Raw genomic sequence first — 72,089 nt, forward strand, 5'->3', positions numbered from 1 at the left:
GCCAAAAAGAAAAATGAAGATGTAATAAACCTAGGGAAATTCACTTCCAAAAGGGCACTGACTGAGTATAAGCAGTTTATGGAAAAATTTTAAAGTAACAATATACACAATAAATACTTAAAACTTGACAAGTGTAACAGTATCTACTATATTTCCAATTAAAGCAGAGCATAATTGCTCCCACTTATAAGTGAGAACATGTGTTGTTTGGTTTTCTGTTCCTGCATCAGTTTGCTGAAGATAATGGCTTCCAGCTCCATCCATGTCCCCGCAAAGGACATGATCTCATTTTTTATGGCTGCATAGTATTCCATAGTGTATATGTACAACATTTTCTTCATCGAGTCTATCATTAATGGACATTTGAGTTGATTCTGTCTTTGCTATTGTGAGTACTGCTGCAGTGAACACATTTATGCATGTATCTCTGTAACAGAATGATTTACATTCCTTTAGGTATACACCCAGTAATGGGATTGCTGGGTCAAATGGTATTTCTGGTTCTACATCTTTGAGGAATTGCCACACCATCTTCCACAATAATTAAACTAATTTACATTCCCACCAAAAGTGTAAAAGTTTCCTATTTCACGCAACCTCACCAGCATCTGTTGCTTCTTGACTTTTTAAAAATTGACATTCTGACTGGCATGAGATGGTATCTCATTGTGGTTTTGATTTGCATTTCTCTAATAATTAGTGATGATTAGCTTTTTTCATATGTTTGTTGGCTGAATGAATGTCTTCTTTTGAGAAGTGTCTGTTCATGTCATTTGCCCACTTTTTGATGGGCTTATTTGTTTATTCCTTGTAAATTGTTTAAGTTACTTGTATATTCTGGATATTAGAGCTTTGTCAGATGGATAAATTGCAAACATTTTCTCCCACTCTGTAGTCTGCCTGTTTCCTCTGATGGTGTTTCTTTTGCTGTGCAGAAGCTGTTTAGTTTAATTAGAACCCATTTTTCAATTTTTGATTTTGTTGCAATTGCTTTTGGTGACTTTGTCATGAAATTTTTGCCCATGCTTATGTCCTGAATGGTATTGACTAGATTTTCTTCTTGGGTTTTTATAGTTTTGGGTTTTACATTTAAATCTTTAATCCATCTTGAGTGCATTTTTGTATGAAATTTAAGGAAGGGATCCAGTTTCTGTTTTCTGTATATGGCTAGCCAGTTCTCCCAGCACCATTTATTAAATAGGGAATCATTCTCCTATTACTTTTGTCAATTTGTCAAAGATCAGATGGTTGTAGATGTTTGGTCTTATTTCTAAATTCTCTATTCTGTTCCATTGGTCTATGTGTCTGTTTTTGTACCAGTACCATGCTCTTTTGTTTACCGTAGCCTTGTAGTATAGTTTGAAGTCAGGTAGCGTGATGCCTCCCAGTTTGTTCTTTTTGCTTAGGATTATCTTGGCTATATGAGCTCTTTTTTGGTTCCATAATAATTTTAAAATAATTTCTTCTATATCTGTGAAGAATGTCAATGCAGTTTAAGGAGAATATCATTGAATCTATAAATTACTTTGGGCAGTATAGCCATTTTCACAATATTGATTATTCCTATTTGTGAACATGGAATGTTTTTCCATTTCTTTGTGTCCTCTCTGATTTCCTTGAGCAGTGGTTTGTAGGTCTACTAAAAGAGACCATTTACTTCCCTTGTTAGTTGTATTCCTAGGTATTTTATTCTCTTGGTAGACATTGTGAATGGGAGTTAATTCATGATTTGGATCTCTGCTTCTCTGTTGTTGGCGTACAGGATTGCTTGTGACTTTTACACATTGATTTTTATCCTGAGACTTTGTTGAAGCTGCTTATCAGCTTAAGAAGCTTTTGTGCTGGAATAATGGGGTTTTCTAGGTACAAGATCATATCATCTGCAAACAAAGACAATTTAACGTCCTCTCTTCCTATTTGAAAACTCTTTCTTTCTTTCTCTTGCCTTATTGCCCTGGCCAGAACTTCCAATATGATTTTGAATAGGCGGGGTGAGAGAGGGCATTCTTGTCTTGTGTGAGTTTTCTTTTCTTTTTTCTTTTTTTTTTTTTTTGAGATGGAGTCTCACTCTGTCACCCAGGCTGGAGCGCAGTGGCATGATCTTGGCTCACTGCAAGCTCCCCATCCCGAGTTCATGCCATTCTCCTGTCTCAGCCTCCCAAGTAACTGGGACTACAGGCACCCGCCACCACACCTGGCTAATTTTTTGCATTTTTAGTATAGATGGGGTTTTACCATGTTAGCCAGGGTGGTCTCGATTTCCTGACCTCATGATCTGCCTGCCTCAGCCTCCCAAAGTGCTGGGATTACAGGCGTGAGCCACCGCGCCAGGCCATCTTGTATGAGTTTTCAGGTGGAATACTTCCAGTTTTTGCCCATTCAGTATGATATTGGCTGTGGGTTTGTCATATATGGCTCTTATTATTTTGAGGTATGTTCCTTCATTACCTAGTTTATTGAGAGTTTTTAACATGAAGGGATGTTGAATTTTATCAAAGGTCTTTTCTGCATCTATTGAAAAAATCATGTGGTTTTTGTCATTGGTTCTGTTTATGTGATGGATTACATTTATTGATTTGCATATGTTGAACCAGCCTTGCATCCCAGGGATGAAGCCAACTTGATCGTGGTGGATAAGTTTTTACATGTGCTGCTGGATTCAGTTTGCCAATATTTTATTGAGGATTTTTGCATTGATGTTCATCAGGGATATTGGTCTGAAGTTCTGTTTGTTTGTTGTATTTCTGCCAGGCTTTTGTGTCAGGATGATGTTGGCCTCATGAAATGAGTTAGAAAGGAGTCCCTTTCAGCTGGAAATCCATCTGGTCCTGGGATTTCTTTGGTTGGTAAGCTATTTATTACTGTATTAATTTCAGAACTTGTTATTGGTCTATTCAGGGATTCAACTTCTACCTGGTTCAGTCTCAGGAGGGTATATGTGTCTAGGAATTTATCCATTTCTTCTAGATTTTCTCATTTATTTGGATAGAGGTGTTTATAGTATTCTCTGATGATTTTTTATATTTCTTTGGGGTCAGTGGTGATATTCCCTTTATCATTTTTTATTGTGTCTATTTGATTCTTCTCTCTTTTCTTCTTTATTAGAAAGAAAAATGCTCCTGGATTTATTAATTTTTGAAGGGCTTTTCATGTCCATCTTCTTTTGTTCTGCTTTGAGGCTGGTTATTTCTTGTCTTCTGCTAGGTTTGGGGTTTGTTTGCTCTTGGTTCTCTAGTTCCCTTCATTTTGATGTTAGGATGTTGATTTGAGATCTTTCTACCTTTTTTTGATGTGGGCATTTTGTGCTATAAATTTCCCCTTAACACTGCTTTAGCTGCGTCCCAGAGATTCTGGTATGTTGTCTGGTATGTTCTTGACTTCTGCCTTAATTTCATTATTGACCAGAGTCATTCAGGAGCAGATTGTTGAATTTCCATCTAGTCATGTGGTTTTGAGTGAGCTATCTGAGTTCTACTTTGATTGTGTTGTGTCTTAGAGACTATGTGTTATGATTTCAGTTCTTTTGCATTTGCTGAGAAACTATTTACTTCCAATTGTATGATCAATTTCAGAGTAAGTGCCATGTCATGCTGAGAAGAATGTATATTCTGGTGTTTTGTGGTGGAGAATTCTGTAGATATATATCAGGTCCACTTAATCCAGGGCTGAGTTTAAGTCCTGCATGTATTTGTTAACTTTCTGTCTTGATGATCTAATATTGACAGTAGAATGTGTTAAAGTCTCCCACTATTATTGTGTGGGAGTCTAAGACTCTTTGTACGTCTCTATGAACTTGTTTCATAAATCTGGGTACTCCTGTATTGGGTGCATATATGTTTAGGATAGTTAGCTCTTCTGGTTTAATTGACCTTGTTACCATTATGTAATGCTCCTCTTTGTCTTCTTTGATCTTTGTTGGGTTAAAGCCTGTTTTGTCAGAAACTAGAACTGCAACTCCTATTTTTTTTCTGTTTTCCATTTGTTTGGTAAATTTTCCCCCACACCTTTATTTTGAGTCTATATGTATCTTTGCATTTGAGATAGGTCTCTTGAATACAGCACACTGATGGATCTTGACTTTTTATCCAGCTTGCCATCTGTGCCTTTTAATTGGGGCATTTAGCTCATTTACATTAAAAGGTTAATACTGTTATGTGTTAATTTGATTCTGTCATCAGGATGCTAGCTGGTTATTTTGCGAACTTGTTCGTGTACTTGCTCCACAGTGTTATTGGTCTGTGTACTTCAGTGTGTTTTTGCAGTGGCTGGTAATGTTCTTTTCCTTTCTATGTTTAGTGCTTCCTTCAGGAACTCTTGTAAGGCAGGCTTGGTGTGACAAATTCTTTCAAAATTTGTTTGTCTGAAAAAGATCTTTTTTCTCCTTCTCTTATGAAGCTCAGTTTGGCCTGATATGAAATTCTGCATTGGAAATTATTTTATTTATGAATATTGAATATTGGACCCTGATTTCTTCTGGCTTGTAAGGTTTGCTCTCAGAGGTCTGCTGTAAATCTTCTGGGCTTCCCTTTATAGGTGACCTGTCCTTTCTCTCTGGCTGCCCTTAACATATTTTCCTTCATTTCAACCTTGGAGAATCTGATGGTTATGTGTATTGGGGTTGATCTTGTGGTGGAGTATCTTATTGGGGTTCTCTGGATTTCCTGAATTTGAATGTTGGTCTGTCTTGATAGGTTGGGGATGTCCTCCTGGATGATATCTTGAAGTATGTTTTCCAACTTGATTCTGTTCTCCCCACCTCAATCTTTATTAGAAAAAAATTATGGATACATAACAGATGTACACGTTTTTGGAGTACATGTGAACTGTTTATACAAGCTTACAATGTGTAATGATCAAATCTGAGTAATTAGGATATCATTAACTTCAAACATTTATTATTACTTTTTGTTTGGAACCTCCAAATCATCTCTTCTTGCTATTTTGAAGAATACAGTAAATTATTGTGTGCTATGGTGGCCTTATTGTGTTATCAAACTTTATTTCTTATTACTTCTAGTAACTGTATTTTTAACCAATTAACCAGCTCCTCTCCATTTTCCTCCCCACACTACCCATTCTGGCCTCTGGTAATGACCATTCTATCCATTACCACTATGAGATTTTTTTTTTTTTTTTAAAGTTCTCACATATGAGTGAAGACATGAGATATACGTCTTTCTGTACTTGTCTTATTTAACTTTACACAATATCCTTCAGTATCATCTATGTTGCTTCAAATGATAGGCTTTTATCCTTTTATGACTGAATAATATTCCATTGTATGTATATGCCATGTATTCTTTATCTATTCATCTACTGTTGGACACTTACTATATCTTGCCTATTTTGAACAGTGCTATAATAAATATGGGAATGCAGATATCACCTTGTTATACAAATTTCCTTTCTGTTTGATGCATATCCAGCAGTGAGATTGCTGAACCATACAGTAGTTCTCTTTTTAGTTCCTTTGAGAAACCTCTATGTTTTTCATAGTGGCTACACTAATTTTCATTTTCACCAACAACATACAAGTGTTCCTCCTTCTCCGCACTCTCACCAGCATTTGTTATTATTTGCCTTTTTGATGATACTCATTTTAAATAGGGTGATAACGATATGTCATTTTAGTTTTGATTTGCATTTTTCTGATGATTAATGATATTGGACAATTTTCATATATCTGTTGGCCATTTGTGTGTAATATTTTTAAATGTCTATTTAGATATTTTGCTCATTTTTAAATTGGACTATTTGTGTTTTTACTACTGAGTTGTTTGAGTTTGTCATGTACTCTGAGTACTAGCCTCTTGTCAGAAAAATAGTTTGCAAACATTTTCTTCCATTCTGTATGTTGTCTCTTCACTTTCTTGTTCTCTTTGCCGTGCAGAAGCTTTTTAGCTTGATGTAATATTGTTAATTTTTGCTTTGCTTGCCTGCACTTTTGAGGATATACTCAATAAATTTTCCCCTAATCAATGTCCTAAAGCATTTCTCCTGTGTTTTCTTCTAATGGTTTCACAGCTTTAGATTTTACATTTAAATCTTTAATCTATTTTGATTTAATTTTTATATAAGGAGAGAGATAGGGGTCTTGTTTTCATTCTTCTGGACATAATTATCCAGTTTTCCCGGGACCATTTATTGAAGAGACCCTTCTTTCCCCAAGGTAGGTTCTTGGTGCCTTTGTTGAAAATGAGTTGACTGTAATGCATGGATTTATTTCTGGGCTCTCTACTTTGTTCCATTGGTCACCATGTCTGTTTTTATGCAAGTATTATGCTATCTTGACTACTATAGCTTTGTAGTATAATTTGAAGTCAGATAGTATGTGATGCCTCCAAGTTTGTTCTTTTTAGTCGGAATTGTGCTATTTGGAGTCTTTTATGATTTCATATACATTTTAGAATTTTTTTTTCTGTGAAGAACATCATTGGTATTTTGATGGTGATTAGGCATTTTAAATGAGTTTTTGACTTAATATTTTCAATATGTGATGGTTTATTGGGATATAATTCCATGTTAGTTGAGGAGCATATTTACATATGTGTGTATGTGTATACACACATATATAATCTCCAGTTATTTAATCAGCCTATATGTCTCTAATCTTATAGAGCATATAAATTGTTACAGATATTTTTACTGTCCTCATGCATTTTATATACCATTCACATGCTTTTACCCATTGTCTTCAGTTAACATCTCATACAGCAGTGATGCTGCCTCTTCATTTTTTTGTGTGTAGAACTCTGTCTTTAGTAAGTAAACATTTGTGACCAGGCACTTAAAGTTTTCATTAAACATATTAATTTATCCATGCTCATTTCTGTTCTATAGCAAATGTTAGTAATTTAAAAATTAAGTCAACTGGGCTTTACACTTAAAGATATCTCAACAGAAGCCAAAGGTACTATCCATCAAAAAACAAGAAATGATTATATGTCTTGGTTAATTTCTTTGTAACATTTTAACTTATATTTTAACTTTCAGTCACAATTTGGAGACTTATGACCTTTTAGGGTTTTCCAAATTATCTAAGAAACAGTGATTTCAAATAAGCTTCACCTGTGATCCTGCCCAGCACAATAATGTGGGTAATTTAAAAATTACGTGCCATGATCAATCTGCTGAGAGTTTCCTCTATTACATTCACTGACATTTCCACAGTTCACAGACGCAATTGTAAGATAACTTTGTACAATGAAATGAATTAGCTTAATGGAAGAGGAGTCCTAAATCCATATAGGCATATTTTGTTGAATCTATTTCTGCAAGTTTTTTTGACAGAAGGAATTCTTTAAATGTCATACTGAAAACTACAAAAAACAGACTTGTCCTAATTCTGAGTATACACACAAGAATGTTTCACTCATCCAATCTTTGAAAACATTTAATAGTCCATTGTAGTACATCAAATTCTATTTGTGTGATATCAAATTTAAGATAGATATTAGAAAAGCATGCCTAATCAAACATTTATTTTATTGGTTTTAACACTACATCAAACACATTTCTATTTTACTAATAAAAAATTTTATTCAAAGACATTTTTCTCAGATAAAGGGATATGTAATTATATTATAGAAATAAGTCTCATAGATTCAGAAATGTTTAAATGGGAGAAAACCAATAATGTCTCATGTAACTTGCCTGTGGTGTACAGCTAGTTGTTCCAAGACTAGTTATAAGATGGTTTTATAATTTTACATTTTCATTTTATACTATTTCTTATACTTATTTATGAAGGGATAATTCTTTTGCCTTCAGTTTAGTTTTAACCTTGTTTTGCTTATGACATATAATACAGTGTTAGCTCTAAATGATTTACTGATTTGTCTTTTCAAAAATATTTCTAAACTTTATATAAGAAGCAAAAATAAATACACATGTAAAATGAAGCACTTTGAATTATATTTTGTCATTAATAGTAAAATTATAATAATATATAATAGTGGATTATATGAGTTCAAAAAACTGACTGACTCATGGTAAACACTCACTAATTGCTAGATCTGGACTTATTTTGTTGCTGTTGCTGTTTTATGCCTCTGTTGTTTTACCACTATTTTATTGTTGTAGTTGTTGCTGTAAAACAAAGTAATACATAAAAATAAGATGAACTCGACCTTAGATACAGTTTAACATTTAATTATCTGACCTAAACAAATTGTTCAACTTTTGTAGGAATCAGTTTCTCTCATGTATGACACAAAAAATCTGGAGTATATAACTTGGAACAAAATATCCTATGATAAATAACTGTATTTCCCATAGGTCATTATTTTAAAGAGCTTTCTTGACATTATTTTGAAACTTGAGTATAGACCTCACGAGGTACAGGTACATATAACCTGGAATACAAAGAAAAAAACACTGAAAAATATAAACATTAAGTAAAACATTTACTAAAAATAAAAATTATTAAATGCTATGACAAAATTTCATCAGTATTTTCACTTGTTTGAAAATTATAGCTTCTGAATTGCATAGTTTGGTAGCCATGTTGTACAACAAAAGAATAAGCCTATTTTAGATTATTATTTTGTAACACGTTTTAATGAGACTGCCTCTCATATTTGGAAAAAAAAATGTAGAAAATATTTCTGGTCAATAATGCTACATCTTAATTCCTTGGAGCATACTTTGCTATTAGGTCTATATATTTGCAACAGGACACAATTACAGTGCAAGGTAATGCTATCACCATATTCAAATAATATACCTTTCTCCATCTATAAAATCTATTTGTGTTTTTTAGCTTTAAGTATAATAATATATACAAAAAAATTCACTCATTTAACTTATTCATGTTGATGTTTTGACATGTTTTCTGTTTTTTTTTAGTTTTGGTTAAAAAAAACCTTATTACTTTATTGAGGTATACTTTATATCCAAAAACTTTTATATTTTTAATTTATACAATTTAAATACGAATTTGAAGTTACATATGTTCTGTATTTAAGTATTAATTATTTGAAAACAAAAAAAGTCACAAACTTTACATAGCAAAGCTCAGCTGAACAATTTTCTTAAGTAGAAATATATATGAGTAAAAAATTAGACAAAAAACTGCATCTAACAATTTACATGTAGTGTATGGTGGAAAGCTCTATAGATTGTCTTTATATAAAATGCTTTAAAATTATAAAAGGCAAAATAATGTCCCTTCATTGTATCACATAGACTTGTGTATTTCCATGTATTCTTGTATTTACTTTTCACCACCTGAATGTGCTGAAATGTCAACATGTTATCATTATGTTTTACAAGCAAATTGGCTCTTTCGAAACCGTTGGTGTCTGTGTACTAATGACATTTATAAGTTCTTACTTTGTTTACATATTTATTTACATGTTAATAATGAGCTATGATAATTATATTTCTCTTTTCCTCTGTTGTATAGTAAAATATATTTGGGGCCTGGTGCAGTAGCTCATGCCTGAAATCCCAGCAATTTGGGAGATCAATGAGGAGGAATTCCTCGAGCTCAGGAGTTTGAGACCAGCCTGGGCAACATGGTGAAACCCCATCTCTACAAAAAAAAAAAAAAAAGAGAAAAGAAAAAAAAGAAAAAATTGGCCTGGTGTGGTGGAGCACATCTGTAGTCCCAGCTACTCCAGAAGCTGAAGTGGAAGAATCCTTTGTGCCAGGGAGGAGGAAGTTATAGTGAGCCAAGATGCCTGGGTGACAGAGTGAGACCCTGTCTCAAACAAACAAACAAAACCTAGTTAGGATTGTTTATTTTTTCCCAAGCAAAATTATTTATTTATTTATTTATTTATTTTGATAAATTTAGGGAATATAATTGTAATTTTGTTACATAAATATATTGTGCAGTGTTGAAGTCTGGGCTCTTAATCATCACCTGAAAAGTGTACATTGTACCAATTGGGTATACAGTCTGAATATTAAAATTAAGTAAATGGACACAGAAAGTTTCTTAAAAGTTCAGTAAAGATCATACATTCAAGTAATTAACAAAGAAAAATGATTACATACACATAAAAGCAAGTAGAATATATATTTTACATTTTTTGAGTTTTATTTACTCAGTTTTATATATGCTGACAGTGAAACACATACTTCCTAGTTTTGAGTAGAAAAAATAAAGACAGACAGACATTTGGAGGTATGATTATCATTAGAAATTAATGTAGCTGCCGTGCATACCAAGGCATTCCTCAATAATATTGTCCTCAGGTCAAGACTTTTTGCTCTTTGTCATGTGACAATACTTATTTCTTCTGGAAACGGGAAATAATAATGTCTTATTAGGTCATAATAGGGGTAGCAAGGTTTGTTTCAAGAAATAATATATCTAACTGGCAACATAGGAGGGAACAAATATATGTTATTATCTTCATTGTTTACATTCTACTCTAAAGCAGGATAATTATTTCCACTGTTTTGCAATTAGAAAAATAGGTAAAATTATTCTCAATATTTATTTATTTATTTTTTAAGACAAGTCTCGCTCTCTGGCCCAGGCTGGAGAGCAATGACATGATTTTGACTCACTGCAACCTCTGCCTCCCAGGTTAAAGTGATTCTCCTGCCTCAGCCTCCTGAGTAGCTGAGACTACAGGTGTGTGCCACCATGACCGGCTAATTTTTCCATTTTTAGTACAGACGGGGTTTCACCATCTTGACCAGGCTGATCTCAAACTCCTGACCTCACGCAATCTGCGCACCTCGACTTCCCAAAGTGCTGGGATTGCAGGCGTGAGCTACCACGTCCAGTCGTCAGAACTTCTGAATGGGAAGAATCTATGATCAAATTTTATCAATAAAGCTTGAACCTGAATAGCTAAAACCTTTTTCCTCTTTCCTTGTTGCAAAATTGAATAATGCATGAAATTAAAAGGGATTTTTTGAGTTGTTTTGTAAGAATTTTGAAAATTTTGTAGATAATATATGATAATTATTATTAGATTTAGAAGAAAACTAAAGAATGTTGAATAAACAATTAATATTTCCCTCTTAATATTTTGAATACTGTAATTTTTGCCATAAAAATGGAATCAAGAAACAAATTAAGATCTTAGCAAACAGCCAGCACTTTCTCCTGAGATTTGGTCAAGGCTTCTCTTAAAACACAGTGATAATCAAGTGAGTAACTACAGCAATATTTTGATTATAATTCAAAATAAATTATAATCATGGAAATAGTCTGTTTCCTGATAGAAAATTGTTCAGAGAGGTACAGACTGTAATCATTAAAGTTCTCTAGACAGAACAAAAAGAGATAGATAGATACTGGAGAGAGACAGAGAGAGAAACAGAGTTTAGTATGGGAATTAACTCACACAATTATGGAGGCTGAGAAATTCCATGACATGCCACCTGCACACTGTAGAGCCCGGAAAGTTGGTAGCATAATTTATCTGAGTCTAAAGGCCTGGTAACCTAGAAGGCTGCTGATTTAAGCCCCAGAGTCCAAGACTGGAAAACTAGGAGTTCTGATGCCTAAGAGCAGAAGAATACAAATATCTCAGCTCCAGAAGGTGGCACATCATGGAATTTCTCAGTCTCCATAATCGTGTGAGTCAATTCCCATAATAAATTCCCTTTCTCTCTCTGTCTCTCTCCAATATCTATCTATCTCTTTTTGTTTTGTCTGGAGAACTGTAATGATTCCCTTGCTTTTTTGTTTGATCCAGTCCCTCAGTGGATTGGGTCATGCTCATCCACACTGATAAGGGTAGATCCTTCTTACTCAGTCCATGATTCAAATGTCAATCTCTTCTGGAAATACACTCACAGAGATACCCAGAAATAATTTTTTATCAGCTGTCTGGATATCCCTTAACCCAGTTAGGCTGACATTTAACATTAACCACTACAGAGATGTTAGCTAAAGAAACGTATCATCTTGCCAAAAATCCTCAAAATTAAAGCTATGGCTCTGGAATTTTCTAAGGGTCTATGGATTCAAATTTTAAAAGTATGTTTTACGTATATAACTGCTATTTACTGTAGCCAGTTTACCAAGTGAGGGCTAATGTATGATACCTTAAAATTGCATGTTTACATAGCCATAGGTATATTTCAAGGTATATGATATAGTGTGGCTCTGTATTCTCACCCAAATCTCATCTCAAATTGTAATCCCCAGGTGTCAAAGGAGGGGCCTGGTGGGAGGTGATTGAATCATGGGGGCAGTTTCCCCCATGCTGTTCTCATGTTAGTAACTGAGTTCTCATAAGACTTGGTGTTTGGCAGTCCCCCCGACCCCACCCTCCTGCTGCCATGTAAGACATGCCTCACTTCCCCTTCATCTTCTGCCATAATGGAGGCCTCCCCAGCACTGTGGAACTGTGAGTCAATTAAACCTCTTTTCTTCAAAAATTACTCAGTCTTAGGTAGTTATTTACAGCATTATGAAAATGGACTAATACAGAAAATTGGTACCAGGAGAGCGGGGAACTCTAAAAAGATAACTGAAAATGTAAAAGTGACTTTGGAACTCAGCAACAGGCAGAAGTTGGAACAATTTGGAGGGCTCAGAAGAAGACAGGAAAATGTGCGAAAGTTTGGAACTTCCTAGAGAATTGGAACATGTTTAAAAGGGAACATGTTTAAAACATGTTTAAAAGGGAAGCGAGCATAAGAGTTTGGAAAATTTGCAGCTTGACCACGTGGTAGAAAAGAAAAACCCATTTTCTGGGGAGAAATAAAAGTTGACTGCAGAAATTTGCATAAGTAAAGAGAAGCAGAATGCTAATACAAGGACAATGGGGGAAATGCCTCCAGGGCATGACACAGACCTGCACAGCAGCCCCTCCCACCACAGACCCAAATTTTCTGTGTTATTAATACCCTATTCAAAGTTCATAAAAGCTAACTAAATCTTCTTTAATCGTCCACTTAATTCTGAAATATAATTAAGAAGTTGAGAGTTAGCTGTACATCTGTATACCAATCCTATATTACTTTGTAATTGTCCATACTAATATATAAAGTATATGACGGTCTATAGAGATAGACAGAATATGTAATCATAACTTGATATTCTACTCCCTACCAGCTGGCATGACTAATAAGAGAGAGCTTTATATTACTTTTACATTTTTTATTCTAATGAGAACTTGATCATAAAGACAACCAAATAGTCACTAAATAGATGCAAACAAACATAACTTCTCTAGTAATCTTTCTTTATTTTGGTGTTACAGTTTATTTTATGTACCTTCCCATAATTGTAGTCTGTTTTATATTTAACTTTTCTTCTATGCCTCTTAATCACACGAGTCTCTTGGAATACAATTTTAGTCCTATAAAAATTCTCTTCAAATTGTTACCTAATAAAAAGAGGTTTGAAGTGTGTACAGACAGAAGAATGTGAAGCCATAAGCAGAAGAAGGAAGTTCTATTTTTAAGTTTAAAAAGTCTATGTATTTTTGACAAATATTTCAAATTAGTTTCATCCTTGGTAATTTGGGACGCAGTTATAATATCCATGGAAATATTCTTAGGTATATCACTTAACTTACATTTTATTTTCTTTTAGATTGGAACAAATACAATATTATCGTAATCTGTTTATGATTCCTATAAATAAATTATATTCCTATAATATATAGGAATATTTATAGGAATATAATTTATTCCTATAAATAAATACAATAATTATTTATAGATTCCTATAAATTATATTATATGCAATTTATTAAATTTATAGGAATTTCCTACAAATAAATATCATAATTATGATTTCTATAAATAAATTATATTATGTATAATGTATTAGATGGAACTAATGCAATATTACCATTATCTGTTTAAGATTCCTATAAGTAAGTAGTATATGACTGATAAATGATATTAACTTGTTATCATATGCAACCCAGAAATCTATGGATGTCTAATTAACATATTTACAACCATAATCTTGTCTGTATTAGATAAAAATTTTAAAATCTCATTTTTGATTGTCAAGGTAACAACCAGAAAAATAACAGAAATAATGCATAAAGGCATTGCCAATAACATCATCTTTGTATTTTACTTTGTATTTGTGTTCACATGAAAATGAAAATAAACATGTTACATTAATAGTTATAAATTACATTTTTGTTGTAACTGAAGTATTGATCTCTTTAATCTGTTAAAATTTAAAAAAAAGATAGTTTATTTAATGCCTCCATGCATTTCTTTCATTCATAGATATTGGTATAACTTCTCAAAAAATGTAAGCATGTAGACAGAGGAGAGGAAAGTGTAAAACATACTCATCACAAGTAATCACTACTCCTTATCTAAGCATTTTCTCTTTCTCAGAAATCTCTTTAATCCAGCTTTATAAAAATGATATTGATTATATTATAAAATGACATTGATAGTGATTTTATTTGTTAAACTATAATAGCAAAAATAGAATTAAAAATGTAAAAATCAGTACTAAGCAAATTGTTTGATTAAGGTAATTTGTTTTGAAAATACATTCTTTGTGATGATTATTTTTCTAATTATTGCCTAGATCTATGTTGTTTAATAGAACATTATTTTTACTATATAAATACAAATTTAGAGTAGCTAAATAGTAAGAACTCTAAAACCATGGCCTTCAAATATACTTAATACATTTTGCCACGCATATTAAAAATACTAAAACATATTGTAAAATATTTTGTATTTTATTTTAGTGAACAGTTATATAATCCAAAAGGAATAAGGGAAGCTATAATGGATTTATCTGTAAGTGCTGGAAGGATTTTTATCTGAAGCTGCTGGTATTATCATCAGAAAAGAACTTTTATGTATGTTATCTCATGAAGTTTATATAAAAGAATAAAACATAGATTGAATGAAGTACATGCCACTGTAAGCAAAAGAGGATCCTTTCAACTTACAATTTCTATCAAAATATGTGAGTACACTATGGAAATAAAAACTAAAAACTAAATGTATTTATGAAGGTTCAAGTTCTTTAAATTTTGAATTTTTGAATGGCATACTATAGATACAAACCAAAGCACTAAAAATAAAATTACCATTTGAACCAGCAATTCCATTTCTGAGTATATAGCCAGAGGAAAAGAAATTTAAAAATTAATTAGAAATTAATTAGAAAAAAATTAATTTACCAAAGGAAAAACAAAACAAAACACTTGCATTCATATGTTTACTTCAGCACTATTCACAATAGCAAAGACATGGTATCAACATAAGTACTCATCAACAGTTGATTGGATAAAGAAAATGTGGTACATAGACACCACAGAATACTACACAGTCATAAAAAAGGACATCATCATATTCTGTGCAGCAACATAAATCAACGTGAGGCTATTCTCCTAAGTGAATTAACTCAGAAATAGAAGTTAAAGACTTCATGTTCTCACTTAGATGTGGAAGCTAAGCATTGGGTAGATATGAACATAAGGATAGAAACAATGAACACTGGGGACTCCAAAAGGAGGAGGAGATGTCAGAGGGCAAAAGTTGAAAAACTACCTATTGGGCACTATGTTCACCATTTGGGTGACAAGCTCAGTAGAAGCCTAAACCTCAGCTTCACACAACATAGCCATATAACAAACCTGCACATGTATCCTCTGAAATCGATATTTTTAAAAATCAACAATTTTTAAACAGTAGATTCTTACATAAATGACACACAGAAAATACCTAGCACAAGTATTGATGAATAAGTGATGAAAATGGTCTCGTGGTAAGAGTATGAAATTGTGGATAGGATTAGATAGGTGTAGCAGAGGAAAGTAAAAACAAAAGAGAAGCTATAATAAAGCTTAAAACAATTAGTTACTGGTTAATTAGATACAGTGGATAAAGAGGAAGAATAAGTCAAAGTATAACTATGTATTTTATAGCAGAGGCAATTTTGAGAAATCTATTGTCATGCTTTAAGGAGATTATGATGGGGCTTTAGATTAAAGCATAATGTGACCAGGTCATTTGCATCCATATTAAACTCAGGTTAATAACAGAAAGCAAGCATAAACACAATCAGTGGAAAATGAAAAAATGAAGAAAAACCTACTTGTGGTGGGGGTGATAGGATCATTAATAAAAATATCAACATAAATGCCAATAAAATAGGAAATATTCATGTGAGAGCAAGACTTGAAGAATGCGGAAACATTATAACAAGTACAGAAAACTAATAAGCAAATACAGGGAAAGTACAAGGTACTTTAATGCCTCCACATGGCAAAGGAGAAGATTTCAGAAATATCATGTTTTATTCCTCCCAATGCTTCTGACATAAATGAACGGAAATCAAAACACAAAGATTCAATACATTAAGTAAGGTAGTATCACATTATAAACTAGAAATAGAACAAGGGGAAGTTATATACCTACTGTTAGACTAAAACTGTTCATTTTGAAATTAGCACTAATTGCTTGTTAAAAATGCCAACTCATAAAATGTAACATAATACAAACTATTTATCAGTTTCTTAAAAAATTTGAGAAATAACAATGCATTATATTTGCATCGCATGTCGGGGAAACCTGCTCATTCTATTCTGAATTTCAATATTCTTTGATTTTTATTACTTTTTAAAGAGACACACAAAATTAGATTGTGAATAGACTCCTATATACATACCAGAACTTGGTAACTACCAACATTTTGCAGAACATGTTTCATCTTAGCCCTGGTCCCCTTTTATTTTTCTGAATATTTTAAAGATACTACATTACTTCATGTCTACATACTTCGAAATGGGTTTTAAAAATACAGTTTCTAGGCCAGGTGCGGTGGCTCACGCCTGTAATCCCAGCACTTTGGGAGACTGAGGTGGGCAAATCATGAGATCAGGAGTTCAAGACCAGCTTGACAAATATGGTGAAACCCCGTCTCTACTAAAAATACAAAAATCAGCCGGGCCTGGTGGCGTGTGCCTGTAATCCCAGATACTCGGGAATCTGAGGCAGAAGAATCACTTGAACCCAGGAGGCGGAGGTTGCAGTGAACTAAGATGGCACCACTGCACTCCAGCCTGGGCAACATAGTGAGACTCTGTCTCAAAAAATAAAAAAAAATATAGTTTCTTATGAAACCTTAGTAACTCTACAGCATGTAACAAACTTGGCAATGATTTATCATTATACTTAGTACATATTCAAACTATTGAAATTATTTGTAATAATGTATCTTGTTAATATTCAGATTTCTTTTCATATGCAAATTTCTAGACATGTTATTATGGCAGAGTGTAATAAGCCCTAGTGTGTCACATAACTATAACAATTATCATTTCATGCCACAAATTGTTTAATTTCTACTCTCTCACCCTCTTGAACTTCAAATTAGTTTTTAAAAAATCACAGATATCTACTTTAAATTTCTAAATATTTATGCATACATAACTAAAAATAACAACTCCTGTCATATAAGCAAAATATGATTATTATGCTTTTTAAAATCCAGGTAGTTGACATTACTAATCATCAGAGAAATGCAAACCAAAACCACAATAAGATACCATCTCACACCAGTCAGAATGGCATTATCAAAAAGTCAAAAAATAACAAATGCTGCCAAGGTTGCAAAGAAAAGGGAACACTTACATACACTGCTGATGGAAATGTAAATTAGTTCAGCCACCATGGGAAGCACTGGACCCAACAATCTCATTATTAGGTATATACTCAATATACAAATTGTTCTACCATAAAGATATTCGCACATGTATGTTCATCACAGCATTATTCACAATAACAAGGATATAGAATTAACCTAGATGCTGATCAATGGTAGACTGGATAAAGAAAATGTAATACATATACACCATGGAATACGATGCAGCCTTAAAAATGAATGAGATCATGTCCTTTGCAACAACAAGCTGCAGACCATTATCCTAAGCAAACTAACATTGGAACAGAAAACCAAATACCTCACGGTCTCACTTATAAGCGAGAGCTAAACATTGAGGCCTTATGGACAGAAAGAAAGGATCAATAGATATTAAGGATCTACTTGAGAGTGAAGAGTGGGAGGAGGGTGGGTACTGACAAACTACCTATTGGGTACCATGTTTATTATCTGGGTGACCAAATAATCTGTACACTAAACCCCCACAACACATAATTTACCTACATCTCAAATCTACACATGTACCCCAGAAACTAAGAGTTAAAAGAATTGTAAAATATCCAGCTAACATTTTGTTAATTGCTTCATAAATGTCACATGTGCATATACACACACACACACACACACACACACACACCCCTATATAGTTAGTGTTTCTATAATGCTTCAAATAAAATACACATGTTGAAATGGGTTGATTTGTCTTTTAGGTTGTTATTAAGGTATCAATTCTTTCTCTGGTCTTTTTTTTTTTTCTCACCTGCAAATTATTTGTTTAGAAATCCGTATGCACAAGAAAGAGTTAATTCAGCAAGTCGGGTTTGCTTCAACCCTACACGCTCCCAAGAAAGGCCAGTCTTTGCAACTGGCCCTCACCTGGGTTCTGGGAGATGAGTTCTGAGCTCCTGAAATATCCTGCCTAATAACAGTGTTTTTGCTGACACATTTGGGCACAGAACACTAGTTTTATCAGATAGTTTATTAACAATGTGATCTATAATCAATTGCTGTTTTTGCTCTTTGTGAGTGAAGTCTGAGTATCTGAGGTCAGGCACATAGGTGCTGCATACATAAGTAAATGACTCTCAATAAAACACTTGGATCACCCGGCTCAGGTGTGCTTTCCTGGTTGGGAAGACTTGTGACACATTGGCATACAGTCTTACTGGGAGAAATAAGCCCACCGGGTAATTTCATTGAGAGAAGACATGTGGGAGCTCGTGCCTGCTTTCTACTACACTTTGGCCCATATGTCTTTTCTCTTTGCTTATTTTTAATCTTAATAATTTTACTATAATACTATATTTACACTATAATATAACAAATTTTGTTACTCCTTCTAATTAATTATTGGCTCTAAGAATATTCTTGGGGAGTCCTAACACACTGTATCATTTATGCTTTGTTTCTCTGAGTCTGGATTTTGCTAACCAACCGATGTAGGTGGTCAGAAAGTATGTCTTGGCTACATGACTAGACGGATATAAAAGCCCCCACAGGAAACATCTGCTTCCTTGAGTGCTCTCCAAGTCAAGATTTATCACAAAAATCTTGTTGGTTCAATTTCAAGAAGATTAGAGTCCTTGTGGGAATACAAAGGATCTTGGGGAATTGTCGAGGAAGTCTTCTGTGTCTTCTCAAATGTACATGAACTCTTCTTCTCTTACTGTATTACATTACTAGCCTTTGTTAAATCCTTACTGTATTACATTACTAGCCTTTGTTAAATCCTTAGTGTATTACATTACTAGCCTTTGTTAAATCCTTATGTGAATATACTTTGTGAAGTTGTACTAATTCTTTCAAATATATAAACCTCAGTAACCTTTGTACCTATATTATTGAATGAACAACTAAACCTAATATTAAAACACTTGAAATAATGGCTTCAAGTGCTTGTAATCTAATACTGATCATGTCAATAACTAAACCAATGAACTTTCAGAGATATAATCAGACGCTTACAAGTCAATATGCAGTCAATTCTGTTGTTATTACCCATGATTTTATTTTTAAGGAAGAAAAATTCTAATTAACCTGTGTCTGTAACCGTTGACACCGGGGATGGACCAGAATACCCAGAAAATATCACAGCATTTATATCATTGGAAGAAATTGAAAATTTTATCATCATAGTCTTAAATTGTATAAAATGAAAAGCCTAAAATGTTACAAAACTAAAAGAAATTGATACAAAAGCTTGAATAATTTCATTCTGACTAGTATTTTACTCAATCATATTTTCAAAAATGGTAAAGTGTATAAGGTAGAATATAGATTTAAAAAAAAATTATTTAAAATTTGTTTTCTAAGATTACCCGAAGCAGTGCTATGTGAAATGGAAACTAATTAAGGGATTTCTTACTACTCCTGCCCATAGGAGATGAAAGCATCAAAAAATTAATTGAATAATAAATATCACAACAGGGAAACAACATTATTTGAATATCACCATCTTCTTGGCTGGGATCCCAGAAGAACATGAACTCATGGCTTGTCAAGACAGGAAAACAAGTCATAGGTTCTCTTTCAATTCTGCATGTAACAAAAATATATTTTTTCCTAAAATAGCAGTATTAAAATTTAGCATAACCTGAAGCCCTATATAATAAATAATGTGAAAGAAAAGTAGCACAATTTGTATTTATATAGCATTGTTTAAGACAAAAATGTGTAAGATTTTTGGAATAATGGTTATATAGGCCAAAAATAATGCATATTTCACATATCATCATAAAACCACATTATGTCATTCGGTACTATTACTTTGTCATCTTATGACCACTATTATTTTGGCTTGTCTGAGGAATGAGAATGTTCTAGAGATCTTATTAAAGGTATACTATTGTTCACCATTTTTATTAGTGAAATGATGATAGAATAGCATGCTTTTTTAAAATAAAGACTTGAAATATCTGCTGAAAGTATGGACTAGAAATCAATAGGAACTGAAAAGGCAATACTGTGACACAAATTGTCAGCATTAAATCAGAAAGAATCCATTTTTGGCACACAATAACAGGACACCAAGACGATATAGTGGCTTTCCCCATTTACAAAAACAAAACAAAACAAAACAAAAGGCCTTTAATTACTTCAAAAAACAAGAAACCACAGATCCAGCTCATCAAATTCTACATGATCAAGGTCCTGCTCATCTCTATAAGTCTAATCTTTAGCCATCCCTTGATATCCTATAGCCACCTCTACAAAGTTCATTGTTTAGTTATATGGAATGTTTCCAGTTTTGCAAAGGGCTTTTATGGTCACTTGCTTTGTTAATACTACATGATATTCATTCAGCCTAAGTCATTTCAAGCAGTGTCCCCAGCCTCATGGACTTTCTGTTTAACATGAACTTTAGATCACTGCTCATTATTAGTATTCTGAAACATATTTAGATTTTTTTAACCCTCCTGAGATTGGGTTTGATGTCCTTATCCAGTGTTCTTGTAGCACACTCTAATTAATATTTGCAATCAGAGCATACACCAAGCTTTATTTAACTTGTTTTTCTCTCTCCAAAGATTTAATGCTTCCTGTGAGGAATGAACAAGTCAGCTTATTAGAATAGGCAGAGAGCCAGATATGAGCCAGAAGGGGAGCCCCTGGAAAAGAAATCCTCAGAGGTGTTGCCCACGGATAGTCAGTGCCGCCCACTGACAGCCAAAAATAATGACTACAATAGTAACTTCTGGCCTTGTGGACTGGGCTCATCCAACCCTGATAGGGATTTATCAGGCCCTAGTCAGAGATAACCATGATAGGAACTCTCCCCGCTGATGAGCATGCACACTCCTTTAGATACTCACCCTTGGCAAGATGGCGGTGGCTCACATCTGTAATCCCAGCTCTTTGGGAGGCCAAGGCAGGAGGATCACCTGAGGTCAGGAGTTTGAGACCAGCCTGACCAACATAGAGAAACCCTGTCTCCACTAAAAACACAAAATTAGCTGGGCATGGTGCCACATGCCTGTAATCCCAGTTACTCAGGAGAATCACTTGAATCCAGGAGGTGGAGGCTGTGGTGAGCCAAGATCATGCCACTGAACTTTAGCCTGGGCAAAAAGAATGAAACTCCATCTCAAATAAAACAAAAAACAAAACAAAAAACTCACCCTACAGTAGTCTTTTGCTCATTATAATAGGGGGGAAATAAAAACACCCCTGGCTAAAGATTTAGCATGCTAATGAGATATGCAATGTATGCATTAGCACATACAGCCACAATGCATACATGCCCAGGAGACCAACCAAAAAATGCTTGTTAGTAGCATCCCTTTGTACCCCTTTCATTAATCATAATGTAAGAGACACCCAATAAAGGGGGTTCCCAGTGTCAGCCTATGCTGGCTAATTCTCTCCAGCAGCCTGCTCTAACTCAGCATTCAGAGTGTACTGTCACTTTGAATAAACTCTGCTACTACTTAGTCTTGTTACATGTCTCTTGGCTGAATTCTTTCTTCCAAAAAGACAAGAACTGAGGACCCTACAGTGGCTAGTAACAAACCTGATGCACCTTTGTAAAACAAATGTCTAGCACAATGGCTAAAATTAAATAATTACCTATTATTTAATTTTGAAAATTTTAAGTATTTTTGCATTGCATGATTTGGCCACTTTTAGGTTTTATTTCACGTTTTCAGTGATTTCTCTCCAAATTGCTCGTACACAATTGTCATTTTCGTACACAATTGTCATTTTGTAGGAGGACATAAATTTTATAAATTTTGAAATATTTCTTCAAATTCCCAATTGCCTAGTATAATATAAAATAGTATGCTTAAATACTCTTAGATAATAAAATATTTGCAGATACCCTGATGCAAAAACAATAAATTATAAATTATTTTTTAAACTATAGTTTTCCTTTCCACCTGCTTAGTATTATTGTAAACACATTTTATGCAGGTATACTGCTACGGAGCAACCCATAAATTTTATTAAAATGGGAAAACTAGGAGCTATCTCCAGGTAGACAGTGTTGGAACTGAATTTGTGGATACCATTGGTGTCCACTGCTTGTGGTTGGGGAGAAACTTCCACACATTTGGTCACAGAAGTCTTCTGTGTTGATGGTTGCAGTGTGAGAGCAAAGGAAAACACAGTCTGAGAATTTCTCCAAAGCAATTGCTGTCAGAGAGTGGAGATTTTCTAGAATGCCCTGGCTCATGGAAACATTGGGTTTTGGGAGAGAAAACATGAAAAGGTGAAGAATAAAGGATTTTTGATTCCTGGGTGGCCATGTAGTCACCTTTGGTATGGAGCTGCTGTTATGCTGATATCAGTTACTAAAGATAACAGTCACCAGTGGAATTTAGAAATAGATACATCTCCTGGGGGGAGCTGGTTCATTGGATGTGCACCAACTAAGGAAATGCAAACTAATAGGAAAAGAGTGAAATAGTCAACCCTTGTGAGAAAGAAAAGTAAAATTCTAACCCCCTAAATGACTGAATGTGCCATGTCTTGGCCAAGGGGATCCCAGAGTAACCCTGAAAACTGAATTCTCAGCTATGACAGTATTGAGGTACAAGGCGGGACTCAACTCTGGAGACGAGGCTTCATCAGACCAAATTAAGGACTAACTAAAACAGAGATGGGGCAGAAGCAGCTTTTCATAAGAAACACCCAGCAGTTTGCCATGTCATTTTACTATAGCCATGGCAACACCCAAAAGTTACCATTCCTTCCCATGGCAACAACCTGACAACCTCTAAGTTACCACCCTTTTTCTAGAAATTTCTGCATAATTCTCCCCTTAATTTGCACGTTATTAAAAATGAGTATAAATGTAACTGCAGAACTGCCTCTGAACTGCTACTCTGAGCATACTGCCTAAGGAGTATCCCTGTTCCACAAGGAGCAGTATCTCTGCTGCTGTTGTATACTGCTGCTTCAATAAGAGTTGGTGTATCACACCATCAGCCCTCACTTAAATAATTTCCTGGGTAAAGCCAAGAATCCTCCCAAGCTAAGCCACAATTATGGGGCTTGCCTGCTTTGCGTTAGTGTGGGGGGTTGTATTAGTCCGTTCTCATGCTGCTGATAAAGACATACCTGAGACTGGGCAATTTACAAAAAAAAAAAAAAGAGGTTTAATGGGCTTACAGTTCCATGTGGCTGGGGAAGTCTCACAAACATGGCAGAAGACAAGGAGGAGCAAATCATGTCTTACATGGATGGCAGCAGGCAAAGAGAGAGCTTGTGCAGGGAAACCTCCCCTTATAAAACCATCGGATCTCATGAGACTTATTCATTATTATGAGAACGGCAAGAGAAAGATCCGTCCCCATGATTCAACTACCTCTCTCCAGGTCCCTCCCACAACATGTGGGAATTCTAGATGAGATCTGATTGGGACACAGCCAAACCATATCAGGAGGTTAGATATACATTGTTTTACCCCCTCCTTCACTAGCCATCATTAGCCTTTTTTCCCTAAGGGATCCACAGAAACTAGTTTTTTCCAAGACTCCAGCACTGATGTCAACAAACCACCTGATGGTACCCTTCTTTTTCAGCCTAGTAAGAAATCACTGACCACAGTGTGGTTCTAGTTAGTCCGAGGAGATTGAGCCGTAGGAGTTTTATATCCTCTGTTTCACCTTCTGATATCAGATGGCCAAAAACTCCACTCTGGGATTAATTCCACCTGTGCACTTTTCTCATTTCTTCCTATAGCTTATTAAATATGTATATTCAACCACCTCACTCAGCATAAATTCCCATTCCCTTTGACCCTCTATCAAAGTGTCTGGTTCTGGCTTCTGGCCAAGGCTGTGCTTCCCAGCCTGTCAGAATGGCCACCCTACAGACTTCAGCCCTTCATGAGAAGTAAAGCTCTCATTTCCAAATTTATTAACCTCATCATCTTCGAGCTCACATTGCTTATTGTTATCTGTATTAGCTAAAATGAAACTAAAGGAAAGTACTGGGTCTGACCTTGATATCATACCAAACTTAGATTTTAGTGAGTCTGAGCTTTGGCCACTAGCCTCAGAGCCATCCCTTAAAGGCAAAATTATGCAAGAATAAGAAAAAGTACCTCCAAGACCTGTGGTTACCAAGAAAGTAGTCAATGTGTGGGAAGGGCAAAACTAAGTGATGACTAAAACCACAGAACACAGTGTGAAGTAATTGTTCCATTTTGTAGATAGATATCATCAGCTTCCTGAGGAACCTTTACTAAAATGGACCCTAATAGTAGCCAATTTAGAAGCAGTATCTTTTAAGTGCACAGAGTTGAAGAGAATGTTTGTGTTGATGCAGGACCCATGGCTTGCTATAGAACGATGGCAGATGAAGATATATAATCCAGACATGCAGGAAGATATTCCTGAGGGAACAGCCAGCCTAGCAGACTGGATAAAAGCCACAGTAAGATTTGTTTACCTTCAGAAGAGGAACTGTCTGATCCCCCCTATAAATGTGAAGTGGAGCACCTGAGTTGAAGGAGCTGATATGCTTTTATATGCAAAATATGTGGTCCTGGCTTCATGATGACAGAGATATTCACCCCCTGAATATTCCAGTTACTCAGATGATGGTAAATACTATGGTTAAGGGAGCCTCTTTTACATGGACACTACACATGAAATTGCTCCCACAGAATTGAACAACAGTTTGAGAAGCCTTATCAAATTTGCTGTCTCAGCTTCTCTTCAGGGATCTTATACATGCTAATAAAAATGTCAGATTAATTAGGCCGGGCTTGGTGGCTCACGCCTGTAATCCCAGCACTTTGGGAGGCTGAGGCAAGCGGATCACGAGGTCAGGAGATTGAGACCATCCTGGCTAACACGGTGAAACCCCATCTCTACCAAAAATTAGCTGGGTGTGGTGGCAGGCACCTGTAGTCCCAGCTACTTGAGAGGCTGAGGCAGGAGAATGGCATGAACCCGGGAGATGGAACTTGCAGTGAGCCCAGATCACGCCACTGCACTCCAGCCTGGGTGACAGAGCAAGGCTCCATCTCAAAAAAAAAAAAAAAAAAAAAAAAAAAAGAAAAGAAAAAAACCTTAGGTTAATTAACAAGGGAATGGGGAAAGGCAAAAGGGAGAGTGAAATAATTCATCCCTGTAAGATGAAAATACTTAAATGATTACTAAAAATAAAGTGAAGGAAGAAAACATTGTTGAGATGAAACTAGAGATTCAAGAAAGGAGAGAGTCATGAAATTCACCCCAGTGTGGTGGAAATCTTTAGATAGTTTATAAGATATAGGTTAAATAAAATGAAAATTGATAGGGTTAAAACAAAGGTCTTAATGCAACACTGTAAACAGCTGGGTGAAACAAAGGGAGACCTTTCTGTTCCCCCAATATCACCCAGCACCCAATCAGTTTGCTGTATCACTCCCAGCTGGAGAATTTTAAAAGATCAGAAAGTAAAGATTATAATAAGAAACTTCAACTGGAATTGCCTAGGACAATAGTTATACTGGTTAATCGAGACAGCAATTCACAGAGAGTCCAGAGTGACCTGATAAGACCCCTGGCTGGGGACCCAAAGTCTTTTGCAATAGAGAAGATAAAATGGTGTGGGGGAGAAAAAAAAAGTTTATGGAACTGGAACATAAAAATACAAGGGTTGGTAAGATTATAAAACTTAGCATATTTGAACACACTTCACAGGAATTGGTTCTCTTTCTCTTGATCATATTATGGAAATGGACACTGTATCTGAGTGTGGAATGTTTCCTCTACCTAGTCCTATAAAACAGAAGGCATGTAAATCCACCTGTGTTAGGTCATTCTTGTGTTACTATAAAGGAACACTTGAGGTTGGGTAATTTATAAAGAAAAGAGGATTAATTGGCTCTTGATTCTTCAGGCTGTACAAGTATGGCACTGGCAATCTGCCTGGCTTCAGGGAGGCCTCAGGGAGCTTCTACTTCATGGCAGAAGGTGAGTGGGAGCAGGCACATACAATGGTAAGAGCAGGGGCAACAGGGATAGTGGGGTGAAGGAGGTACCACAAGTGTTTAAACAACCAGACCTGATGAGAACTCACTCACCATTGTGAGGACAGCACCAAGCTATGCAGGTTCCTCCCACGTGACCCTAACACCTCCCACCAGGCCCCACCTTCAACACTGGAGATTACGTCTCAACATGAGATTTAGAGGGTACATCCAAACTACATTACCACCCTTCAAGTAATGTAAATTCAATATGATATGGTAAATGGGTACCTGCCTAAGCCCACAGAATGCAGAGTAGAAGCTAGAACGTTGTTAGGGATGAATTCTGCTCTTGATAGCCCTTTGTAGAATGTTTACTCAGGCTTATGAAAAAAGCCTGCGAGTGCCTCCCAATGCCTACTAGAATTTTGGACTAGGGAATTTCCACTTTTTACTGCCTTGTTACAGTACATTACCTGAAGGTACTACTATGACAGAAGGGCATAAAATGATCTTGACACCTGAAATACCCATGCTGTCCAAGATGATGTCAGAGAAACTAACAGGGATGGCAGTGCCCCCAAAGAGTTCCATAATAAAATGCAAATGATTTATAAAGGATTGCGCTATGTGGGGAATATGGAGAAAATATTCACAAGCTGACATTTTTCCCTCTGGGACTGACTCTGGAACTATGTGAGGAGCTGCTGGATCCCAGAGTGCTCTCAAGTGACTGGCAAACAATGTCATGGTTTGTGCATGCCAGTTCTAAAGCAAATAATGACATCCAATCTGGAAGGCTGCTACTCTTTTAAAAGAAGGAAAAACGAATCACCTCAGTGGGCTGAATTACATCTTGTCTTTCTAACCGTGATGGAAGTATTGAACAGTGATAGAAGTCCCTGGATTTGGGTTTCTATTAACTCGTGGGCATTGGCCAATGGCCTGGCTCATAGCCACAAAGGCAATGCACACTGGGCCTATTAAAGAGATATCCATACACGGTCTTATGGAAATTTGAGGGGTGCTGTAAAGAGAAACATGTCAATGCTTATCAGAAGAGCCCCCTTCCAGGTTCGGAGGGTGACTGGAATTGACAAGCAGATATCCCCATACATTTCCTTGAGGTGGTTATCTGGGTCCACGGAATGAGTGGGTATGAGGGTACCGCAGCAGTGAAGAGGTAAGCTGAGTCTAAACATGTTTCTCTTACACCCTCTCAGGCACAAAATGCCCTCAACCATTATGGAAAACAGTATGGCGATTCCTCAAGGATCTAGAACTAGATGTACCATATGATCCAGCCATCCCATTACTGGGTATATACCCAAAGGATTATAAATCATGCTGCTATAAAGACACATGCACACGTATGTTTATTGCGGCACTATTCACAATAGCAAAGACTTGGAATCAACCCAAATGTCCATCAGTGACAGACTGGATTAAGAAAATGTGGCACATATACAACATGGAATACTATGCAGCCATAAAAAAGGATGAGTTTGTGTCCTTTGTAGGGACATGGATGCAGCTGGAAACCATCATTCTCAGCAAACTATCACAAGAACAGAAAACCAAACACCGCATGTTCTCACTCATAGGTGGGAACTGAACAATGAGATCACTTGGACTCGGGAAGGGGAACATCACACACCGGGGCCTATCATGGGGAGGGGGGAGGGGGGAGGGATTGCACTGGGAGTTATACCTGATGTAAAGGACGAGTTGATGGGTGCTGACGAGTTGATGGGTGCAGCACAGCAACATGGCACAAGTATACATATGTAACAAAGCTGCACGTTATGCACATGTACCCTAGAACTTAAAGTATAATAATAATTTAAAAAAAAAAAAAAAAAGAACGATCTTGTCTGCCAACAACAGAGACCGCTGATGGCTATGGAGCACATTCTCTGTTGGGAAGGCTCAGAATGTAGCTGGTAAGTAAGACTGATGCTGGTAGCCCTGAGTATCTACAAATGGGCATTGACATGAATAGACACTGACTCTAGAGTGGACTTTGCTTAACCAGCGGAAGATACAAATGTTCAGCGTGCCAAAACAACAACAACAACAACAACAACAGCAACAACAGACAGAAGATGGTGCCTAGATTTGGGTGGCTATCATTTCTTCAGTCCACGGAACACACTGTACAGCCCATAGTGTCCAATAATATGCAGAGAGACATCCTTCTCAGGTCAATAGCTTGCTAGAGAAGTAGAAGGGGAATCAAAACATTGGAGGATATAAAAGCACAAAGGGCTGTTGTATATGCCTTCATGAGTGTGTGCTCACATTCAACATGACTGGGACTAAAGGAGTGTCCTGCTAGATTTTTCTGTTTTTCTGGTTGATCTGGGGAAGAGAAGATGAGCAGGATGCCGATATGACTGAAATTCTTGCCAAGCGAGGAGTACACTGGTATAACTAACATTTTTTCTTTCTTTCTTTCCCTAATCACCTCAGATGTAGTTTTTCTCTACTGCCTGATGCATGGTCTTAAGACCAGGGCTACAACTACACGTGCTGAAAGCAAGGATGATTTCTAAGCAAGAAACTGAAACTACGTTTTTAAACCTTGTGTCAGAATTCCTAAGGGCCTGGTGGGGTGGGTGGTACTTTCATCTCATCCAGCAAGTTTGGGGCTAAGAGTGAATGCAACTATATTGCCTGGTGGTAAAAACAGCTGGCTAGTTCTGCACCTGTGTAACTTTACCCTGTTTAAATTGAAGTGGACTGATAAGGAGGTACTTGCTAGACTAGTGTTGCTGCCAGCAATCTAGACCAGCACAAGGGTAATTCTAATGACTCTTCCAGAGGTGAAAATATTTGAATATTAATTATGAAAAGGAAAAAAGAGTAGCTGAGAATAAAATAATAAATGGTATTAAATTGAGGCAAACACATTACATTGATACCTTGAAAGAGGCTCTGAGCAAGAAATGGCATTGTCTTATAGCTAAATAATAGATAACTAAAACGGTGAAGCCATATGTTTTCCAAGACCATTCCTGCTTTTGGAACCTGACCAGATTGAATGAAAGCCTGCAAACCTGAGTGGTCTCACCTTGGGAAACAATAATATAAAGTGATGAATTGCACTAATTATTCATGACTGAATGAGATTCTAGTAATATGGCAATGTCTACTGAGTTGTATGTCCTTTTAAAGTAACAGATCTGGGTTAGAAGGATGGACTATCATATTCTGAAATTTGTATTTTTTTTCTTTTAATTTTCATAGCTTTTTTTTTTTATACTTTAAGTTCTAGGGTGCATGTGCACAACATGCAGGTTTGTTACATATGTATACTTGTGCCATGTTGGTGTGCTGCACCCATCAACTTGTCAGCACCCATGAACTCGTCATCTACATCAGGTATAACTCCCAATGCCATCCCTCCCCTCTCCCCCCTCCCCATGATAGGCCCCGGTGTGTGATGTTCCCCTTCCCGAGTCCAAGTGATCTCATTGTTCAATTCCCACCTATGAGTGAGAATATGCAGTGTTTGGTTTTCTGTCCTTGTGATAGTTTGCTGAGAATGATGGTTTCCAGCTGCATCCATGCCCCTACAAAGGACACAAACTCATCCTTTTTTATGGCTGCATAGTATTCCATGTTGTATATGTGCCACATTTTCTTAATCCAGTCTGTCACTGATGGACATTTGGGTTGATTCCAAGTCTTTGCTATTGTGAATAGTGCCGCAATAAACATACGTGTGCATGTGTCTTTATAGCAGCATGATTTATAATCCTTTGGGTATATACCCAGTAATGGGATGGCTGGATCATATGGTATTTCTAGTTCTAGATCCTTGAGGAATCGCTATACCGTTTTCCACAAAGGTTGAACTAGTTTACAATCCCACCAACAGTGTAAAAGTGTTCCTATTTCTTCACATCCTCTCCAGCACCTGTTGTTTCCTGACTTTGTTGCCCAGGCTGGAGTGCAGTGGTGCGATTTCGGCTCACTGCAAGCTCTGCCTCCTGGGTTCACACCATTCTCCTGTCTCAGCCTCCCAAGTAGCTGGGATTACAGGCACCCGCCACAATGCCCAGCTAATTTTTTGTATTTTTTAGTAGAGACAGGGTTTCACCGTGTTAGCCAGGATAGTCTCGATCTCCTGACCTTGTGATCCGCCCACCTTGGCCTCCCAAAGTGCTGGGATTACAGGCGTGAGCTACCATGCCTGGACCTGACATTTGTATTCTGTTTTCATCCCAGTTTCCTGGCATGCAACTCCTAAAATACTTAACATCTGCAGAAATAAAAAAGGGAAAACTTTAATAAAATTATATAAACAACATAATGGATAGTTTTATTTATAATTTTTATCATTATTATTACTATTTTTCTTCATCCCGGGTAGAGTGCAGTGGTGCCATCTTGGCTCACTGCAGCCTTCCCCTCCTGGGTTCAAGGGATCCTCCCATGTCAGCCTCCTGAGTAGCTGGGACGACCAGTGCACACCATTCCCAGTTAATTTATTATTATTATTATTACTATTACTATTATTATTATTGGTAGAGATGGGGTTTAGCTATGTTGCCCAGACTTGTCTTGAACTCCTAGGCTCAAAAGATCCACCCACCTCAGCCCCACAAAGTGCCGGGATGACAAACATTAGCAACCACACTCGGCCCAATTTTTACCGCTCTTGAGTTTCTCAGTGATCTAAGGATGCACAACCAGAATCTTCAGTCATCTGAAGGTATAAAGGTCACACGACAGGCCAGTTTTAGATGCAAGAATCTACAGATCTTCTTTCTAAATACAGAACCTAAGGAAATTATTTCCATTTCCTTTGGGGCCCACCCAAATCGAAAAGAGTACTACTAAAAGCCAACACTCTGGGCAAAAATAATTTCTACCCAATATCCCTATTTGTTCTGCATTTTAACAAAGGGTATCCCTTGCAATTAGTATACCACTTTGAATTAAAATTCTGGCAGCCAAATATTTCTGAAAGTATTCCCAAAGTACTGCTACTCAAGTACAGGGATCGCTACATTGTTATTGCAGAAACACATTTTACTAATGAAAAAAGATGTATCTTTGCAAACTCCATAGTCTGAACTGGTTCAGCAGACTCAGTGGTTAGACAGACACATTATCTTCCTGAATTTGCGTCCACTGCAGCACACTTTTTAGGACAATTTTAATTACCGATAAATGAAATTAGCAACTCTAGTGATTTATTTTTGGTATTTAAAAAGTTACAATTTGATATTAATAAAGCAGTGAAAATCTAGCAAAGATAGAAACATCTAAATTAATTATTTTCTATCTATTTTATAACTGTGTGGCCATAACTATCTACTGGTAATATAATACAATATCATGAAAATAATAGTTGTGCAAATCGTAACTGTCAGGTAAAATCAGCATCAAGATTCTGACACTGTAGGCAGTTAGGTTTGTTAGGGGTAATGAAAATTCAATTTCCAATAACAAATATAAGTGTGCAGATTGCATGTCATGGGATTATGCAAAGATATCTTTTTGCTCAACTTGAAACATCAGGCTGTAAAAGGCACTCTAAAATTATACTAGAATATGTTTAACTGCAAGAAACAGTAACATAATAAACATCAAAAGCCTGAAAGATTGTTGTGAAATGTAACACATTTTTTGACTTAGTATAATTATCAAAAGTTTTTCCTTATCCAAAAATGTTTCTTTTTTAACACATCATTTAAATTTATATTAATATACTACTATCTCTGTCTTGAGAAAATACAAAATTTTAAATTCTTCTGAAACAGATGACGTATGCAAGAAATACTCATGATATATGTATAGTAACCAAAACAACCTAGTGTTCAGACAATATTAATCACAGATTCTTAAAGAAATATCAGAGAACATTCAATGCAACACATACTGAGTACAGTAAGAATGGTCTCTGCTATATAATTAAAAGCATTTTCTCATAGGATATCCCTTCTCAATTCATAATATTTGTCGTTATTGAAAAAATAAGACAAAAAATGGTTTCTCCCTTCAGCAGAAAATTGGTTTAACATAACAACCTTCTCTTCATGGTCATACTAAGGCACTCAGAGTGTGTAGAGTAGGATTTGTTTTAACTCACAGGGAAGTCCTTTAATTATATTAAAATATGTTAATAATTGTGGTTTTCATTTTTTTTTTTTAACTTTTTTTTAAAGTTCCATGTTGTTTCATTTAAGTAGATCTAATGCAAAGAGCTTTAGATCTCTCATCTCTGGACCATTATCTCTGGCAATATACCATTTTTCAAAGTATCCTCATAAATAAATACATAGTCAAGATACGATTCCAAAAACAGAACTTCAATTGTTGTGATTACTAGACTTCCATTATCCAGATTAGAGTGCACTGACTTTATGGTTGCCACCATATTTGTACACTGATGAAGACTGCAAAAAGTAAAAACTTGCTAGCCAGTAGTGTACTGCACATTTGTTTTAGACTAAAAAATGGGACCTAATCTTGATCTATAATACATGTCTCATTTCTTGGCATTATTACTATTATTATCATTATCATTATTATTATTTTGAGTCAGAGTCTCACTCTTGTCGCCCAGGCTGGAGTGCAATGGTGCAATCTCGGCTCACTGCAACCTCCGCTTCCCAGGTTCAAACGATTCTCCTGCCTCAACCTCCCAAGTAGCTGGGATTACAGGTGCCAGACACCACGCCTGGCTGACACCAGGGAAAGATGAAAATGAACAAAGCAAAAAACCAAAAATTTTCTTCATTCTCCCTTCAATTATTTCCTTGCAGCTTTTCTCATAAGAGATGTTTAAGAAATGCTTTTTGATTTTTTATTTTGATGTTCAGTACACTATTCACTTAGGTTTTATTCTACTTGTTATTTTAAAATGGGCAGTAATAGTAATTATTCTTGGACAGGTTAGATTTGGTGAACCTCCAATAACACCCAGTGAATAATTGAATACTATGCATGTAATTAAGGCTGAAACTAATTACTTACCCTGGTAAGTAATTAAAATTTTCCCAACATCATACAGAAATTCAATATTAAGGAAGAGGGTAGAAAAATTATGCTATTAGAGAATTTTTAAAGGTTTATTGTTTGCACTATTTCAAAGAAACTCTGATACTTTTGGTTATTAAATTTTTTACGTATAACAAGTATAACAATTTACGTATAACAATTACGTATAACAATTTTTATGTATAACAATTATGTAAAGCATAGAGATACTATGTCTGGTTTCCTGCTGGAGCAATTTACATTACTGAGAAAAAGGGAGTAAATATTTGCAGAAATTTATTAAGGGTGAATTTAATTTTGAACTAACAAAAACAAGAACAATAAGGTCACTCAATATTACTACATAAGATTTTTTTGGGGGAAGGTCTATTTTTCAGAATAAGAAAAACCTCTGTGTGTTGCAAGCAAATTAAACAAAAACTTTCAGGACTGGTTCTTTTATCAATTTTTTTCTTCAAACATGCCCTCTTTAAAAACGCCATTCTTACAAATGAGATCCTCATTGTCTATTTGTCATGTAAACAGGTGAGTCAAGATGTGCTGACATTAATTGAAAATAAATGTCCCTATCTTCTTTCCTGAAATATATTTATATGTTGTCATTTTCCCAAGAGTAACCTTAATCATTGCCAACAGAAAACACTCAACTGCTAATTTCATAAAATATATTCAACCTAAGCAGCAACTTATAGTGTTCTTTTTTAAACACTGTCATTTCTAGACTTACTCATCATTCTTATTTATTGTCAAAGTCAAGGTGCACTAGAGCAATTTAATGTACACCATGAGAAGATAAGAAAATTAGGATATGATCTAAACATGTCAGACTGTGTGAACATTACACCACAAATAATCAGGGATAGTTCCAGCAAAATGTCACCGCATTCAACGTGACCGCATTCAATTTGACCACATTCAAAATCATATATTTAAATTCAGGATTTGGTAAATGATTTATTAATTGTGCTCATGAGATAACATGAGCTTAATGCATATAAAATGTAGGTACTTGTTTATGTACAAGTATATATTGTTAAGCTTATACATTTAATATACATTTTTTCTTCTCCCATCCTGTATAAAGTTGGAAAAATATTTATTATATGCAACCTAGACTACACAGCTGTAAGTATTTCAGATCTTCCATTTGTCTATATTGTTAATTTTATGATTTGATCTCTGAGACCAAAGTTACTAATTCTTAGTAGATCTGAAAAAGATTATTCTTTCCCAGCACACACACACATATATATACACTCACGCACACTCCTGACAAAAACTTCTTTTCTAGTGCAGTATAAGTCTATCTGTTTAATGATATGCCAGTACAGAAATTTTAGAGACTTCTTGAAATTATAATCAGAAGTATAATTCAGGGAATTCAAAAGTCATAGCGGCTTTTTGTCTAGGGCAGTGGTTGGCCTTTTTTTTTTTTTTTTTTGAGATGGAGTCTTGCTCTGTCGCCCAGGCTGGAATGGTGCAGTGGCGCAATCTTGGTTCACTGCAACCTTCGCCTCCCGAGTTCACGCCATTCTCCTGCCTCAGCGTCCCAAGTAGCTGGGACTACAGGCACCCGACACCACGCCCGGCTAATGTTGGTATTTTTAGTAGAGACAGGTTTCACCATGTTGGCCAGGATGTTCTTAATCTCTTGACCTCGTGATCCACCCGCCTTGGCCTCCCAAAGTGTTGGGATTACAGGCTTGAGCCACTGTGCCCGGCCTGGCAAACTTTTTAGGTAAAGGGTCCAAAAGTAAATATTTTAGGCCTCTCTGTACATATAGTGTCTGTCACAACTACTCAATCCTGCCATTGCAGTATGAAAGAAGCTACAGACAATACATAATAAAAGTGTGTGACTGTGTTTCAATGAAACATTATTTACAGAAACGGGTGGAGAGTTGGGGTTGAACTGAAAGCCTTAGTATGCAGACTGCTGATTTAGATGAGAGAATCAAAACTGTTGAAGAATGTAAGCCACAAATATGCTTTTGGTGGGACCATGGCCCAAGAAAAGTCTGGGCAAAGCCTCACATTCATATTTAACAATTTTTATATCAATAAGACTTATGATAAAATACAATAGTGGCTGGGCACTGTAGCTCAAGCCTGTAATTCCAGCACTTTGGGAGGCCGAGACGGGCGGATCACGAGGTTAGGAGATCGAGACCATCCTGGCTAACACGGTGAAACCCCGTCTCTACTAAAAAATACAAAAAATTAGCTGGGCGTGGTGGTGGCGCCTGTAGTCCCAGCTACTCGGGAGGCTGAGGCAGGCGAAAGGCGGGAACCCGGGGGGCGGAGCTTGCAGTGAGCCGAGATCGCTCCATCTGAAAAAACAAAACAAAACAAAACAATAGTATATATATTTATACCCTGAAGGCTATCTAGCTAGAAAGTTATTGTCGCTAATAATTCTGGTCTATCAACTATGGTATGAATGTTTCCTCCAAATTCATGTGTTGTAACCTTAACTCCCAAGGTGACAGTAATAGGGAGTGGAGCCTTTAAGAGGTGATCAGGTCATGAGAACGGAGCCCTCACAAATGGGGTTAGTGCCCATATAAGAGAGATCCCACACGATGGAGCTCATTTGTCCCTCACACCATGTAAGGATAAGCAAAAAGACACCATCTACCAACTGGAAAGCAGGCCTTCATCATACATTGAATCTGTTGATGCCTTGCTCTGGGATGTCTTAACCTCCAGAACTGTAAAAAAAAAACAAATCTGTGTCATGTAAAAGCTACCCAGTTTATGGTTTTGGTTGTAATAGCCCAAAAGAACTAAGGCAGTAAATTTCTGACCAGAAATTTCTGGGCTATTTAAACCGAGATATGGCCTTTTCTGTTTACCTACAAAAATTAAAAATAAAAATGAAGTCAAAATAAATAAACTGAGATATGAGTGTGACACAAATGATCAGTGATTATGTATTTGTTGCTTGTTTCATGAATCATACTCAATGTTGTATATAACACTATGATTAAATTATTGATTTGGATATTTTTTCCTCCATTTTAAGTATTTTTTTCACAATTTATAAAATTCTAAACTTCAAAATATTGAGTACTTATCATATACATTTTATTTTCAAATGCATTTATTATAGGATCACTTTTATATTACATAAATTATTATTAGAAAATGAAAATCCTTTATCCAGTAAAGCACAATAGTACAAAGCTTGTAAATACACTTCCCAGGTTTGTAAATGAGCACCAAAATTTAGTAGTTACATAATCCTGTGAAATCGACTAAATTCTCAGGACTCAGATTCTACCCCACTAAAATTGGAAAACGGCATAACTATCTCACAGGGTTATGTAAAATTTAAATATGTGAATACAGACTAAGTGCTTAGAGTAATGCCTGGCATATAGCGTACATAACTTAGACTACCTGTCACAAACATCGTTTGTTTTATCCTATAGTAGTGATATTATAGCACAATTTATAAATCTTGAACTAATGTTACAGAATTTCATATTTGAAAGAAATTTAAATTAAATATGAAATATTATATGTTAATATTGATTATTTTAGTGTACTGAATTTTCCTCTACATAGTTTTATAATAAATTATTTCTGAATATATGTCTTTGATGTCACATAACACATGTTTGTATTACAGTCTAATAACAGGAGATAGGCTAAGATTTTACAGATAAAGATTTCTATCAGAACTTTACCCAAAATTACTGATAAACATAAAGTTTATCTCATTGAAATTTACCATTCAAAATACACAAAGAACATCAGTGGTGAACTTTATGGTCAACGCAAAACAAAACCTTAATTATACCAGTTTACTTGTGTAAAGTAGGAAATTTTGAACATTTTCACAGCTGACAGTCCTCTTAGTATATTAGTAATATAGAATATATTTCATCGCTTCAGTGCAATATTTCAAATCCTAATAACCCACAAATAAGTTAACTTGTCTATCATATTTAGTCTTGCATATGCATAAAAATCTATAGAGTTATGATCCCTTTGGTAGTTTAAAAATTAATTTCCATTTGGGCCTTCCTTTCTCTGATCCAGGTGAGCCACAAGGCACGAAAACAATATTTGCTGCCCCCTTCTTCTGTCCCATGTCGATTGGAAGCTCTGCTTCTCCTAAACAACATGAGGGGACTCTTAAAGATAACAGGTTTCCAAGTCTTGACCTTGTAATTCTGATACAGTAGATGTCAAATGGAACCTGAGAACCCTACGTTTAAAAAATAAATTAATAACTGAAGTGATTATGAACTAGCATTCCATAAATCACAGTTTGAGAAAAACAAGAGAGAAAATTTAAAGAAAGAGAAATAAAGATTATTTAGGTTTGTGATCTGAACAATTTTTAAAAGCTACAACATTCCTACATACTAACCAAATATCATAATCAAGAATATTAATTTTTTTCTTTTTGGCCTAATTTTCATTCATAAATTGATTTACTAAATCAGCCAGCCATATCCAATCAAATAATTTGGAACGTGTTCACGTTTTAATCTCCAAATTAGAAAACAATATGCAAAATTTTGGACAGAACAAATCCCTTCTCTTGCCTTTTCCCTGTAAAGAAGGCAAAATTTTACATTTATCTTTCTAGAGTTTTCCCTGGGCCTAAAAATTAAATTGGCATAAGCCAGACTAAGAGAAGAAAAGCGTACAGATGTGTATCCTTTATATGAAGCAAGAGCCTTCTGAAGGAAGTGATGGCACAAAAACGTGGCCAAATCTAAGTGCTTGTGCATTAGGTTTGAGTAGAGAAACAATTATGAAAAGTGTTCAAGTTACGTGAGGAAGCTAAAAGAAATATAATAATTATTTTAACAAGGTGTGTTTGTACAGAATAATCCTGAATATAATTCCCCATTGAAGAACGAGTCTTTTTCCTAGTATGAAAAGGATATCTTTCACAGATGAGTTTTTACCTCCCATTTTCAAAAAGAAAAGGGTAGATTGGAATGCCCTTCTTTGATCTGCTGTTTCTCAAGTGCCTTTAGCTCAAAATAATCTGTATACCTAAGTGGCATATTTTGAGATGTCTTGTTTGGCCACTCTTCATTTTCATTAGTGTTATCTTAGAAGACAAGATACAGTTGTAAATCAACAATTACCCAATATGTACTCTCCCAGAAAGTGCAATGTGCATATATTTCATGTTTTTGTTCTTTAAGAAACCCTTCTACCTATAATCCATCTTTTTTTTCTTCACTTTGTTCTTTTAGTTACTTACTTCCTTTCTGGTCATCTCCCTTTCAACATCTGTCTTCATCTAATGGCTGAGGTATATTCTGTAAAAGTCAGTTTAAGTTTTCATTTAATGAATTCAGTTTTATAAATAGATATCTTTATATATTAAGCTTTAAATGTTAGGTTTTTTATTTAGCATATATTATATGAGAAGATACAGGATTTCATCCTGGTTCCATTATTATACAGATCTCTTATGGTTTATAAAGCTTAGCTTCCTCATCTCTAAATTTTCAGAACAAAGATCTATGAATTCTAGGCTTCTTTTCATCTCTCAAAGCCTATAAAATTGTCTATCAACATTCTGCCTCAAGGTCTCTGCATGTAAGAGCTACAAATTTTTGAATCTGAAAAATGATTTTGAGTCCTGCCTCCAACAATTTACTCACTGTGGGGTTTTAAATAAAATTTAATAAATAGCTATCTCTCATCTGTAAAAGTGGAGTAATATGACTTATCAATTTGAATAGTAATGAATATAGTAGTAGTGTTACCTAACCAGTAACTTGATGAAGAGGTAGTATCTATGCTGGAGAATATCTAAATTATATTGACATTTTCTATAATACCGCTTTTTCCTTGCATGAACCAGAGGTTCCTCAAGGTATGTAGAATTTGACTCACAATATCTAAATTTTACAAATGAAAAATGTAGATAGAAAAGTATTCATTAATTTTCAATATTAATTCGCCAGAAACCAGAATATCTAAGGTTCAAATGATTAATTTATTTTCTTGCTAAATTCTGATAACTTAGTAAGTCAACTGATGATTAATTTAAGATTTAAAATAATTTAGATTATCTCATGTGTTGATTTCAGATTATTTGGGTTTTATTTATTCCACATTTCTTCATCAGGAATTTCTCCAGCCACAAAAGTTGGGTGAGCTATCTATAATACATTTTAGATTTGTAAAGGAAATTGGAATAGCATCATTCATTAGGTCAAATTCCATTTCCTCACAATAGTGCTACAATGTTCATAAAGTTCTACTTCATTTGTCTCCCCAATAATTCTGTCTTCTCTTGAAAAACATTTTCTCTCTCTTTTTGATGTATCTGTTTAAAACATATATGTGTGTGTGTGTGCATATATATATGTATATAGTACATGTATACTATGTACATACTTTTTTTGAAATAGAGTCTCACTCTGTTGCCCAGGTTGGAGTGCAGTGGCAAGATCTCAGCTCACTGCAACCTCTGCCTCCTGGGTTCAAGCAATTCTCCTGCCTCAGCCTCCTGAGTAGTTGGGATTACAGGTGCCTGCCACCACACCTGGTTAACTTTTGTATTTTTAATAGAGACAGGATTTCACTATGTTGGTCAGGGTGGTCTCGAATTCCTGACCTCAAGTGATTTGACCGCCTCAGCCTCCCAAAGGGCTGAGATTACAGGTATGAGCCACTGTGCCCAGCCCAAAATGTTTTTATATCACAATATTGCATCTTAATATAGACCAACAAAGCAAAATTAAGAAAATGTTTTCAGATTTCACACACTTGCCGTTTATTATGTACACTGGCACATTTAGGATTGAACATTTTCTTCTACCATAAGTTGATTTGACAGTTTAACTCTCTGATGGGAATATTTTAAAATCTTTGGAAGGAAAACTTACTGTCTTCTTCAATGGACATGAAACACTACATACAACTGTAATGAAAATAAAATGAGATAATGCAACTGACTGTGTTTTATAGGCTGAAAAGGTCGTTAGAAATAAAGTGTATTACTGTTATTTATTCAAAAACTGAAATTTTGAATTTACACAGTGATATTGTTTGGATATTTGTCCCTGCCCAAATCTCATGTTGAATTGTAATTCTTAATGCTGGAGGTTGAGCTTGGTGGGATGTGTTTGGATCATGGGGATTCATCATGAGTTGGTGCTATTTTTGTGACAGTGAGTCCTCACAAGATATGGTCATTTAAAAGAGTGTGGTACCTCTTCCACCCCACTCTCTCTTGCTTTCTCCTGTTCTAACCATATAACATGCCTGCTCCCCTTTCCTTCTGTCATGACTCCAAGTTTCCTGAGGCCTCCCTTGAACCTAAGCAGATGGCAGCACCAGCTTCCTGTAAAGTCTGCAGAACCATGAGCCAATCAAACCTCTTTTCATTATAAATTACCCAGTCTCAGATATTTCCTTATAGAAACGAAGAATAGCCTAATACATATAGTGCCTGTCAAGCAAATTGGAACCAATTACTATTTCTTGCTGTTGAATTAGTGTGATTGCCACTGCAATCACATAATAATGAAAATCATAAAGTTTTAATTCATAATATACAGCTTATTAGTATTTTAACACAGTGGAGGTGAAGTGGACATAAAAAGTGTAATAAAATACATATTATCTGACACTGCAAAATCAAAAGTTTCTAGAAGTTAGACTTTCAAATACCAATTAACAATATTTGTCTTGTAACGATACTGATATAGACTGAACGTGTGTGTCACTCAACCCCCAAATTCATATGCTGAAACTTGATCTCCAATGTGATGGTGCCTTAGTTTATTTGTGCTGCTGCCACAAAATACCTGAGACTAGGTAATTTAAAAAGGATAGAAATTTATTTTTTACAATTCTGAAAGGTGGGCATTCAAGATCAAAGTGCCAGCACTTGTATCTGGTGATGGTTGCTGTCTGCTTCCACAATGTTATCTTTTTGCTGTGTCCTCACAAAGGGGATCATGAAGGGACAAGAGAATGCTCCTTTCTACCCTGAGCTCCTTATACGGGTGACAATCCCATTCATGGGGCAGAATCCTCATGACTTAATCACCTCTGAAAGGCCACAACTATTAATGCTGTTGCATTGGGGATCATGTTTCAACATAAACTTTGAAGGGAACGACATCACTCAAACCAAAACAGGTGTTATTAGGAAGTTGGGCCTTTGGGAGGTGATTAGATCATTAGAACGGAGCACTCTCCTTAATGGGATTATTGTCTTTATAAAGGAGATGCCAGAAAGCTCCTTGGCACTTTCGATAATGTGAAGACACAGTGAGAAAACAACCTTCTACAATCCAAGATGCAGCATTCATTAGATACCAACTATGTTGATGACTTAATCTTAAGTCCCCAGTCTCCAGGCCTGTGAGAAGTAAATTTCTCACAGTTATTAAGCCACCTAGTTTATGATATTCTGTTATAGCATCCCCAACAGACTAAGACAGGTACATTTTGATAGAATGCAGTGAAAGTTTTGTATTTTAGCATCCCATTCACATAATTTGCTTAACTAAATCTTACTATATTGACTGTTACTTTTAATTAAAAAATAACATCCATTGCCTTACGCATTTGGACAATTTAAAAATGCAAGTTAGGGAAAATAAGAGGAAAGAAACAAGAGCAATCATATTCAATGGAGCAAGTTGTCCCCCTTCTTAATAATTTTTCAGTCTGTTGCAGTCAGTTGTCTAAAAAATGTAAAAATTGTCTAGAAATTCTCATGAAAATGTCTAGAAAATGGAAAAAAGAAAAAGAAGTAAACAAATTCAAAACCAATCCCAAAAGGCCTATTTTTGCTGTTATGATAATTATCAAAGTAACTTATATAGTGTTTTTTATAAAATAGGCAAAAAATACAAACACATACAAAAATACATGTAAATATATTTAATCCTCATAAAGATGATTCTACTGTTATACTCTTTCAAAGGTAAGAAAGCTAAAGTACAGAAAGATAAAGTTACTTGTTTTAAGTCATACAATTAGCAATGAACATAGACCAAAATCTAAATCTCTGAATCTAGGGAATTTGTCTTAACTGTTCATAATTATGAATACTATTATTATGCCGGTTCTTAGAACTTACATAACAAGAATCTTCATAATCACCAGTTACCTTTTCTTTCTCCAACTTTCCATCACAACAGCATCTCTTTGATCTGCACTGGCTCTTTACTATTAAAAATGAAATTTTTGAAAACAAAGATAATATTAACTTTCTATTCTTCATATTCAAAGTGCCTAATATTGCTTACTGGCAGATAATTTGTTCCAAATAAAGATTTGTTAGCAGACTAAATTCTCAATCCAAGTTGCGATGTCCTCACTGTATTCCTGACCATATCTTAATATGTCTTTCTATTACTCATGAAGGACTTGGTTTAAATTTCATTTCCTTGTCAGATGCATTCTAACTCAAAACCTCTTAAGTCTTGCACATATGTATCATATCTTCATAAACATTCTCCAGGGTTTTATATATATATGTGATATGTGTGTGTGTGTGTGTATATATATTTCTATAATAGTGCTTTTGTGTTCCAATGTCTTTTATTTTTAAACATCCATATTCCCAACAGACTGCTTCAGGGTATATATCATGCCTTATTTATTGTTATGTCTTCAGTGCCTAATAAAGTGCTTAGTGTACAATAATTTCAACAATATAAAAAGTCCTGCAACTTAAAATACATTAATTCCTCTAGTTATGTTAACAGTGATAATTTAATGTTGGCCTGGTATAGACTCTATATATTAAATAATTAAATCCATTTTAAGATACATCATTTTTCAATATATATGTAACAAATAAAAGTGAATCTCAAAATTCAGAAAAAAAAGGATGAAATCTGTAAGTAAGATATAAGCCATGAAAATTTGGCAAGATGTCTCAGATAGTGTGAAAACACAAATTTTACAATCATAATTGTGGGGCTACACCACTCTGTCACTCACGAATTATGCTTTTCACCAAGCCACCATATCTCTTCCACTTAGTTGTGTGTTTTGTAGATAAAATACATATTGATAAGGTTGCTTGCTTTAAGGGTGAACTGAAAAGAAAAATATGTAAAAGAGCTGTGTAAAGAATCAGTATACTTTGTCCAAAATTACGTAAAGTATAAGACCCTAAGTGATCCATTCTTTTTTTTTTTTTTTAGACGGTGTCTCACTCTGTTGCCCAGGCTGCTGGAGTGCAGTGGTGTGATCTCGGCTCACTGCAACCTCCGCCACCCCCCGGGTTCAAGCGATTCTCCTGCCTCAGCTTCCTGAGTAGCTGGGATTACAGGCACCTGCCACCACGCATGGCTACTTTTTGTATTTTTAATAGAGACGGGATTTCATCATGTTGGCCAGGCTGGTCTTGAAATCCTGACCTCAGGTGAGCCGCCCGCCTCAGTCTCCCAAAGTGCTGGGATTACAGGCGTGAGCCTCTGTGCCCAGCCGTCAGTAATTTATTTCTAAGGGGAGATCACTGGAGTAGAAAATATGAATCAGTGTGTGTTCTTAAGTGAGCAAAAGTTAGATTGGAAGTGAAGTTTCAATATGATGACTAGTCTCTATGGCACAGGGATTGAGAGTTTTCAAGTGTTTTCTGCTTTCTCTTCCCCTCTCTCCCCTCCTCCCTCTGCCTCTCCACCTCCTCCTCTCTTTCTTTCTTTCCCCCCTCCCCCTCCCTTCTACCCTTCTTACCTTTCTCTGTCTCTCCCTCCCTTGCATATGAAGATCCAGTTTCTCAGTAAATATGAACATATTTCTGACGCTTGAAAACAGAGGCGGCTAACAAGAATACAATTGTAAAAACTGGCAGAAGCAGGAAAATTTTTGATTGAAAAGAGTAAATATAAATCCATGAACCTACAATGAATTTTAGTGAAGCAGAAAATGTTTTATTGAAATTGGATTTACTAATTAGAATTGAAGACTACTTCTAAAAATACAAATATATTTATGCGTTGGAAATAAATTAATTACTGGTAGTGCTGTGGAATCTATACTTCACGTGTATGTTTTCTAGAAGAACACACAAAAAAGCAAATATAAAAACACAGGCACTTACAACTCAACTTTGAAGAAATATGTGTGGAGGAAAAGGGGAAAGGCCAGGGCAATGATGATAGCATTTGAGAGTGCTGAGTTACACTAATTTTGGTAACTGAGAATAAATGAAGCTTGCTGTGGTAGTCTTTGCTGAAATAAGATTCAGATAAAACCACAATACACTTGAGCTTTTAAAATGACCTGCTACTGGCTCGTGAATCTGTTCTGGCCCTTCTGTCCTTTCAACCTTGACTCATTATCCCTTCTTCTTCTTCATCCATTACTGTGCTCTGAGGGCTGACCTCTCTAACGTTACTAACAGCATCTCTTTTCTTCTGGCTATGTGTTTGTGTTGGCCAACAGAGAGCTCTGGCAAGATATCAGAAGAGAAAAGTGTGTTTGTTTCATGTTTTCTTAGTTTTCTTGCCTATGTTATCACCAGGGATGAATGTGTCCCCTCATCACTGCTGTCAGATCTCTCCATACATACGCACCTCACATTCATTAACCACTTACTGTCTTTGATTGTCCAGACCAAGAGTTAGTAATAGAGTCTGGCAGTCACTAGCCCTAGGATACCATACTGTAGGCTTCAGTTTCCTCACAGTCACATGGCTGTGAACAGTATTTTCATTAATCTTTTCTCAAAGTTCACAGTTTATGCCATCTGCTTTTTACTAGACCCTGAATGGCACAGGGTCTTGTGTCACTTAGTTATAACTTCACAGAACATTTGGAGTTTTTGCTAAAAGGCATGATAAGAAAAAATTCGAAGGGCACATTGTTTAAGAAGATTGGACTCTGTGGGAAACTAGAAAACTTGTCACATCTGTAATGCATTGCTGTTCTTTTTAAAATTTGTATTATAAATACCATTTCAAATGTAAAGAAATCTCTGAAGTGTATATTTTATTTAAAAAGAGAACCTTATCTTCTGTTTGTAAGTATCTTAGTTTGGTTGATAAAAAGCCTATTCATAAATATTTTTCTATCTATCTTACCTTTCTTTTCTCGCTTTCCACATTCCAAACCCTGCCTTACATTCTATTCTCTACAGGCACTTTTAGAACCAACCAAAAGGTCTACACATGGTTACCCTCTATTATGTTTATCTAGATTTACATGGAAAATAAAACAAATATTGTGATTTCATTCAGGAAAGAGATGAGTTCATTATATAAACTGCACAACCTATTTTAAAGTCAAGTATGTAAAGCAACAAACACATTAATAAGTAAATAGTCATAAAATAAAAAAATAGAAAAGAATATGTATCAGAGAAATACAAATCAAACGAAAGCACACAACAGTAAGTGTGAAATCAATCCTGCAGCCTGCTGTGCACTGGACTTAAAAGGGATTGGTATGGCTGGGAAATTAACCTTCATAGAATGATAAGAACCATAACCAACTGACCCATGATTGGTGAGTAGAACAAAAATCACTATAAAGCTGTGTGGTTTGTCATTGCTTATTAAAACTGTATTTTGATGCCTGAACTAAAGAATCAACTGATAGTTGATAAAAGCATAACTATTTAACTATGTATATATACATGTTTGTGCCAAATTAAATGTTAAGAAAATATTGATACATAGATTAAATAATTGATTCAAAATTCTCCATTGCATTAATTTTCCAGCATTCTTTGCATAATGAGTTTAAGATGTAGCTGCTAACATCATAGAGTTATAAAATTCTGGAGCCAAAATGGGCATTAGGAATTATATTAATTCCTTACTTTTATAGATCTGTTATATCAGACACATTAAAAAATTAAATATATTTTCCAAGGACTCACAGGCAATAAATGAAGGAGGCATGATTGCTAGCATGTTGGTAGAGCATTCCTACCTTTTCCATAGATCTTTCTGGGCTTCTGTAATTAACTTTGTAAGTATAAATACTTAACATGAGACACTTCTCACTTTCCCTACAAAAATTTCCTCAGTCACCAACAATTCAATTGTGACAGAAAATTTTCCAGGTCTCAATTCTAAATTGATGGTAGATTAAGGGATTAGTACAATAAATATTTCAGAAGTTTAATCAATCAAGTTTTTCTGTTATTTTTGGAGAATGTATCAACTGAAATGTGGGTCAGCAAAAAATAACATATGAAAAATAAGTAGCGTATATTTGTCACTTAATTAAAATGTATGAAGTATTTATTACGTGCTTGATACAGATTCAGAAGTTGTTGATACAACATGGAAGGATATTTTAAAAATAAGATAATTTCAGATAATGATAAGTGAACTCAAGAAAATAAATTGCTAATTAGAGTAAAATCAACGTCAAGGAACGCTAGTTTCACTAGGTAAAGGATATCTTGTTACATGACAACTGAGTAGAAATGTAATTTCTGAGATAGTAATTAGAAGGTTAAAATAAAGACGAATAAAGACTCCAATGAATAAAAAGAAAATAACAAAAGCTACAAGAATAAAAACTTGCTGTGATCTGAAAATAGCAGTAGAGATAGTGTGGGTGCAGCAGAATGGAAAGGAGATAATTTTATGTAGTAAATTTTAGACAATATTAGGGTATATGGCTGTTATTCTATGCAAAAATGATAAATCTTTGGAGTTTTGTATTATGTTTTCTAAACAGGTTTAAATACTTGATTTACAACTTAGAAAGATTACTTTCTTGTTCTAATCTGAAAAAATAAACCTCAGACTCTAGAAGAAGAAGAAACAATTCCCAAATAACTTAAAAGTTGTGATATATCCAGATTGCCAAGAAACTTACTAAAGGATGGACAGTTGTATTAGCCATCAAGGAGAGGCAAATTTTGGTACATATGGAATAACTAGTTTCATAGACATGGCTTTTGGGAATGTAAATTGGTACGATCAGTCAGCAAAGATACTAGTATACGTTAAAAATATTCATTTCCATAACCTATTATTTGCTATATACTATTCCTATTTATACACTCAACAGAAACAAGGACAGATATACATCAGGGGACATATTCAAGAATGTTCAAATTAGCCCTACTCATAAGAACCCCAACCCAGAAATTCCCTCAATGCCTGTCAAAGGTAAAAATACTTAAACAATGCTATAGTAATGTGATGAGAATGAAGAAACTGTACGTATGCCTAGCACATTTGAATGAATCTCATAAACAGGAGGTTAGGTGGAAAAAAAGACGCAAAATTGTACTTCCTATTGTTTCTTCTTATTTATTAATTTTTTTTTTTTTTTTGAGACTGATTCTCGCTCTATCGCCCGGTCTGGAGTGCAGTGGGGTGATCTTGGCTCACTGCAACCTCCACCTTCCTCATGGGCTCAAGCAATTCTAGTGTTCCAGCCTCATGAGTAGCTGGGATTACAGGCACGTGCCACCCTGCCAGGCTAATTTTTGTATTTTTTGTAGAGACGGGGTTCCCCATGTTGTCCAGGCTGGTCCCAAACTACTGACCTCAAGTGATCCACCCTCCTGGGCATCCAGAAATGCTGGGATTACCGGCATAAGCCACCATGCCTGGCTTCTGTTGTTTCTATTTATGTAAAGTTTGAAAATAGGTAAATTTAACTTATACTGAGAGACACGGCATAATCTTCTGGTCATGGGATATTAATTGTTCCTGAGGTCCTGCTAGTATTCTATGCCTTGATGATATGGTTTGGCTCTGTGTCCCCACCCAAATCTCATCTAGAATTGTAATCCTCACATGTGAAGGAAGGGACCTGGTGGGCAGTAATTGGGTCCATTATGGGGGCAGTTTCCCTCAAGCTGTTCTCCTGATAGTGAGGGAGTTCTCCGGAGATCTGATGGTTTAAAAGTGGCTGTTTCCTCTGCACTCTCTTGCTGCCATGTAAGACATGCTTTGCTTCCCCTTCACCTGGTCTCAAGTAGTTCTTTATAGCAGTATGAAAACGAACTAATACACTTGATATGGGAGGTGGCCATATAGTTTTACACAATTTGAGAAAATTTATCCATTTGTGCATCTATGATTCTTATAGAGTGTTGGGGGCTTTTTTCAGTTTAATACTATATTGAAAAAGAAAAATGTTATTATTATTTCTATGTGGAAAAAATATTTTACGTAGACAGAGTTAAAAGAAGACACTATACAATTAACATTAATTGTAATTAATGTTAATGGGGCAGGTAACTTAAGTTACATTAAAACATAGAAATCTTTACTTTTCTATAGCTCCAGCCTTCCCTTTTCCCCCACCCCACCACACATACACTACATGCTATAATTGTTACACAGGTTATGTAAACACACAGAGACACAAACATCCACATCCACACATCAATCACTTCTGTTTCTCTTAATTTCTTCGTGTGTTTTAAAATTACCACTTGGCATCCTTTTCTCTCTCAAGTTTAGCTTTGTTTTGATGCACCTAATTTGTGTTTTTTTTCCTAATATGTTACATTTTTACATATTATCAGCCCAAAATATAATTATGTATTTATTGTTTTATGCTGTTGCTTTTTAAATCAGTTTAGAGGAAAAAAAGAGAATATGTAATTATACTGTATTTTTAAATGACCTATATTATCTTTATTGAATCAATTTTTTCATTATTTAGTTAAATAAATATGTGGTATCATTTGTTTTCATCCTAAACAACTTTTGTGTTTGTTTTTAGAACGTCTTTTAAGCAGGTGGCATAGAATTCTTGCTTGACAGGTTTGTTTGTTGTTCCAGCACTGTGAATATGTCATCTTTCTGCCACTAGGCTCATTTTATTTTCTGATGAGAAGTGAGCTGTTGGTATTGTTGAGGTTCTCTTGTATGTGATGTCACATTTTCTCTTATTACTTTCAAGATTTTGTCTTTATATATTAGATTTTAACATTCTGATGATGATATCTCTATCTGTTTTGTTTATATATTACTTTTAGTTCATTAAGCTACAATAATTTTTTAATTAAATTTAGGATGTTTTAAGTCATTTTGGCTTTCAATATTTTCTCTCCCTTTTCCTTGCTATTGTTTTTCTAGTGTTCCCTTTTAACTTATGTTAATGTGCTTAATGGTGTCCACATTTGTCTTCATTCTTTATTCCATTTGTTCTTCATGTTGCATAATATATACTAATCTATTTTCAAGATTGTTGATTATTATGCTGCCAGCTTAAATCTGTTGAGCCTCTTTGGTCAACTTTTCATTTTAGTTATTATACTTTTCAACTTCATAACTTCTAGTTGCTTCTTATTTATAATTTCTATTTATTATTATCCATTTAACGAGACATTGTCAATATATACTTTTTGTATTCTTTAGACATTTTAGGATTTTGCATTCCTTGAACATATATTAATGATAGCTGTTTTGAAATCTTGTCAAATTCCAACATCTGTGTTCCCTCAAAATAATTTCTGTCCTCTGTGTGTGTGTGCGCGCGCATGTGTGTGTGTGTTGGTCACACTTTCCAGGTTCCTTACATATTTCTTAACATTTGTTAAAAATTAGACATTTTATGAGAAGACATGGACACAGGGAGGGAAACATCACATAACGGGGCCTGTTGGAGCATAGGGGGCTGGGGGAGGGATAGCATTAGGAGAAATACCTAATGTAGATGACAGGTTGATGGGTGCAGCAAACCACCATGGCAGGTGTATACCTATGTAACAAACCTGCACATTCTGCACATGTACGCCAGAACTTAAAATACAATCTGGACATTTTAGATAATATATTCTTGTTACTCTGAACATTGATTTCTTCTCTTCCCCATCCTACTCATTCCAGCCTTTGAAGCCATTGTTATTGTCTACTCATCCATTTACTTGCTTAGTGGTTTGGCTTCAATGTATTTAGTGACACACGCTGCACAGTGCAGTATGTGATATCCATGCTCAAATTTTTTTTTTGTTTCTGTCACTAAACTAGAGGACCTAGAGTTTCTGCCCAAGTCAGCATAAGCTGATTATTGGTCAAAGGTTATGCTTACACACCCTTTGCCAGTTAGAATTTACTCTTTGTAACTGGATGTGTCTGTGGCTTGGCGATTAATATTGTAGTTTAAGGAGATTTTGTTTTTATTTTCTATGTTCAACTATGGACTAGTAGCTTGGATGTTTCCTCCCTGATCACCTGGGGGTGCATACAATCTTGGGCATACATACAGTCTAGCATATCGCAAGTAATGCATGTCATTTGATTTTATTCTGGCTTCCTAGGAGTTGACCTTGGATCAGAGCTTATGGTTCATCCAATGTTTTGTGAGAAATTGTGCATATATTTCTTGTACTAGTCAAGATTTTTATTCATTTTTGATGTATCTGTGTGTAGTCTGGAAAATGTTCTGAGGTCTGCCCAATGTCCTGGTGTCACTGCAACTAAGTGCATGCAGGCTAGCAAATGAACATAAACTTCTTTGTCCCCAGGCTTGACTATAGTATCAGAAGGGCTCTTGGCTGTCTCTTTTCCAGTTCTCTTTGCTAAGCTTCGGTTCCCTGTTGTTTAAATGTTTGCTATCAGTATCATGGAGGTGCTAGCATGTTCTTAATTGCTCTACTCATCCTATTTTTCTAAAACTCCACAATCACCTCTAGCTTTTGAATAGGCATAAGGCTATTCATATTAATCAACTGCCTTCCAGGGTACCTTGCAAATAGATACGGCTATGTGATTATGTTTAAACCAGAGAAATGAGTACAGTAATGTGTAAAATTTAAGAATTTGTACTTTGTAAATCTTCCTCCACCCAACTGCTGGGAACATGTATATCGTGGCTAGAATATAAGTGGCTATCTGGACATATCACAGTTTTTGGCAATCTGGACATACCACAATTTTTAAGTTATCTGGGAATTGTTTCTTCTTTTTCTAGGGTCTGAGGTTTATTTTTTCAGATTAGAACAAGAAAGTAATCTTTCTAAGTTGTAAATCAAGTATTTTTTAAACCTGTTTTAAAAACACATAGAATGAGTACAGTAATGTGTAAAATTTAAGAATTTGTACTTTTTAAATCTCCTTCCTCCATCCAACTGCTGGGAACATGTATATCATGGCTAGAATACAGGATATAAGATAGAGTTATATCTTATATTGTTATAATGTTATCTTATAATGTTAAAAACAAGACTGCATTTCAGGAATGGTGAAGTAAAAATCTATAAACATCCTGGGTCCTAAATAACTTAAATATTCTGAGATGCTGTTATTTTATCTTTTTTTTTTTTTGCAATAGATCCATATACATCTTTACTGTTAATACACTTTAATTTAAAAATGTGGTTTAAATTTGGATAATACTAATCAGCTTTTGTCTTCTCAATTGACTTTTTTTCTTAAATTACATATGTAGAAAGCTTACTGTGCATGTATAAGGCTGTTTTGCATTGCTATAAAAAGTATCTGAAGCTGAGTAATTTATGAAGAGAAGAGATTTAATTGGCTCACAGTTCTGTAAGCTGTACAACCACGGCACCTACATCTGCTTGGCTTCTGGTGAAGGGCCTCAGGAGGCTTACAATCAATGTCAAAGAGGGACCATAACACTTTTAAACGATCAGATCTCATGTGAACTCACTCATTACCAAGGGGATGGTGCTAAGCCATTCGTGAGAGATCTGTCTCCATGACCCAAACACTTCGCACCGGGATCCACCTCTAACACTGGGGATTATATTTCATCATGGTATTTGGAGGGGACAAATATTGAAACCATATCAGTTTATGTCTATTCAGTAGTATCCATATCCACGTGGTTTTAAGCCTCACAATGTACTAAGTTAACTCAGATTTCTGAAGATTTCTCGTGCATGTCTAATGGCTTCACATTATTTTCACTGTAATTATTTATAAACATGTTTATCACCCATATGTCTCCCCTTTGCTCCAATTTACTAATAAAAGCCTTGGTATCTTACTCACTTTTGGGTGATCACTGAAACTAGCACTTAACTAGGACTTGAATAAATAGCAAAAAAGTTGACTGACTAACAAGTTATTTTTATTGAGCTGATGTTAAGGGAAGAGTAAAGTATTAATGATAAAAATTAAAGTATAAAAAAGTCATGTTCAAAAGAAAAGTGTAATTTGTAAAAAAGTAGATACATTAATAGTAAGGGGGTGAAAAAATGCCCTACCAAAGTAAAGGAAAAGGTGGAGACAGAGGCCTGAGAAAATTTTTGAAGAAATTTTAGGGCTGGAGAAAAAAGCAGAGAATAACATTAAAAAGTAGGCTTTGGATTTTTAAAAATACTTATTTCATTGGAAATGATAGAATAATTTTGTCATCCTGCAAGAATTAGTAGTGTAGATTACTAATTAAATGTTATATATTAGAGTATATTACAATATATTTTTAAAAATCTGAATGATGAGTTTAGAGTATTAAACATGAATTCTTATTATAGTCTTTGAAATGTTTGACATGTCAGGTTTTATTTTGTATCAATATAAAAATTTCAAACCCAAAATTCCATCTCAAATTTGAAATATCTGAAATTCTGAAATCTCTTTATCTAAAAACTTCTCCTATTAGCTCTTTACTGCCTAGACTCTGGGTTTCAAATGAATCAGATTAGACTAAGAAAAGAATATTGCACCTAACTTCTTTCCTGACTGATAATAGCTTGCTGAATTTCATTCACCCCCTTGGAATCCAATGCGTGCTCTCTCATTGAAATATTTTGCTTCTATAGCAAGAAACAATATTTTTATTTTATTTCTGGCTACTTTAAAAATTGTATTCATTTTTAGAACACATGAACACATGTAGAACACAGGACCTTTCCACTGAAAATTAGCCTGTGATCTCTTTCCTACTTTGCTATTGTTTCCTAAGAAGTTTAGCTACCTTGCCAAAAGGAAGCCTGTAACAAATAAGTTAAGACTAGATTTCAAAGGCTTTGCACTTGGCCAGAAAATAAATGGATACTTTGGCTGGATTAACTAATCTTTTCTCACAAATGCCTCATTGTTATATACAAGTAAAATATGTAAATGATATGTTTAAAATATAACACACGCATATGCACATACACACAAACACATAAGCACACGTTCATGTGTAAGCACAGGAATAAAGTATGTGAGATCACAAGTGGTATATCTTATATAAAAAATTACTACCACATTTCTTCCATAACTTTCAGATTTGTTTTCTTTAATTATCTGAACTTTGGCTTTTTTTATAATTTAAAAGCATACCTGCAAAATGGTAGATGTCTTCTATACTGAAAATTGAGCGTGTAAAGGCAATTATCAGCAGATTTTGAGGTTTGTGTTCATATTATGTGTGGGTTTCTTTGAGTTTGCCATTAGTATGCTTTTTAGTTATTTGGTACTGTGAACAAACAATAAGAGTAAACACATTTTTAAAATTACAGAGAAAGGAATATTTAAATATGTTCAATTTATAATTTAAGAAGATGCTAAAAATATTATTCTTAGATGCTAGTATACATTATTAAAGCTGGAATAGCTGCATTTCTACATTATCTTTTTCTTTTTACTGTAAGGAGATTGGTACAATCAGATTTACCTGTATTAAGTCACCATCATTGTTCATTACTATAACTTATGCACACTTTTTCAGTCAATAAAATATCTTCAAAAGCGTTTTTGTAAAGTACTTAAATAATATTCAAAAATGAGATTCACTGTATGCCTTATTTTTTATAATAGTTGTAAAAAGAACAGATGACTGTTTATTTGTACTGCATTATTCCAGAAACAATACTTAGAAGCATTTAATTAATAGTTTGATATCTTGTTTAAGAAAGGAAAAGTTAAGCTATTGACATAAATTGCTTATTTTTCCCTCCTAACATATTTCATCATGATGATAAAAAATCTAGGATTTGAAATATGAGCATAATATATTACTAGAAAAGCAAGGTATGCTCAAATGATATCTAAGAGTTTTTAAATATAAATTCCATTTCTATGCTTCATTTTAGTTTGAAAAAAACAAAAGAATCATCATGATATTTGATTTTGTCAAGTCAACGTATATGAATATTAAATGAGTCTTAAAAGCAAATCACTTTATTTTAGGTTGCTAATTAAAATAACCAAATGAGAAGCTAAACATTGTTTAATAGGATTTTCTTTTATGTACATGAATCAGATCACAACCTACAAACTATTGTTCATGTTATTTATATACAGATTTCACATACTTTTAGACGTTCATGAAGGTAAACTTAAACCTGGTGGCTGGTGACCTGACAAATAATAACTTATGTTCTTTGATAAACTGGGTTAAAGAGGACCCAAATAGGAAATTGTATAGCTTAAATATTGACATGATTAAGGTAATATCCAATAATGAGCAGAAGAGATTAGTGGTCATTCTACACACACACACCCCTTAGTTCCATGTATCATCTGAAGGTGAACATACCCCTAAAATTAGCTACAGCATGAGATCATTCTTACTATGACCAAGAGGTGAGAAATTCTATTTGAATTGCATTCAGAATATATACAACATTGAACTACTTTTCATCATCGCTCTTGCAATAATTCTTCTATGGGCCTCCAAATAATTTTATCTACATTACCATAAAACCCTCCTGAACTGTGTTTTCTATTTCCACAACTGCTCACTTTAAGTCTATTCATAACAGAGAAACCAGGGCAGCTTTTCGTTTGTTTTCATTTTTTATTAGCTGTTAGATCATATTTTTTTCTCAATAACCTATAAGAGATCTTCTTTCCATGATGTCATATAAGACCATACATCAGGCTGCATCCTCCACCCCAATTATTTCTATGATTTCTTCTCCTACAGCTCTTACTCTTGGACTCTACATCAATCACATTTGTCATTTTATGGGTCTGTGTCTACACATCTAGCATGTTCTTACCTTAAAGCACTTTCAGTGGTTCTTTCCTTTTCTTAGAATATTCTTTTCTATGATATGAACCAGGCTAATTGTCTTATATTTTCAAGTCTCTTTCTCAAATGTAATCTCCTTAATAAAGTATACTCCAAAATTATATTTTTAAAGATATTTTTCTTCTCGGGGGTCCAGGATTTCTTATATTGTTCTATTCTATTTATTTTTATGCATAACATGTGTTGCCTTATGTACTAGATACCTTACTTCTTCTATTTTAACTCTGGTAAAATATTACTGTACAAGAGTAAAACTCAAGTTTTACTGATTGGTATTCAATAGATATAATAACTTATTGATAGATATACGCTGAATAAATGGATAGATGGATGAATAAGAGATTGTGATTGGTATTTTAAGAGGGAGTCACACTTCTTGCTTGACTACATTGTTGAGTAAATAGTAAGAAATTGATGTCATGAAAGGAAAAAGAAAGACAGAAAGAAAGAAAGAAAGAAGAAAGAAAAGAAAAAAGAAAAGAAAAGAAAACAAAACAAATTACTTTTCTCAGGGTCCCATATAATGCATGGGTAAGTCCAGTGTAAAATGAAAATGTAATGAATCTAGTTCATAAAGCAGAAAAAAATGTGCTGTTAAAGGCATTAAAATATATCCATCTGTCTAGGTTTATCAGAGTGCTTTTTGCTTGCTATTTAATGTCATTCTTACTAAATAAAAGTTTAAACTTTAAATTATTAACATGAATTTTACCACTCATTTTTATATTATGCAGTGCCAGTTTTACAAGTTGTCTTAATTTGGACTGCCATAACAAAATATTACAGACTTGATTTCTAACACAACAGAAATTGCTTAACTCAAAGTTCTGAAGGCTGGAAGTTCGAGATCAGAGTGCCTACACGCTCAAATACTGCTGAGGGATTTTTCCTGGCTTGCAGATGAGTCTTGCGTTAAAGGTGATTCCGAGGAGGAGATATAGAAATTGCTGCTAGTTCTATACTAGATGCTGATGGGGAATCAAAGACAATTAGATGACTGGGCGTCTTGATAACTTTTTTGTCCCGGAGGTGAAGACATTAAAATAAACTGTAGTTTCAATTGAAAAAGACAATCACTGTGTTAATAAAAAATGGGAAATATTTAAGTATTGTGTTTGTAGAGTGTCCAGGTGTCTTAAAATACCAATATGTATGAAACGGAATGTATAGGTCTATATCTTTCTCCACCAAAATCACGGAGCATCCTTGCTTGATAATTGCTTTTATAGTATCAGAATAATTTTAAAATTATTTTCATAATTCATAGCCCTCACCATTATAATAAATACATATGCGTAGCCCTAATTTATAGCTCTCACCATTATAATAAATATACATATATGTATACAATTGTTCACTATTTACTATATATAACACATAAAATATTATATGTATTTAAAATACATAAGTATTCACTAAGCATTGTAGGGATGATAAAATTTATAGAATCAATGAAATTAGATTTTGGTATTAGCTGGATATCTACCCAGGTTGTGAGATGGAAAAAGTAATAAAACACCACTATAAGATTTACTATGTACTCATATATCTTCTGGCTTATATTTTAAAATTAGGAATGCATGGATAAATTATCCACACTATTTACTATTACTACAGATTACTCAAGCACTGCCTATTTAAAATCAATGTTTACATAGAAGAAAGGGGCACCATGATAAAATATTTTACATTTGGGCACTTCCATTAGCCACATAGGGTATTGGAGGCCTTTTACTGTCTGCCTAACCAAAAGCTAATATTTTAACACCACAATTTAACCATCAAATATATTCACAATAGGAAGTCTCAAAACTTATCACTATAACTGAAATTTATCTGCATAAAGTTAGCAATATTGACAATACTCAAGGGAAAGCTTACAGAGGTATGATATCCTACTTTATTAATGAATTATAGTTTCTAAAAATGCTAAGTGATAAATTTATGAAAAGTAAATCACTTAGAATTTGTTAATGACAGACAAGCAATTCTAAATGCAAGAATTTAAAGTTTGTTGTTATTTTTGTAGATATATACAATGAGAAAATCTGAGTTCAGAACTGTAGGTGGGGCATTATATTTGCATAAATTTCTAATGGGAACCTGTTTAAAGGGTTTATAGCTTTTTTGATTAAATATCTCATATAATAGAAACTTTACAGTGGTTGCCTTCAGCATTTAAATAGTCTGTCTGATTTGTTGATAAGGTACTATGGGGAAAGGCTTATGATCAGCTGCTAAATAAAGCTTTCAGATTTTTCAATTTCTATATGGATTTCCCCTATAATAGATTATGTGAATTTATTTGGTTAGTATTATCTTCTTATGGCACTCCTGAGAGTATCAGTGGTCTATACAATAAACTAATAATAAATTTTAGTAAGATAAATTAACAGAAAATACTATATAACACATTAAACATTCAACAGCTAGATGAGACTCATCCAGTCAATAAGAACTCCTAGATTACTAATGCAATATAAAACATAAACAGTTACGTTTTACTCATTTTCTGAGTTAATTAAGAATCTTTTAAGAATCTTTGTTAGAGAAATAGGAGCAAATCTTTTGTCACCAGATTATCTTACCTAAACCAGTTACGCTCAGAGCATGTGATATATGGAACTTCTAAGATTTTATTATAGCATTTTAGTTCATAATGTTACACTGATGATGTAAGCAGAAAATGAAATGCTTTATCCCCTGTGTGCTGGCATAGCCAGTTTCATTAGATCATATGAAATGAGAGGGAGAGGAGTTTGTTCTCTAGATGAAAATTGGAGCTTATTTATCATCAAGGTGTACAGTGAAATTGTGGCAGCAAAAATAGCAAATCTAGTAGCTTTTAATTGGAGAAAGGAGATCAAACGATATTTTAGAATTGATAATTATATGGAATTAATAACTTGATGACTTGTTCAAATTTTAAAATGAAGGATGCAGCTGCTAACAAAACAAGCATTATTTGGCTTTTCTGCAATGTGTGAAAGGGAAAACATGTATGTAAGAATAAAATAAATTTTGCTTCAATGTTTTTGATGAGAAGTAGTATCAGTGAAAAATAATTTTGGAGTGGGGAGAAGTACTACTCAAAGCTGCTGTACACATATTTTTATACAATTTTCTAAAATTAAAGTGATGGCAAAATTAGTATTAACCAAAGGGATTAGTAATATATGTTGTAATGTGATGATTCATCTATTTCAAAACAAAAGATATTGGTGCTGTGTAGACACTACAAACATAAATTTTAGATAGCAAATGTAACAACTAATAATTACTAACTATATATGACTGATAATAGGTACTGCATTTATTATGGTGAGAATGACCTGTTCACTGACTACATAAAATCTATAAATGACTGCATGACATTCAATCATTTTTCTACTTCTATTTGCCTAAAAACTGTTTAATGCAATGACAAACCAAACAACTTGACTTTCAGTCTCAAGAGCATCTTATATATTATCTCAATTTATAGACATATTTTGCATGTAAGAAAACTGATTATGGTAGATCTTGAGACTAGGTACTGGTCACTTTAAAAAGATAGCTTCATGAGGAAAGAAAACTCTGAGTGTTGGTTTGTAGAAAAGAGAACAATTTCAATAATTAAGAAATAAAAATTAAGTACTTGATGATTACTGTGGGTAGAAAATTACTTATAATTTTATGACTTGAATAATTGGCTGAATGAGAATTCCCTTCACCAAAAAAGACAACACAGTAAGAAAGTAGATCTGATTTGAGAAAAAACAGGAAAAATGATTTCAAAATACAAACATTAGAAATGATTTATACATTCATTTTATTTACTCAGAAAATATTAACTTTTTGATTACTAAGATTCACACACATTTCTGAGATCTGGTAATATGGCAGGGAGATGATACAGATAGCACTTTTGTCCACCCAAATCTCATTTTGAATTGTAATTTCTTGTTGTTTAGGGAAGACCTGGTGGGAAGTGACTGGATTGTGGGGGTAGTCCTTTCCATGCTGTTCTCATGATAATGAGTGAGTTCTCACAAGATCTGACAGTTTTTTGTTTTATAAATGGTAGATGTTTTCTGTGCTGACACATGTTCTCCTGACTGCTGCCATGTAAGGTGTGCCTTTTTTGCCTCTCCTTCACCTTTCATTATGATTGTAAGTTTCCTGAGTCCTCCTCAGCAATGCAGAACTGTGAGTCCATCAAACCTGTTTTCTTTATAAATTACCCAGTCTCGGGTATTTCTTCATAATCCTGTGAGAATGGACTAATGCAGGAGCAAAGCATATATGGTTCCTCATCGTATGAAACTTACATTTTATTGGGAAAGAAGGTTCCTCCCAAATAAAAGTCACATATAAAATAGTGTCTGATGATGTTTACCCAGGTAAAGCAAGGGCAGAGATTTTGTAAAAAATAGGAGACTGGGTACATTCAATAGTGCAAATGCATCAGACAGATCAGATATTGTCCTTGCAAATATATACAAACATTCCATAATTAGGAGGTCACTAATAACCTCAGAGGAAAAAAACAGTTAAAGATTAATGAGAAGATCTAGTGATTCCAGTCTGGGTTGCTGTAGAATTTTTTCATTAGGTGGAAAAAAAGTAAGACAAGATTACCGTGCAATGGGTTCACTTTGTGACATGCATAGAAGCCAATACTATGGCACTAGCCTTTGAGAAAAGAAAAAGCATTATTATAAGTCAACTGGCAAGAAGACAGAAGGCAATACTAAGTTCTGTTTCACCCAGGTGGGGTCTGGGGATAGGTTTTATAGACAAAGTAATAATGGGAGAGATAGGAAAATGCAATCAGGCGTGATCTCATTAGGTCATGCAAAGAGGAAGAGCCAGATATGCTACAAAACAGGGCACACATCTCTTCATATTTCAATACCCATTCCCCAGTCCAGGTGCTGAGATTCCACCTGCAGTTGGCTTTTTTGTTCCAGCCCCTGCAGGGTCACAAACTGGGCATGCTTTGTTCACCTGGGCATGCTCAAGTTATGTGACCTGAAACCCGGGAGTCTACTGCACTGAAAAATAGCTCATCATTTTGTGACATTTTGCTACTAAAAAAGTTGAACTGGTGGTTCTGGTTCCAAGATGACCAAATAGGAACAGCTCCAGTCTACAGCTCCCAGCATGAGCGACACAGAAGATGGGTGACTTCTGCATTTCCAACTGAGGTACCAGGTTCATCTCACTGGGGCTTGAGCCAAAGCAGGGCAGAGCACTGTCTCACCCGGGAAGCACAAGGGGTCGGGAATTCCCTTTCCAAGCCAAGGGAAGCCTTGACAGATGGTACCTAGAAAATCGGGACACCCCCACCTTTATATGGCACTTTTCCAATGGTCTTAGCAAATGGCACAACAGGAGATTATATCCCACGACTGGGATCCACACCTATGGAGCCTCACTCACTGCTAGCACGGCAATCTGAAATCAAACTACAAGGCAGCAGCGAGCCTCGGGGAGGGGTGTCCACCATTGCTGAGGCTTGAGTAGGTAAACAAAGTGGCCAGGAAGCTTGAACTGGGTGGAGACCACCACAGCTCAAGGAGGCCTGCCTGCTTCTGTAGACTCCACCTCTGGGAGTAGGGCATAGTTGAACAAAAGACAGCAGAATCTTCTGCAGACTTAAACATCCCTGTCTGACAGCTTTGAAGAGAGTAGTGATTCTCCCAGCATGGAGTTTGAGATCTGAGAACTAACAGATTGCCTCCTTAAGAGGGTCCCTGACCCATGAATAGCCTAACTGGGAGACCTAGGGGCCAACTGACACCTCATACAGCCAGGTGCCCCTCTGAGATGAAGCTTCCAGAAGAAGGATTGGGCAACAACATTTGCCATTCTGCAATATTTGCTGTTCTGCAGCCTCTGCTGGTGATACCCAAGCAAACAGGGTCTGGAGTAGACCTTCAGCAAACTCCAACAGACCTGCAGCTGACGGTCCTCATTGTTAGAAGGGAAATTAACAAACCGAAAAGACGTCCACACCAAAACCCCATCTGTATATCACCATCATCAAAGACCACAAAGATGGGGAGAAACTAGAGCAGAAAAGCTGAAAATTCTAAAAATCAGAGCACCTCTTCTCCTCCAAAGGAATGCAGCTCCTTGCCAGCAATGGAACAAAGCTGGAAAGAGAATGACTTTGATGAGTTGAAAGGAGGCGGCTTCAGACAATCGGTAATAACAAACTTCTCTGAGCTAAAGGAGGATGTCTAAACCCATCGCAAAGAAGCTAAAAACCTTGAAAAAAGATAAGACGAATAGCTAACTAGAATAAACAGCGTAGAGAAGACCTTAAATGACCTGCTGGAACAGAAAACCATGGCAGAAGAACTACATGACACATGCACAAGCTTCAGTAACCAATTTGATCAACTGGAAGAAAGAGTATCACAGTGATTGAAGATCAAATGAATGAAACGAAGCAAGAAGAGAAGTTTAGAGAAAAAAGAGTAAAAAGAAATGAACAAAGCCTCCAAGAAATATGGGACTATGTGAAAAGACCAGATCTACATCTGACTGGTGTACCTGAAAGTGATGGGGAGAATGGAACCAAGTTGGAAAACACTCTTCAGGATATTATCCAGGAGAAGTTCCCCCACCTAGCAAGGCAGGCCAACATTCAAATTCAGGAAATACAGACAATATCACAAAGATACTCCTGGAGAAGAGCAACTCCAAGACACATAATTGTCAGATTCACCAAAGTTGAAATGAAGGAAAAAGCATTAAGGGCAGCCAGAGAGAAAGGTCGGGTTACTCACAAAGGGAAACCCATCAGACTAACAGTGGATCTCTCAGCAGAAACTCTACAAGCCAGAAGAGAGTGGGGGCCAATATTCAACATTATTAAAGAATTTTCCACCCAGAATATCATATCCAGCCAAATTATGCTTCATTAATGAAGGAGAAATAAAATCCTTCACAACAAGCAAATGCTGAGATATTTTGTCACCACCAGGCCTGCCTTACAAGAGCTCCTGAAGGAAGCACTAAACATGGAAAGGAACAATTGTTACCAACCACTGCAAAAACATGCCAAACTCTAAAGACCATGGATGCTAGGAAGAAACTGCATCAACTAACAGGCAAAATAACCAGCTAACATCATAAAGACAGGATCAAATTCACATGTAAAAATACTAAACTTAAACGTAAACGGGCTAAATGCTCCAATTAAAATACACAGACAGGCAAACTGGATAGAGTCAAGACCCATCAGTGTGCTATATTCAGGAGACCCATCTCACATGCAGAGACACACATAGGCTCAAAAGAAGGATGGAGGAAGATCTACTAAGCAATTGGAAAACAACAAAAAAGCAGGGGTTTCAATCCTAATCTCTGATAAAACAGAATTTAAACCAACAAAGATCAAGAGACAAAGAAGGCCATTACATAATGGTAAAGGGATCAATTCAACAACAAGAGCTAACTATCCTAAATATATATGTACCCAATACAGGAGCACCCAGATTCATAAAGCAAGTCCTTAGAGACCTACAAAAAGACTTAGACTCCCACACAATAATAATGGGAGACTTTAACACCCCACTGTCAACATTAGACAAATCAATGAGACACAGTTAACAAGATATCAGGAATTGCACTCAGCTCTGTACCAAGCAGACCTAATAGACATCTACAGAACTCTCCACCCAAAACCAACAGAATATATATTCTTCTCAGCATCACACACACTTATTCCAAAATCGACCACAAAGTTGGAAGTAAAGCACTCTTCAACAAATGTAAAAGAACAGAAATTATAACAAACTGTCTCTCAGACCACAGTGCAATCAAACTAGAACTCAGGATTAAGAAACTCACTCAAAACCACTCAACCACATGGAAACTGAACAACCTGCTCCTAAATGACTACTGGGTATATAATGAAATGAAGGCAGAAATAAAGATGTTCTTTGAAACCAATGAGAACAAAGACACAACATACCAGAATCTCTGGGACACATTTAAAGCAGTGTGTAGAGGGAAATTTATAGCACTAAATGCCCACAAGAGAAAGCAGGAAAGATCTAAAACTGATATGCTAACATCACAATTAAAAGAACTAGAGAACCAAGAGCAAACACATTCAAAAGTTAGCAGAAGGCAAGAAACAACTAAGATCAGAGCAGAACTGAAGGAGATAGACACACAAAAAATCCTTCAAAAAATCAATGAATCCAAGAGCTGGTTTTTTTGAAAAGATCAAAAAAATTGACAGACCACTAGCAAGACTAACAAAGAAAAAAATAGAGAAGAATCAAATATACGCAACAAAAATGGTAAAGGGGATATCACCACTGATCCCATAGAAATACAAACTACCATCAGAGAATACTATAAACACCTCTACGCAAATAAGCTAGAAAATGTAGAAGAAATGGATAATTTCCTGGACACATACACCTGCCCAAGACTAAACCGGGAAGGAGTTGAATCCCCGAAGAGACCAGTAGGCTCTGAAATTGAGGCAATAATTAATAGCCTACCAATCAAAAAAAAGTCCAGGACCAGACGCACTCACAGCCAAATTCTACCAGAGGTACAAAGATGAGCTGGTACCATTACTTTTGAAACTATTCAAACAAATAGAAAAAGAGGGCATCCTCCCTAACTCATTTTATGAGGCCAGCATCTTCCTGATACCAAAGTCTGGCAGAGACACAACAAAAAAAGAGAATTTTAGACCAATATCCCTGATGAACATCAATGCAAAAATCCTCAATAAAATACTGGCAAACTGAATCCAGCAGTACATCAAAAAGTTTACCCATCACAATCAAGTTGGCTTCATCCCTAGGATGCAAGGCTGGTTCAACATATGCAAATCAATAAACTTAATCCATCATACAAACAGAACCAACGACAAAAACCACATGATTATCTCAATAGATGCAGAAAAGACCTCCAACAAAATTCAACAGCCCTTCATGCTAAAAACTCTCAATAAACTAAGTACTGATGGGACATATTTCAAAATAATAAGAGCTATTTATGACAAACCCACAGCCAATATCATACTGAATGGGCAAAAACTGGAAGCATTCCCTTTGAAAACTGGCACAAGACAGGGATGCTCTCTCTCACCACTCCTATTCAACATAGTGTTGGAAGTTCTGGCCAGGGCAATCAGGCAGGAGAAAGAAATAAAAGGTATTCAACTAGGAAAACAGGAAGTCAAATTGTCCCTGTTTGCAGATAACATGATTGTATATTTAGAAATATACAATGTCTCAGGCCAAAATTTCCTTAAGCGGATAAGCAAATTCAGCAAAGTCTCAGGATACAAAATCAATGTGCAAAAATCACAAGCATACCCATACACCAATAACAGACAGAGAGCCAAATCATGAGTGAACTCCCATTCACAATTGCGACAAAGACACCATGGAATACTATGCAGCCATAAAAAAGGATGAGTTCATGTCCTTTGTAGGGACATGGATGAAGCTGGAAACCAGCATCCTGAGCAAACTATCGCAAGGACAGAAAATCAAACACTGCATGATTTCACTCATAGGTGGCAACTGAACAATGAGAACACTTGGACACAGGGTGGGGAACATTACACACCAAGGCCTGTTGTGGGGCGGGGGGAGGGCAGAGGGATAGCATTAGGAGATATATGTAATGTAAATGACGAGTTAATGGGTGCAGCACACCAACATGGCACATATATTCACATGTAACATGTAACAAACCTGCATGTTGTGCACATGTACCCTAGAACTTAAAAGTATAATAAAAAAAGAAGAAAAAAAGTTAAACCATATTGGTTCTGTGGTTACAAATCTCCCCATATATTTTATTCTTCAAATTTGAGGGAAAGGGGGTAACAACTGCTCTAATGACTTCCTGATAATTAGGGGCATGAATCCAGGTTAGAGGAAAGAAACTGTTTATCATTTCACTGTAAAAGTTTTCTAGTAAGATTAGCTCTGATTGGTTAACACAGTTTAGTTCTGATTCGCCTATAGGTGAGCCATGATAGGCCAAGGCAGAAGAGCTATGATTGGTTGATTCAACACAATCATGGTGGGGGTCCCTCGTAGATCTTTGTTAGAAACGACTAGAACAATTTTAAAGAGCCAAATGCTTAGCCTTAATATAAGGAACATCATGAAGTCATGTAATGCAGAATGCAGAAGCGATCCAATACCAGTTGGGAGCCTGCTAAACATTTCTGAAAACTGGACATTTAACCCAGGAAGCCTATTCAGAAGTCTTTCTAAAGTTGTTTCTACTTATGTAAATAAAATAATAACACTCATAAGCAGTTTTTGAATTTTGGAGGAATCAAGTGGAAATAAAAAGCAAATGCTCCCACCTTTGTTCATAAAATGATACTTTACCTAGTAATTGCAAACTATAGATAACTTATGAAAGAAAATTGCCTTGAACCTAGAAAACAACTTTTAAGGAAGAACTAACATTTTAAATAAAGTCTTAACATACTTCCCCTATCAATTACTTAATTTCATGTAATTAATTTTGTTTGGCTCTAATCAAAACTGCTTCTGTTTTGCTCTAATCAAAACTGCTATTTTGATTAGCAGTTCTGTGAAAAGCAATTTTGGACCACAGCTGTTTGCATATGTTTCCAGAGAATTTAAAACAATAACTGTGGATGACAGAACAACCATAGTAAAAAATCTAATGAAAATTTACAATTGACAGGAAAATTTAGGTGTATGTGTGGATATAAATATTTACCATAATCATAATCATTGAACATAATAATCATAATCTGATAACATATCACAAAATACCAGAATTTTAGGAATGTCATACAGTTTCAGAATGCATTTTAATAATGCATTACAGAAATATAATCTAAAAGAAATAAAAAATTATTTCTTATTTGACAATGCTTATTGTATTACTTACCACATAAACCTCATCATTTAATATATTTACAAGATGAGGGATACATTCTTTGAAGTTTCCATGGGCACAAATGGAGAACCTCAAAGTTATTTTTAGGTCAAAAAGACAATATAAGATTTTAAACCCAGGAAAACATACAAAAGACATCAAAACTTTTGAAATATTTTATCAACAGAACTATAGGTCACTGCTAAATATCAATTATTCATTTAACCAGAGTGATAAGACTTCAAAAGCAATACAGAAAGTTATATGTATTTAAAATGCTTATCAATTTTAAAACTTAAACTTAATTTTCCTAAGTAACTGAAAACCTAATAAAGACAACACAAACTGTAGGAAGTTATCATGGTAGAAGACAGCACATTTATTTCCTCAGCCAGTTACCATAAAGGCAAAGAAAAAAATAAACAAGAAAAAGAAAAACCCTGTAGTGTGATTGCTTCTCCTTATGGAAAGCCCGTGTACATATTATGAAAGTTAAATCTGATAAAAAAGATGGCTGAATTAAATCAGGAACAAGAAGCGTGCATTCAGGGTTATGAGTGTATATGATCTTATAGAGGAATGTAGTAAACAGGAAAACTAGTACCTTGAGAAGGAGAGTCCTTGTTACATGACACAACGCAAACATGTCAAGAAAGTCTGAGAGCACAGAATCAAGTTAAACTAGGAGTAACATTGCTTATCCAGATTTTCAAGATATAAATAAATACTTTAGCATCAGGCTATAACAGCAGAGTTAGAAACAGAAAAAGTTACAGAACTGACGGAAAGGTTGAAGGCTGAAGGAGAGTCATCTCTAACTGCAGGAGATGGCTAGAACATTTCTGCATCCAAAGGCCCTCTTGTTTAAAATACATACTCCAGGCCTTCTCAAGGGGATAAAAAAGCTGAAAGCAGTGAGATACAGTAAAAATTGAACTTCTGAGATATAAATATGATAAGTTTTAAAAAGAAACAAAATAGAGAATTAAAATAAAAATTTCTTACAATTCTATAAAGAACCAATCAGTATTTTAAGAAAAACCTGTTTTAACCAAAATTTTTGTTTTTTATTAGTATATATATATTGAAATGGAGTTTCACTCTTGTTGCTCAGGCTAGATTGCAACGGCGCGATCTCTCAGCTCACCACAACCTCTGCCACCCGGGTTCAAGTGATTCTCCTTCCTCAGCCTCCCAAGTAGTTGGAATTACAGGCATGTGTCAACACACCTGGCTAATTTTGTATTTTTAGTAGAGATGGGGTTTCTCCATGTTGGTCAGGCTGGTCTCAAACTCCTGACCTTAGGTGATCTGCCCGCCTCCCCTCCCAAAATGCTGGGATTACAATATTTTTAATGTGAAATCTCAATATGTATGGGCTGTTATAATTTATATTAATTATTGCCAACTAAGTCACACAGCAAATTTCACAAATTCCCTTTCACAGTTCTTATCATGACTTACACAGATCATTTATGACATGCTTTGACTTCCTACTTTGTACTATACTTCTTTCTTGAAGAACTAGTCATTTTACTCTGACAGAAATTTACCACACAAGATTCTTTCTCACATAAAATTATTATCTTTTATTCTTAACTTTTCTTACCAAAAATACATCTTTACATCCATGTATTATCCCAAACCAATTTTTCATTACTGCTTGGCAGGCAAATATCCACAGCCATTCCCATCAAATCAACAACACATTAGACTAGTCCCATCCACCAAAACATTTATAACTTATGTGAACTTGAAAAGCAGTTGGCTTATTTGCTTAATGTATAAGTACTTATTTATTTATAAGCCACTTTGGTACCAGAGACAATACACAAACAGATGTGTATACAGACAGACACAAAGATTTTATCCTTGTGGGAAACATCAATGGAGCTAATGAAACATGGAAGAACCCCCAGGTCGCATTATTCCTGGTCACTGTCTGCAAACTGACATTTGGTGGGGTGACTGGCAGGGTTCCTTCTCTACATGCAAGGTATGTTTAGAACATTTCTACTTCCAAAGACCTTCTTGTTTACAGTAAGCACATTATTGTAGCCGAAAGGGGGGTAACTTTTTTGCCTGGGCAGTTGAACCCCAGGGATCTTACATATGCCCATTTGTTTTCTTCCACAAACAGCTTTTGGTGTCCTGGCAAGGACTGGTCATGACCAAGAGCTGTGGAGAGGAACATACTTTGTTGTCTCATGTCACATTATTTTTGCCTTTCCTGGATTTGGTTATGGCTGTTAAGTATCTTAAAGGCAATCTTGGCCTACTGAGACATTGGGATTCCCAATTCCCTTTCTACTCTTTGCAGCATGTTTTTTTCTTATATCAAGGGTACTCTAACTGATAGAGGTTATATTAAGCAGTCTCTTGTTACCTCAGTATTCAGGGTCAATGTCAGTATATTGACTTAGACTTCAAAGACTCTCAAGAAAGGCAGAGGGATTTATTTTGGCCCCTGTTGTACTTGTATAGCTAGTGACACTAAAGTCCTGCTAAAATTAATGCTCACCATTTTGTATGGAGATTTATTTGAGACAGCTGGAGCAAGGCCCTGCACTAGGGAGGTGTTTTGGGTCTGTGGTGTGGTGTTTATGGGAATTCCGTTCCATAGAATCACCAATGGGCCACATATCTCTTCTTATGCATCTCACAGGGTCCCTAACATCAGATGGTGTGGGGTTGCTTAAGATGCCAGGGTGACAGGTCATCTTATATGCACCTTCCTGATAAGCAGTTTAAAAAGTTCTCTCTGACTCAGGAATGGGGTATGTTCTGGTGGGACTTCCTAAAGGACCACTTTATATCACAGGCCATAAAACCTCAACATGTTACTAGTGGAAGGTATCCCAGTTACCAGCAGTGAATCCATATATATCTGCAGCAACTTAAATTCTTGCCTCCTCAGAGGAAAGAATTTGACTGAGGGGCATACGGCAGAAGAAGAGACCAAGGCGAGTTTCAGAACAGAGGTGAAAGTTTATTACAAAGACTTTAGAACAGGAAAGAAAGGAAGATTCACTTGGAAGGGACCCAAGCAGGCACCTGAAGGTCAAGAGCATTTGAACGTGATCCTAGGACTTTATAGACTCACCTCTTTCCCACGATTATTTCCTTAGAGTCAGCTTCCCGCATGCACAGTGCTCTTTTTTTGTGGTTGGGTAGTGAGTACGTGCAATGTGCTGAGGAAGTTGTATGCATGGCCATCTGAGGTTTTCTTTCCTTTTCCAGTGGAGTATCCCCAGAAGGTCATACTTTGCCATTTCGCCTCTTAGTGCACATGGCCAGGAAGCTGCTTCCCCCTGGCATCTGCATTCAATTAACACTTTAATGTTAACACCTGTGGATCATCAGGAGATTGTCTCTTCCTGGCACCCTGGCCCCAGTGGCCACTGCTGAATCACCGTGGTTAGGGAGGCAGTGTGATAATTGTTGAACCATCACCTGACATTTCTAGTGGGTGGGAAATAAGAGCCCTCTGCTGCCACACCCATGCCTATCTAACTGCCTGTAATAAACACTTTGCTAGGCTCCTAGTCACCTAGGAACAGCCTAAAAGCGCCCAGGGGAGCAGGGCAATGTCTCTCAGGAGTCTAAGGACCCTCACCTAGATAATTTTTTAATTAGGCTGTTACAATGAACTCCAAGGTTTTAACCATTGTTAAGTCAAATATAGTTATACTTACCAAACACACAAACACAGATAAGCAGAAATCAAAATTAAACAAAGTGAGTACCTCGGTGATTATAGCATTTTATTATCGGTCTTATTCTTTGGGAATCTAACCCCAAACAGATTCAGGATTCTAACCCGACCAGGATCCCAATAGGGTGGGACTAGAACCCAAATTCTTATGATGAAACCTCGGACAATTTATGATATAGGCACATATTAGAGAAGTACTCATCCCCAAGACATCTAAGCCAGAAGCAGTTTATTTTTCCCAAATGAGATAGTAGTACTGCTAAGCCTGAACTGTCGCAGCAGAGAATCAGTGATGTCTCAGCCAAGCCCCTAGACAAAACTGTTCTAGGTGGCCATTCTGTCAGTGAAGGGGATCTACAACCCTTCAAGGGGCTACATGGCCACAGGCAGATTTTTGTACCATTTGGGTTGCAAAAATTGTTACCAAGAATGGGCTTGCTGCCTAACACTTGGAAGCCAATACTGTGGTGTTGGCTTTTGAGAAAAGAAAAAAGCTTTATTGGGGAGTCAACTGGCAACAAGACATGAGGCAATGCTCATATCACTCTCCTTGAGCTGGGATCTAGGGGCAAATTTATAGACAGTAACAATGGAAGAGATAAAAAAAAATGCAATGAGGCATGATCTATGCAAAAAGGCAATGTCAGGTCCTTGGCTCTTAAGTATCTCCGCAACAAAACAGGGTACACCTTGGTTTTTGACTTCGGTCCCCTTTCCTCGATCCAAGATCTTAGGTTCCACCTGTGCTTAACTTTTTTGTTCCAGCTGCCCTTGGGGTCAGAGATTGGGCCTGCTTGTTTCATCCAGGCATGCTCAGGTTACTTGATCTGCAACCTGCGGATCCATTGCATTCAATAAAACTCATCATTCTGGCTAGGCATGGTAGCTCGCACCTGTAATCCTAGCACTTTGGGAGGCCGAGGTGGGTGGACTGCCTGAGCTCAGGAGATCGAGACCAGCCTGGGCAACACAGTGAAACCCTGTCTCTACTAAAATACAAAAAATTAGCTGGGCGTGGTGGTGTACGCCTGTAGTACCAGCTACTCGGGAGGCTGAGGCAAGAGAATAGCTTGAATCCAGGAGCTATTCTCCTCCAGGAGATGGAAGTTGCAGTGAGCCAAAATAGCACCACTGTACTCTAGCCTGGGCAATACAGCGAGACTCCAATTCCAAACAAACAAACAAACAAACATTACTCATCATTCTGTTACTTTGGTTATTGACAAAGTTGAACTAAATTGAGTTGATTCTGGCATTAAAACAGTACAGTGTAATATTTAAGAGACGTTCAGATCATATCTTGGTTGAGCCATCAGAATAATTATAGAGATAAAAATGTGCTCTAATGAAGACAGATAAATGCTACTTACAGAGAGTTTATAGCAAGGGAATGATTTTCCTTCACTTGTGTTTTGCCAAGATTCCAAAGCAGGCAGGGTGTGGGAACATTTTACAGTGAGGAAAAGGGAAGGTTTTAGTGTGCTCTGATTGGAATTTTTAGCAGTTGTGGAACTGAAGACCACAAAAATAAGAACAAAGCCTGCCTATGTATTCAGAGGTTGCTATAACAAGGGAGTTAGTCACCATCACTTCCCTTTATCAGAGAGTCAATATCAGGCAAGAGAGCAGAAAAGCTTTATAATGAAAAGAAAGGGAAGGCTTCAGGAATTCTCTCCTGAGAGTATGCAGGCACAGAGAAACTGGAGGTGGGCTAAATAGAAGTGGCCATTTTACGTGCTTGATTTGGGAGGCATATTTGACTTTCTCTTGTTGGTCTAGGGATGAAAGTGGGAGGAAAACAAATGAAAAACAAAGTGATACGGCAGTCATTAAAACATTAAAATTCTAGCCACTGTCTCTCTAGGCCAACAGCTGCACAGGTCGTGGTTTGGTTTCCTGAACTTGTGACAGAAGAGGTTGGGAAATAGAATTTCGTTGTCTGCACTTTAGGAGGCTGAGGTGGGCAGATCACTTGAGGTCAGGAGTTCAAGACCAGCTTGGCTAACATGGTGAAACCCCGTCTCTACCAAAAATTAAATATATATATATATATATATATATATATATATATAGCCAAGTGTCATGGTGCATGCCGGTAGTCCCAGCTACTC

At 35.6% G+C, this 72,089-nt stretch overlaps 1 long non-coding RNA gene across 1 annotated transcript; it reads right to left on the reverse strand.

Annotated features, from left to right (window-relative positions):
- Nucleotides 1-6,260: 6,260 nt before the first annotated feature.
- LOC103882682 lies at nucleotides 6,261-42,963 on the reverse strand. Its single transcript, XR_644593.3, has 3 exons — nucleotides 42,604-42,963; nucleotides 38,725-38,782; nucleotides 6,261-8,354 (listed from the first exon to the last, which is right to left on the reverse strand). It is a non-coding gene; the product is annotated as an uncharacterized LOC103882682 (long non-coding RNA).
- Between the last annotated feature and the right edge of the window lie 29,126 nt (nucleotides 42,964-72,089).

Source organism: Papio anubis, chromosome 4 (assembly GCF_008728515.1).
Source record: "Papio anubis isolate 15944 chromosome 4, Panubis1.0, whole genome shotgun sequence".
Lineage (NCBI taxonomy): Eukaryota > Metazoa > Chordata > Mammalia > Primates > Cercopithecidae > Papio > Papio anubis.